The sequence below is a fragment of the Thunnus thynnus genome, chromosome 16 (genome assembly GCF_963924715.1).
Source record: "Thunnus thynnus chromosome 16, fThuThy2.1, whole genome shotgun sequence".
Lineage (NCBI taxonomy): Eukaryota > Metazoa > Chordata > Actinopteri > Scombriformes > Scombridae > Thunnus > Thunnus thynnus.
Genome location: NC_089532.1, coordinates 5,602,391 through 5,674,018, shown reverse-complemented (window position 1 = coordinate 5,674,018; position 71,628 = coordinate 5,602,391). Strand labels below are relative to the sequence as shown.

General features: G+C 39.2%; 4 protein-coding genes across 6 annotated transcripts; 2 read left to right on the top strand and 2 right to left on the bottom strand.

Moving 5' to 3' along the window:
- The first annotated feature begins 24,951 nt into the window (after positions 1-24,951).
- Positions 24,952-27,663, top strand: cfd (complement factor D (adipsin)). Its single transcript, XM_067614622.1, has 5 exons — positions 24,952-25,086; positions 25,382-25,535; positions 25,888-26,029; positions 26,155-26,445; positions 27,191-27,663. The coding sequence occupies exons 1-5, from the start codon at positions 25,023-25,025 to the stop codon at positions 27,365-27,367; spliced, it is 828 nt and encodes a 275-aa protein (XP_067470723.1). The 5' UTR covers positions 24,952-25,022; the 3' UTR covers positions 27,368-27,663.
- A 1,040-nt stretch (positions 27,664-28,703) lies between these two features.
- Positions 28,704-31,165, bottom strand: LOC137199665 (GTPase IMAP family member 8-like). The gene is made up of 2 exons (XM_067614105.1): positions 30,330-31,165; positions 28,704-29,762 (listed from the first exon to the last, which is right to left on the bottom strand). Exons 1-2 carry the CDS (start codon positions 31,144-31,146, stop codon positions 29,050-29,052), a joined length of 1,530 nt encoding a protein of 509 aa, XP_067470206.1. The 5' UTR covers positions 31,147-31,165; the 3' UTR covers positions 28,704-29,049.
- A 1,565-nt stretch (positions 31,166-32,730) lies between these two features.
- On the top strand, positions 32,731-57,461 carry dnaaf9 (dynein axonemal assembly factor 9). 3 transcript variants are annotated; one of them, XM_067615219.1, is made up of 38 exons: positions 32,731-32,918; positions 33,964-34,043; positions 34,222-34,347; positions 34,441-34,565; positions 35,023-35,119; positions 35,327-35,433; positions 35,587-35,664; positions 36,174-36,275; positions 36,427-36,482; positions 36,588-36,723; positions 37,130-37,211; positions 37,963-37,999; positions 38,101-38,185; positions 38,276-38,352; positions 38,539-38,583; positions 38,875-38,920; positions 39,016-39,127; positions 39,382-39,452; positions 39,641-39,688; positions 39,787-39,874; positions 40,018-40,121; positions 40,328-40,471; positions 40,789-40,874; positions 41,150-41,251; positions 41,898-42,015; positions 42,166-42,254; positions 42,419-42,553; positions 42,912-43,037; positions 45,463-45,500; positions 46,429-46,564; positions 46,898-46,984; positions 47,694-47,800; positions 48,053-48,127; positions 48,955-49,139; positions 49,500-49,565; positions 50,010-50,103; positions 51,104-51,222; positions 54,694-57,461. In XM_067615219.1, exons 1-37 carry the CDS (start codon positions 32,863-32,865, stop codon positions 51,208-51,210), a joined length of 3,453 nt encoding a protein of 1,150 aa, XP_067471320.1. In that variant the 5' UTR covers positions 32,731-32,862; the 3' UTR covers positions 51,211-51,222; positions 54,694-57,461. The 3 variants fall into 3 exon arrangements, with proteins under 3 accessions (XP_067471320.1, XP_067471321.1, XP_067471318.1); XM_067615220.1 differs by having other exon boundaries at positions 54,690-57,461; XM_067615217.1 differs by having other exon boundaries at positions 51,104-57,461.
- A 1,379-nt stretch (positions 57,462-58,840) lies between these two features.
- Positions 58,841-65,686, bottom strand: ky (kyphoscoliosis peptidase). Its single transcript, XM_067614124.1, has 7 exons — positions 65,545-65,686; positions 63,928-64,526; positions 63,188-63,302; positions 62,826-62,943; positions 61,359-61,550; positions 60,911-61,101; positions 58,841-60,661 (listed from the first exon to the last, which is right to left on the bottom strand). Exons 2-7 carry the CDS (start codon positions 64,504-64,506, stop codon positions 59,334-59,336), a joined length of 2,523 nt encoding a protein of 840 aa, XP_067470225.1. The 5' UTR covers positions 64,507-64,526; positions 65,545-65,686; the 3' UTR covers positions 58,841-59,333.
- Positions 65,687-71,628: the final 5,942 nt, after the last annotated feature.

Below are 71,628 nucleotides of genomic sequence, written 5' to 3'. Positions count from 1 at the left end.
GGTGTGGTGTGGTCTGTCAGCGTTGTTCGAATCAACAACAAATCACAGATTACGTAATCCTCCTCTAAAACGCTGCTCTTTTTTTTTTGTCTCTATTCTTGCACTCAAACAGAAAAGCAGTCATGTAGATTCACCTGCCAAGCTTTGTTAGTCAGTGTGAGGTCTACATCTGCCAAGGCAGGCACAGCAAAGTAATAGAAGGTAATAAAGTACCCCGTAATAGAGCATCGCAGAGGAGGTAATTACAGTGAGGGGTGCCTTTTAAAGAGTTGTTTGTAATGATTCATGGTTGCACAAATGCAATTTTCTTGTCACTCCCCTCTCATCACTCATTGCTGCTCGCCTGGATCTGCAGGTAGCCTTCGTCTCACCCCTGCTAGGAGCATCTCTTCTGTACTAACCAGACACATTAAACATTTCAAACACACACACACACACAAAAAAAACTTTCCATTTATCCAGCTAATTTTAATTCTCATGGCTTCTCTACGCAATTTCTGGTAGCACTATAGCTTCCAGCACAGACTGTTTCTTTCATCCCCCCCGTACCAAAACAGCTCCTGCCGTGAATATTATCATTTGCTGCAGTCAAACAACGAGCAGGAAGGTTCAAACTTAAGATGTGACCGATTTACTTCCAGTCAGCGTGCATGTATGAGCATGCAGACTGGAGTGAGGCACGACGCTCAGACATCTACCACACCACCACCGCAACCAAACAGACTCAGGTGATAACAACCAAGGATTAATAGCAACTAGTAGACTCAAGTAGCCAGGACAAAACTTGTTAATGATTTTATTATTTTTTATGTGTGATTAAGGTTTAAAGAGTTATTTGTTTGTTTTGTTTTGTTAGTTTCATTCATTTAAGGGTGCCTTTTTAACATCTGACCAGGGACAACAGATGAAAATTAGCCATCAAAGCTTATTCTGGCTAATTTACGGTTATTTTTTCTGGTAATATCCCTGACAAATAAACACATAAAATAAATAATCAATTAAAAGTAGATTTGACAAAGTTCCTTAATGAAAAAACAAGAAATCATATCAACAATGTAGTAAAAGTAAGTAAGTAAGTGGCTAATTATGTCAAACAGAAACCCAATAACAAGAAAGAGGTTGACAACATATTGTATGCAGAGCGGGAGATTCGTATCATTTAAAAGACTTCACTCTAGACTTTAAGCGCTATGATGACACATCGTGTCTGATGTACGTCCTGTCTAAAAAATATTTATAAAAATTAAATTGGCATGATTTTTAAAAAGTCATTGAATGGTCTATGAAGGTCGTTGTGGAGGTTTAGTCTCTTTTTTTTTGTCTGGTTAGTGTAGAGAAACAGAAAGGTATGACATGCAACAAAAGCCCTTTAGCTGGGATTCGAACATGGATGTTGTGGTGATGTGGTTTGCTCCTTACTCATTAGACTACCAGGGCAACCATTAGATGTTCAGGCTTGACCTTATGACACACATCTCTGTTAAAATATTCGCTTTTTTCCAAAGCTTTCAACCATATTACATGTTCTCAGGTGTAATTACCTGGCCTTTGTACAGAACTTTAGTCAAGTGATAACATGAGGTCGCCGTAAAAATAGGGGAAATCCCTCTTTTTATATTAAAGCTAGTAAGTGAACCTTGAGTGTAGAATAATCTATGAAGGTGATGGATTAACTAGGCTGAATCAGGATATTCAACAGTCTTGGGTTACTGATCTTTCTCTATTATTTAAGAATGTATTCATAATTCTCACATTATGCCAACTTGTTCCTTCCTAAATTCCCAAAAAGTTCATCCCTGTGATGTCCTCAAATAGAAGAGGTCATCATCTTTGCCCCTGACTCATCTCTGATCCCTCTGTCTTTTGACAACTTTATATGCCTTTTTGTCACCACAAGAAAAGCTTTTCAGCAGCCCGTGGAGCCCCCCCCCCCCCCTCTTCTCCTTTAATAACCTGGGTTTGCATGAGACGTCATTCATGTTCAGAAAACGCTCAGGCGGGCTGGAAGAGACTCGCGGCAGAGCATGCAGCAGCACACCGACACCGACACTCTTCCCTCCGCATCCCGCCCCCCAACCAAGACCCAGACATCAAAGGCAGGTGGAGTGAAACCATGAAATTACAGGTAAGGTGTCAATTACCCTTTGAAACCAAGCACTCTCCAAATCCAGGCAAGACCCAGCCGGTCCCTGGAATTAGAACAAATAAAGAGGAACTGAAGGGAGAATGGCAGAAAAGGGGGGCGGGAGGAGTGGAGGAGGAGGTTTTACGGGCCGTGTTGACAATATGGCATCAGTATAAAAGGTCCTAATTCAGCTTTAAATTACCCCCCTTGTACTCCTCTCCTCACACACATCACATATTGTACAACCACCGCCTGGAGGAGAAAGGGCCGGTTGCAGGATGAGTTGTGGTAAAAAAAAAAAAAAAAAAATCTGCATCTACACAGTTTGTTTTTACTCGCACCAACTTTCTCCTGCTAACTTTTTGCTGGAAAAGCAATACTTTTCTAACCAATTACATTCCTGGTCTCATTCACACAGCGTTTTTTTTTTTTTCTTTAACAATCACAACAAATTTCAGCGTGTAATGGAGGGTAAATCCGACTGAACACCTTCTAATTTACGGGAGCATTTTTTTTATGGCTGACATAAAACTCTTTATAGGGTATATTAGGATCAAATTGATGTTAGTCATTCAAGTTTACAGGCTTTTTCAGAGGGGAAGGAATAAACATGCTGCATATGTGGGGGAGTATTTTTGTAGTTGAAGGAAAATTATATCAGAAATTTAGTTTTGCCAGCTACTGAATCAAAAATAAAGCTGTAACACCAGTCTTACAAGACAAACACAACATATCTCATATTTCTCTTTGTCTCCAGTTTAACATACCTCATCTATTATTTCCTCATAAAGAAAACTGTCACTGTTGGAATTAATTGAATTAATTATTGTTCTCTCTCTCTCTGTCTCTCTCTCTCTCCCTCTTTCTCTGTGCGCCATGAAGCCAGTTGACAGCTCATGTGGGAAAAAAATCCAAGTACAGCTTTGGGTTACACAACACACACCCGCCCGCTGAGCCACAGACAGCGCTAGCCTGGTCCAGCCCAGACACTGCAGAACACCCACCACGCTTCTTCCCCGCCCTCGGCCTGCCTTCCTCTGCCAGGTGGCTCGCACTGAGCCTGGCTCTGAACTAGCTGAAGGAAGGTAAAGATGACCCGTGAATAGAGAAACTCTCTGCTTTACAGATAATATATTTATGTCTGAGAACAGAAGAGTGTATCTGTGCATCAATTTAGGTGACCCAGAGGTGGATTTCTTTTAAAATAGTATTTTAAAATCTAAATAAATGTAAACCAGAAACAGGTTGTCAGTAAAATCTACAAACTACTAAAAAAAGCTACAGTTGTAAACCAATATGTGTATATACAGTAATTAGGAAAAAAATAGTTGAGTTTAGCTTCCCTAGTGAGTTTGTTCATTTGTTTTCAGCATTTAAAAACAACTTTATGTGTAAAAAAAGCAGGAAATGTGGTTCCATCATACTGTATATTGAATGCTTTATACATATACACTTGCCACACATTACAATTAATACTTTACATTTGAGTTTGAATCCATTTTGTAGCTGAATATATTTATTTTTTTAGGTGTTTTCAAATTTTTAAATTTAGCAGTTACTAAGTGGACCTTCAATTCAAATCAAATCTTTATTCTCTGTGCGCACCATGTACAATGAAATTCTTACTTTGTGCTTCCTTCTGGCCATCAAAGATAACCAGAGTTGAGAATTAAATATAAGACTTTGAAATATTTAAGCTATAAGCACAATATCTATAAACTTTAAAAGATAAAAATACAAAATTACACACAAATGTATGATGCAAATGTTTACGTTAATGCGTTGCGGTGAGATTGTTTTGTCAACTATTGTTTACAAGGTCGAGACTGAACTTTTTATCAGAGTTTTTAAGCCAACGTGTACTGTGTTGAACTCCATCTGCTGAGGACAACAGTGTGATATGATCAGATGTTCCTGAACAGCTACAGTACCTGGTGAGATTGTCAAGTACTATATAGGTTTATGCATACATTGGAGACACTGTATCGGCTCACTAATGTTCATATGCATGAGATTCCCATGCATGTGCATTTACTGTATATTCACCTTTATATCCTGATTATGGATATCCGCCGTGCTTATTTATACATATTCTAAATACTGTAAAAAGAAAACAGTTTATGCTGATGCAATGACACAACCTCCATTTTTGTTTTTGTTTAGTCTGCTGTCAACCAGTACATCCTGTCTGCGCTCTATGTGAGGTCCTGTTTTGTTTTGTTTTGTTTTGTTTTGTTTTCTCATGTATTGTGTAACCGTTTTGTAACGTGCCAGAGCCAATTAATGAAGTCATATTCCTGGTGTACCGCTCACACCTGGCACGAAGGCGTGACGCTGACACAAAGGAACGGTAAACAGGTTAAAATGCACTTCAAAGTCCCAATCAAAATTTGCTCCTGCGGACATAAGCTAAATGCAGACACATTTTGACAGTTACCATGGAAACCACATACTGTATTATGATGACACACCTCAGAATGCTAACGAACATGAACAGAATGTGTGTTTGCCTGCCATCCACGTAAACCCATTACTAAGCATGTGACTCCTTCCTGCTTTAGTTCTTTGTAACTATTAACTACTTTCTAACTTTTTTTCACTAAATCAAATTATAATTATTAAATTGGGTGGCATCAATAAAACTTAAGAAATGTCTTAGCTTAGAAATGTCTCAACTGCCAGTCCTATGAAAAGGTATGAATTTATTTATTTATATACAAAACATGGAGAAATACATGTATGTGCCTTTAGGAGTTAGTAGTATTCAGTTTAGGAAATACTAGGAAAGTATTATTATTAGATACTAATTGAGATATGTTGTGTCAATTTTTCGCATTGTAATTTAAAATCTTACCAGTATCAAGTGTCAACCGTATTTCATATTATCTCTTTACTCTCAACAGGTCATATTAGCAAGTTTTATTAGCTTTATTATCTATTATGGCCGGCAGTTACCAAGTGGCATCTACCAATGAGAGAGAATCTAAAAGTGCCGCTGACGGCCGATCGATGCTCCAAAAAATCATTGGCTCCGATTGACTCCCATTCAAAATGAGTCAACTTCTTCTTCAATAGTCTTTTTCAGTGAGTCGTTATGGTCTCAGTCGCTATATTCAAGCCCTCTAATAAGTGTGATGGTGGTCATTTAGGAAATTATTGCTCCGTTCACACAAAGCAAAATGATGTGTATATGACATTAAAAAGATGCACAAGTTATTAATAATCAATAACAAATGATGTCATGTAAGTTTAAAAAGAGTTGAGTAGATTATACCAGGCTTTAGTTTGGATAAATAACCCGACAGTAAAATCAAAAATAACACTAAAACTGGATCAAAACAACTTCTTGTCTTCAGCTGCTTTCTGGGTAACATTAACCCAGTATTGTGTTGGTGCTACATTGACTGGGTAAACTGGGTAAAATTTTAACGCAGTGATTTTTAGTGTGACGACTTACTGGCTTTGATGTTTGCCATGTGGTCGTTGATTGACAGCTGGACTCATACTGAGTTAAACTATTGTCACAATATTTTGGCAAAGACAGTCAATGGTAACAACTAATCTCTATGTAAGAACTGTCTGTTTTAATTAATGATGCATACAGTAAATCTCTATTTTGTAAACACTTAATTCATAACTCAGCTAAGTTAAAACAGAGATGGTGCAACCTGCTCCAGCTCTTGCTGAAAGACGTTATTAAAAAAAGGGGTGAAGAATATTGCACAGTCAAGAAATCAAACCCAGTTATGAAGACTGTGAATTGTGCATGAAACCGCTATATTTGTAATGCAAACTGCTGCAAGTCATCTTCTCAGTTTACCAATAACAATCGGTTATTATAAACAAATTGGGTGTTTACAAATGTTTCAGTTGTTAAATTGACTACTTTTAATCCTAATGAATGTTGGAGTATAAATATGCATGTAAACAAACTTACAGAGAGGGAGAGAGAGGCAGGCGGAGCACGTCTGTCAACAGGCTGACGACAATAATAAGTCATCAACCTTTTCAGGTTGATAAACAACTTCCCATTATTAATAACTGTGTTGATTCATTGTGGGCTGCGGTCTACAGCTCATCACATCCAAGTGTTTTATTCATGAGTTATGCGGCATAGTTTCCAGCAGCCTGGGCCAAACATCTGTCAATTTATCTTACACTTCCTAATGAAGTTTTAGGCTTTGTCTCTCTCATCATCAAGGGCTTGTGCCTTGCCTTGGACATTACTGCGTCAATACTGGGCATGCATACTTTGTTTTTTTTTTGGTGCTGTTCCTTTAACATTTTTTTTTTTCAAAAGTCATGTGAGGTAACCCTTGATGAAGTAGCTGTTAGAGGCACTGAGCTTTCAAACAATGTGTGAACTCGCCTTTGTCAGAGCGGCGCAGATAACAACAAGTGAGTGACACTGTTTGTCTGCCGCAGAGGGGGAAGTGATGCAACTTCAAGCCAGGAGATTCAAAAACAACACAAATCAAAGAGGCCAAGGCGTTCGCTCAAAGGAGCCGTCCTGCCTCGCTGACAGACGGGGTGCTTCAGTGGAGGAGCCGTGAAAAAGTCTTAAAAGTCCCTCAGTTTGGTGTCACTTCTCCGCCGTCACTCACACACAAACACATTTAGATATATATCGCAAAATGGCTTCAGTGTTGATATCTTTGTGCGCAGAGGCTGATTCTTCTGGGTGACCGTGTGCAAGCTTCTCTCTGTTTGCCTGCGTAAGTGGCTGTGTGTGGTGGATTTCCACTTTATGACTTAAACATAAATTATAGAAAGAGATTACAAAACATCACATCACTCAAAGTCTGATGAGTAAAAACGTAGCCGAAAACACGTGTAACCACAGTTAAACCCAACAACACTGAGTGTTATGGAACTATATGAATATTTTTGCTCTCTGGAGGTCTGTTGTTGTTGCTCAGCTGGGACAAGACAGCTGGCCCTCGTGCTATGCCATTACATCGGATCCCCTTATTACAGAATCCCAGCAGTAATGGAAATAACCTGTCGTCCTGGGCCAGGTAGCTCGACAGGACCATAAATCAAACCAGTGTTTGGGGAAGGTGGCGAGGAGGGGGGGGGGGGTGTTACAGGGAGAGAGAAGAGTAGAAGAGAAAAAGTAGGGTAAAGAGACGCAGGGAGGAGTTTCCTGTGCTTGTTGACAGGCTTGAACGAAGCTTGAGCAAACAGGCTCTTCAGGTGTGAGAAGCTCAGACAGACAGACAGATTGGTAGATAGACAGGCATGCTAGAAGGCAAGACAGACAGACTGACTGAGAAACTTTAAAGTAGTATAAATGCAGCTTAAGAAAATTAAAAAAAAAAAAAAAACCCTAGCAACAGCAGCAAAAAAGGCTGATTTATGGTAAGTTGCTCAACATTTTTGTGTCGCTCAACAGAAGTGATTTTTCCTTTCATGTCGCACACCTGAAGAATTTTGACACCGTCATATTTTGTCGTGCAACGTGACTGAGTAGTTTTACTAATGTCACCATGGAAATTGTAGTTTTCTCTGAACTTCCTAATTGATGTTTTGGTCTGTTACTTTAGATAACTTGTAACATCCTAGTTTAATTAGCTAGCTCGCCGAAGCATAAATTGAAAATGACACGTGACTCTTTTAATTTCTGTTGAGCAACACAACAAAGTGTTGAGTGACCTACCATAAATCAGCCTGAACAGTGATGGATCTAGACATGTTATTTTTTTCCTTTTTATTTATTGATTTTTTTTTTCTGGCATACTGGGTGGGTGGGGTTTACTTCAGGTTGTGAAATGGCTTCAGTGGGGCCGTTCACAAAAACTTAAGATTATTGCAAAGTGTGTTAAAATCAGTTACTGATAATGGACACTACATGCTAAACTGACATCAGTGTGTTAGCATGCTAATATTTGTATGTTATATTTTAGACATAAAGTACAAACTGATGCTTATGGGAATGCCATTGGTGTTGCAGACATTTAGTCATAAACCAAACTATTGGACAAGTTTTGACCTAGATGGAAAGTGAAGGGACTACATCACTTTTCAGTAACATTTCACAGTGGAGGAAAAGGTCAGATAAAAGACCTGCTGATAGCTTATAATATTACACATTAACACTATAACATTTTAATCTAACAGAGATCTTCATCAGGCAGTTTCCTGTGTGGATGATTGTGATTCATGCTTTACATGTGATGTATTACATTTATTATGTTCTTGTATAACGTTTTTTCTATTTCTCTGTTAGATCGACACGTTGCTCTGTTAAATTGAATTTGCTGGGAGCCATCAGTGCAGTGTGCAGGTCTTTTATCTGTTTGTTTTTTGATCCAGGACCTGTGGTAGTTTTTTTTTGGTTGCCCTACATTCAGTTGGCACTGGAGGAAAAACCAGAGGATCATCAAACATAGTAGGATCCATCACCTGAAAACCATGAATGTCTGTATAAAATTTCATGGCAATCCATCCAATAGTTGTGAGATATATTTCTGACCGACTGACTTATATTGCACGTGTGCCTATGACGGCGGAAAAAAGCAAAACACAGCGTGTTCCAGTCAAATCTGCACAACGTAAAGGGTCTCATTTCTCAAACCTCGGAGCTTATCCGTGGCTCGTGATGCAAATTGTTTGGTTGCTTATAATTAGCATACACACATGTACTCCGTGGTTTTGCTTTGAAATGATTTGTCAGAGTCTTGCAACATCATAATAATCAAAAGGCATCCTCGTATTTGTTTTATTTGGTGGGATTTTTGTGATTTGTCTCTGTCTCTGGGATTTAATTCCTTGTGGTGTTGCTGCTGAACAATCCTGCCACTGTTTCCCTTCTTAGTTTATGGCTGATTGGGTGTCTAATTATGATCTCGCAAACTAAAAGGGGGATGGAAGCCCTGTGATCTCTTTGGTTTACGTTGATTAGGCGTCATGATGTTTCATTTCTGTGTAATAGAGTCAGAGTACATGTGTCAAATGTTTTGAACCTTACAGTAATGTTACAAAGTTTACAATATCCCCTGAGGGTGGTGTTTTAACCTTTGTGACAGAGCGAGAAGTTTATATGTTTTTACGACGGAACTTTTAAGGTCCCGACGCCCAGAGCTGACACACCGATTACACACTACACAGTCAGAATAAAGGAGCACAATCATGCAGAAGAAGCACAAAGTCACACTCAGAAAGAGCCAAAAAGCAAATCATTAGTCATAAAATTAAATCCTATTTGCTATTTGAGTTGAGTGATGGATATTTCCTTGCAGATGCCCAAATGTGTATATAACTGTATATTATTGTACATTGTTCTATTTTATTATATATATCAAATGAATTGTTTTATTCTCTTCTAATTTAAAATATTTTAATATTTGTATATTGCATTGTCTATGTGTGAAGCATGGGGGGGGCTTTAACTACCACCTTAACTATAGCAGCTACTGTACTGTGTGTGGCCTCAATAGAGAGAAGTCTCAAAACAACAACAGTGCCTTGCAAAATAACTCACATGAGCCGTTCTTATCGGTTTAAAGGTCTGATTAAAAGTGTTTCTCACCAAAACACATTGTGTGTATCCTTGAGGTCTAACAGTTTGTTGAGTGCATTTATTTACTCATATAACATTTGAAAGTTGGATTTTTTTCATTTAAATTGTGCATCGTTTACATCCAAGTTTGCTTGGTAGCAGTCTTCTTCTTCTTCACTGCTTTTTTTGTTGGTGCCACCTCTCGAGCAGAGGAAAAGTGTAAAACAGACAGCAGGATGTGAAGTGCGTCGCCCGCATTGTCCCACATGAGCATAATAAAAACATAATGGGCACCCATTCAAAACATCGCTCTACAGCGCTACTAAGGGTCTAAAATTCCACAAGGTACCTTTACGTTTGGTTAACTATAAAACTATCCGGTTGAAATGGATCGTAGTTCAAAGAAACCAACCAGGTCTACTGGTCAAAAGCAAAGCCGCATACGCAACCAACCATCCACCATCATGACACTTGATGTTTAGACTTGGCGGTTAAGGTCAGAGATTTTGTATCAGTTATTCATGACAACAATAATTCTATCAGGTCATTTTAAGTGTTTCAAAACTTTTATGCCATTTTATTTTGGGTGTATCAACAACCTACAGTAACTTATGTCAAAAGAATCTAACAGTAAAATGTCTTGCTGCTAACACGTTTACCTCTGCTGCTATTTTAAGGCTTTTATATGTTTTTGTACTTGTGTGCAGTTATATAATCCCTTTACTCTTTGTTTCTGAAGCTTCCTAAATAAATTTGGTAAGTATGTTTTTAATAATCTTATATTTTTAATAGTTAAGTTTGTTTAAATCATTTATTCTGCAAGTGGAATTTCATTTCAATGTATGCGAGTACTGAGAAATGATAATAAAGAAATCTGGACTCTTTATATACATTATATACATTTGAATTATTGTTAGTTTTGCCAGTTTGCTTCACTGGTAGTTTATACACAGAAATATCTAATCCAACTATGATCTGGCACAGATGTTATGATTGAGAGAAATCCAGAGGGAAGCCACTTAGAGAGCCCTATTTATCAGTCCCATTAGCAGAACCCACAGATGAAAACACAGACACATCCTGAGCACAATGGCGCAGTTGTTTTTTTGGGGGGGTAGGGGAGGATAATATAAAGTGCATTTAATATTCACATATATCTGTTACCAGTTTGGATTGCACGCTTCTCTTACTTTCCTGGAGAGCTCGTTTAGCGTCGAGCCCTGGGGGGAACAGGTGGATTTTAGGTGTGTTGTCTTGCTGCGTCTGCACAAACCCACACACACCGGGAGACAACATTGCAGAATAGATGGCATAGTTCAAATGTTTTTAATTTGCTTGTAATAGTGCCTTTGTGTCCCAGATCTTTGTCATTTGCATACCTCATGAGTCGGAAAAGGGCGATTATGTTCCATCATGCCACCCATCAATGTTTTCTTTGGGCCTGCGATGCTATGTGTGCTTGGCAGGGGTGCCAGTCTCTGCATTTCAACAGAAAGCATTTTGTTTTAGTGCTAATTACATGGCAGGCAAAGGCAGATGGGCCCTGTTTCTTCCTCCCCTCTGTGGGTGACAGTTATTGACAATCGGCCCTGTCTAGCCATAATACGCCAGAGGCAGAGGAATCAACCACTTCCAACGTAAACATTGCAGGGAGAGGTGCTTCAAATGGGGCAGATTTTACCTTGACAACTGTAACTATGTTCAACAAATTAGTCTCAGAATCCCCAGGTGTTTACACTCATTGAAATAAAAGAGATTGCCTTTCTTCTGACTGACAGTAGGGATCCTTCAGATTTGGTGTTTTGTTTTCATTGCCGTGGATGACACCCACTCAAAGATGCCAGTCTGATTCCCCAGATCTCACGTGTGTGTGTGTGTCTGTAGGTGCACAAATGTGTGTGATTGCCAGAGGGTCAACATGTATTTGCAAATGATTCCTGGCATTTGTCTTAGCCTGTATCGCGTTCCAGACTCACTGCAGAACAAATCTGAACAATTGTTCAGACTGAGTGTGTCAGTCTGACTGTCAGTTACAGAAAATTACGCTAAAGTTTATCTTTCGGATAATTCGCCTGTGAACATTTTAATCTTCTGATACTTCACGTAAAATATTCCTATTCTGTCTTATGGTGTGTGTGTTTCTTTAAGCCAGGATCAAAGATCAGCAGCACAGGAAGATTCACTCCGTGTCTTCTCCCCCGTTGAGTGACTCTCTATCTTGTGTGAAAATGGTTGGAAGGGTCAGCGCCTGTGAGTGACCCAGAGCTATTTCCCTGCTGTCTTGATTGTCCCAAGTTTGCATCCAACACTTAGTCACACCAGCTTCAAAGGAGGCAACTCGTCACACCCCCGACATCAATAACACACCGTCAGCATCCACGCCAATCAAACTGTAGATGTTAGAGCTCGTTGTCCCAAATGGACCAGACGTGACATCACAATGTTCGTTGGTCTACTTGGGAATTGAACCAGCAACCTCACTGCTACAAACTAATGATTTTCACATTGCTTTGATCTGTATTTACTCTCAGTCTGATTGACATTAAGAACAGTTCACAAGTTATTTAGATGAGAGACACAAAAGTTGTTCGAACACTTAAAATAATTCAAATACTTTGATTTTTTTTTTTATAGGAGCAGCTCACTTTAAACTGATTTTGCATCCTTACGCACCCAAAAGTTGATATGTTTACTGGTGTAAGGGGACACTAATCACCACAGTTTACTGTAAACACGGTCCTCTCTATTGCCAGCTCAGAAAATGCTTCTGGTAATAGAAAGTGAAAAGTAAAACTGCAAATGAGTTGCTGATTATGCACCAGAGTAACACTGCAAATGCTATTTTAAAAATTCTGATATTCATTGTATTTTTGTAGATTTGTTTTAGCTTGAAAAGGAAAAACAAAATCCCACACACTGTCCATCACTTGTATGAACTTTATTAACAATATTTAGGACATTTCAGGCATCAGGTCTTTATGAATTTTGCCTGACGAATGTTTGAGGACAGAACATCATTAATAAAGTTAATACGATATAATGGACAGTGTGCAGGATTCTTTGTTTCCTTTGCAAGTCAAGAATTGTTGATCCTGCACACCTGTTACTCAGACTCAGTGGTGTGCAAGAACTTTGATAATATTGCAACCTTTTTTTTAGAAATCAAGGAAACTAAAACCGAATGTTAAAGCCAGTGTGGACCTACTGTCAGATGCAGCTACATTTTATATTATATTATATAGCAGTGACACTGGAAAACCCCAAACTTCTCCCTGGAAATGTTCATGTCTAAAAGTGAGGGTCTGAATATTAAACTTCACTTGTTCTATCGTCTGTGTTGTTGATGATTGATATTGAGGAGACGTTGATGCTTGGATAGCATGGTATATTTTGGGTGTATATAACTGATTGACAGGTGCAGTCATAGGTGTGTTTGCATTCAATGAATATTCACTCCGTTTCCCATTCACTACTATTGAAGACTGTCTGACAGCATGTGCTCATTTAGTCAATAGAAACACTGCTGCTGTGTTTCATCACCATCTTTAATAAATATTACACTACCAGACTGCAAACTGTAGCGTCACTCTCATATGCTGTTTATAGTTTGTGATCACTCTGATTTATTTATTACCCGCATCACAAATGTGACATCTCATCTCTTTTCGGGGACATTTCGGTGAACGGAAACGTCATGTGACAATCGGTGCCGGCTTAATCCACCACAGCTCCGCCTGGGCCTCTTCCCTGGACATTTGGATTTTCTGGCTCAGTCCATTTTGCCAGCCTGGTATCACCAAATGGTTTATGAATAACATGTGAATTTCTTCAGTCATTTAGCGTGACTACAATGACTATGAATTTTCTGCTTTTCTTGTGTCATTTCATGCCATTTAGGTCATAAATTAAGTAAGTACCAAAAACAACCTATAGTTACATTTTGAACAACAGAAGACATGATGCATTTCAGGTGACATCAATATAATGTGACTTTCTTTTCTTTTATAAGGTGATTTGGCTTATTAGGGGGGAGGCGGGTTGGGTGGATGCCTAGATATTAAGTTGGCAAAAAGTTGCAAGAGCAGCAGGAGAGCGCTGTTTGAAACTGCTAACTGGACATTTTTTACCATCACGTTGGGCAGGCTCCCTCATGGGGTGGCATATAAATAGCATAGCCCTTTTAAGGACATTTCATGTTTCATGTCTACATATTTTAAGCTTTTTGTGTCATTTAACGCTGCATCTTTTTGCATGTTGGTTAGGATTAGGGAAAGATCATCGTTTGGGTTAAAATGATCATTCACCATTAAACCGGACATTTTTACTGTCATGTTGGGACATTTTTACCACATTTTATTGATCATTTTAACCCAAACCATGATCTTTCCCTAATCCTAACCAACACGCAAAAAGATTTAGAGTTAAATGACACACAAAAAGCTTAAAATACGTAGACATGAAACATGAAATGTCCTTAAAAGTGCCATGCTATTTATACGCCACCCCATGGGGGAGTCTGTCCTCCCAAGAAAAACTACCCTATAGGTCGTAAATTAAGTCGCCAAAAATGACCTATAGTGACCTTTGAGTTGCAGACATCAACTAGCGGCCGTAGTAATTATGACCGGGAGAGATGACACAGTTCAGATGACGTCTACATAAGTTGAATTCCTTATTAGGAGGAGGCAGATTAGGTGGATAGCTAGAGAGTTAGTTAGATGACAAAAAGTGGATTCAGGAGTATTACACCGCTGTTCACTTCCCATTTCCAACCATCAGCCATAACGTGGTGTTTACTGTTGCCATGACGACAAAGGTTGCCTAACTTTAAGGAGGTAGTGACCACGTTTCAAGTGAACATTTTAACGCAAACCTTGATCTTTCCCAAACCCTAACCAAGTGGTTCTTGTGCCTAAACCTAACCAGACCTTAACCACAGCGTCACAAAACATCTTTACAAAACATCATAATGATTTGTAACAATTTTGGAAATCGGCATATTACGCTCCTATGGGTCATTCTGGAGTGCAGGTACAAACGACCTATGTGATCGTTTAATTTGGAGGACTTGTTGCTAGGAGACCACATTGATTTTGCGGTACAAGTGCTCCATTTACATCTACAGACTTGTTCTTCTACAGGTTACGGAAACAGATTTTTTTTTTTCTTTAATTAAATATTGTGTTTTCTGGAGAAAAAAAAAAAAAAAATCTGTTCAGTAAATTTGTTCTGTTTTGCCCCTCGGGGCCATTAAACATAAAACACATTGCTCAGCTCCTCTCCAGTGCACCATGCTTTGGGGATTATATTTGGAATTTTTTGAGAACTGGGAAATTATTCGATGTTAGCTCAAACCGCTGACTGACTTTGAAATGAGTTCATCCATGAATATAAAGAGATGGAAGAATTGTGCTGTGTAATGATGTGCTTTAATTCTTGCTGTGTGTTGGTCTCATAACACCTTATAAACAGTATCTTTTATTGTAAGGTAACACCGACATTATATAATGTGTATTCATATCAGTAAAGAATTTGGCAGAGATTCATGCCATAAATCATTCTGTGTTACAAATCCACATGAGGACTTTCAGCTTTCTCTTTAAACCCTTTATCTCTTATGTAATATGTCCCTTAAAGCCAAAAATACCCCCTTTTAAAAAAAAAGTGAGACAAAGATATAAGTAGGCAGAGATACTGAGAGGGAGACAGAGAGAGAGAGAAGAAACAGTGGCTCGATCCACAACCAGCCGCCTCAATTAAAGCATTGACAGCTTCCAATATAGATTCATCTTCCTTAGCACTGACAGCTGCTTTAAACCCTCTGAATACCCCCGGGCGAAGACACACACATGTACACCCAAACATACTGGAGGTGTCAGACTGTCAGAGGTGCACCGTGAGCTGTTATTGGACTCAGATCTCACGCTTTAGTAGGCTAAAACACCGGTTTTCTGTCTTCGCTCTCAGGAGTTTGGAAGTCGCTCACATGAGCTGAAATGCAGGTGGTCCGATATTCTGCCAAAGTGATCTGAATCTGAATCTGTGTAAATTACAGCGTCTGAAAACCTCACTTTCACGACATGTTCAGACGAGGCTCGCGGTCCCAGATCATTCTCTCTCTCTCTCTCTCTCTCTCTCTCTCTCTCTCTCTCTCTCTCTCTCTCTCTGCCTGTGTGTCTCATGCTCTCTTTGTTTCCCTCCTTTTTTTTTGTCCTCTCTTCTTGTCTTTGTCTTCCTACTTTCGCAGTGTCCCACTGTGGCTGCTCTTTTAACCCCTACAATTCATACTGTTCATGTGTTTTGAATTTTTCTGTCTTTAGTACATTATTATCTCAAGATTTTTCCAAGCAACAGTGCCAGTTTTTTTTTTTTTTTTTTTGCAAACATGTTGACCTGTTGCAAAACAAAAGCTTCAGGTTAATTGCTGCCAAACCTAATTTCCAGTGTATTTGACTGCATACTGTACAATAAAGCCAAATGCTTCATCAGATGTCAGACTGTTGAGTCACATCATTATTAGTTATAAAAACATTCTTTCCACACAAAAGAAATGTTGTCATAAAACTTTCTTTCCACCTTGAAAAAATAAAATCCCATTTCTATTCACTTTTCCTCAAACTGATGCACCAAAACCTCATTAAAATACTTGAATGTAATCTCACTTTATCCCACTATCTGTCTCATTTGATTTTCAATTTTTCAAAATCTGAGAGAAAATCAGAATTGCTTCATTTTGAGTAAAAATATTAAGTTATTGACAATAAATTTAAAAAATATATACACAGCAGATACACTTACAGGAGAAAATCTACATCAACTTGTTTCTTTTTCTGTTTGACTTGAAATACTCATTTTTGTCAGAATAGACACTAAAAGGAAGATTAATGTCTTTCCAGCCTTAAGTTTTCTCAGCATGTTATTTTCTTTTTCTCAAGTCATGTGTCCAACTTTGGCCCTTGAGATGTTTGGCAGTAACTTCTTTCCACAGATTTTTTTTTTTTTTAAAGTTCAGTTGTTTATTTAGGGATTAATTTTGATTCCTTCCAGGTAATTACAGACACATCCGGTTTTATTTATTTTATGATTGTGTTGTGAGACACGTTCTCTTTCTTTGTGGGAATGTGAGCAGCCAGTTCCAGTCTTGTGGGGCTGTCGCACATTCTCACCCTGTTCTCTGGATGTACAAACAAACTGAGCGTTGTGCGCAGATGGGGACAAAAGGCAGGCTTATGGGCGAGGCGAGGAGGAGTCAGGTGGATCAAGGAGCGATGTGGGAAAGGTGGAATCTCCCGGCGATCCTCCTGGGACCACCAAAAGGAAGAGAAATGTCAGATTTACAGGATTCAGCGTTCTCCTGGGAAACATGGAGGCTTTGACGCACTCACATACAGTTAAAAACTCTCACACACATTAACTGGGAAAAATGGACTAGCTGACAGAAAGCAGATGCTTTTACACCTGAGACCATTCCTGAGAAAACAAGCTGATGGATTTCACACACGTATAAACACACACACACTCAGACATATTCAAACTTGTACAGTGACACATCTCATCAAAAATATGGCTGTAATACCTGACATGCCGCACTCACACGATTATGCAAATGCACAATCGCACACATTCACACACAGATTCATAAACAATGCCAGATTACAGGATTCACCCTTTGATGGGAAAATGGTCATGAACACACTGACGCACATATGCAGGTCATATGCAGGTCATATTTAACATCATATATTCACATATATAGTTGAATTTTGTTAAATGCATGAGCCGTATCAGATTGCTGCATTTGAAATTTTGATATTTTTGGACGCAATTTTCTCATTTTTATTTTTATTTTAAAAATAATGTTTTCAACTGCCATACATGTGACAGAAAGAAGGAAATATAATCATTTTCACTCTACAAATGGCAAATATTTATTGTTCGCATATGAAAACTTGCGTGTCAGGTTCTTTTCTCCTTTTTTAAAAACATAATTTAATTTTTTTCCATTTCTATTGTTTAAAAAGCCATATCCAAATAAAAGGGAACTTAGTGGGACCATTTTTTATAAGGTCTTTACCTGAATATGTATCATCCTTCAGCTCTAAATATACATTACATAAATTAAAAGCACTATAATTATTTTTATGGGTTCCAACAGGGGGAAAAAATCATACAACCTTTAAAAAGTGCCTATATTTTCCAAACTGAAAATACAGACTGTCATGTGTTGCATATGACTTTGTAAGAAATATGAATGAGAACTGCAGGGTTGTGAAGATGGCAGGTCTGTGGGACCCTGGCCTGCAGTAAGAAGAGAGATTAGAGAGATTACAGTTAAAGAGTATCTCGTCCTGTGGAGCCCCTTCTAAACACCAGCTCCCATCAGATGGGCCTGGACTGATGGAGGAAACAGCAGAGATTATACCCGTTTAACAGTAATCCCCCTCTTCTGGAGCAACGCCAGAACACAGTAGAAGACCACCACTCGACTGGAGAGACAGACAAAGGTGGAAAATAGAAGAGTGTGCACGATTTTGACTTAACTTTTACACAAGGATTTCTATTTTTCCTGTCTGCATTGCAGCGTTTAAAAAGCAAAGCTGCACCAGGCAACGTTACTGTCAGCTCCAGCTGATACAAACATGAACTCCAACACATAAATATCCTGTAAAATGATGGATTTTATTCCTGAAATTTATCATTTCTGTCCACCTTTTACATGACACTGATAAAGGCTTGTTTTGTTAAGTTTTTCCATATCTCAATCAAGGGTCTGAGGATAGAGGAACCTGTATGTTGTACAGTTGATTCACTGATTGGCCCTATGTAGCACTGGACCAGGGTCCCAGTGGGGCCCGAGCCTCTGTTTGAAGTGTCTGTTAACATAAAGTGAAAGTCACAGAGCTCATTTTAAAAGTAAGGATGTCCTGATTGTGGGTTGTTTACAGTAATATTGAGTAATTGCCAACCAAATCTAATTAAGTGTTTGTTTTTGTTTATTTTTCCTTCATATTAAAGTAGCGCAGCATACTGACGCTACAGTAACATTTCATTAAAATACAGTAAAATTAGCAGAACAGGAGAATAGTTCTGCTTTAGGAAGGTAAAAACCTGCATCTCAGACTTTCTGTGGTTGTTTCCTGTAATAATCTGTACGGTGTGCTGTAGGATTTCGTATAACATCTGTGAAGAGGAGTGTCAGAGTGGATCTGCTGTGGCAGGAAGCTTTGGACGGGTGTCAGACAGCCTCTCTTCTTGTGCCGTGAGAACAAATAACTGCAGTGCAGGTGGAGTTTTGAGCCAACAGCACCTGAGGAAAATAAAATATCATTATTTTTTAAGAGTGATGTGTCACGGTTTTGGAAAGCGGTATATTATGCTCTAGAGGGCTATTGTCTTATAATCATCGCTGTACTGATTGTCCAAAAAGCCCTCTGGGAGAAACTTGTGATTTTGAGCTGTATAAATAAACCTAACATGGCCATACAAGCTCAGAGTTTCGTTTGGGCCAATCCGACTCTAATGAGGTTGAGTTGGGTGTGATGAGAAGCTCTTTAATTCAATTGTTATTCCTTCATACTATCACTCACATGAAGAAATTGTTTCTTACTTCATGCATTGCTTCAAACCGAAGGTCAATTCGAGGGTAAAGTTTGTAGTTTTATATAAAACCTTTCATTGCGTTTCTGTTGGTGTTAATTACTACCACTGTTTTTGCAAATGCAGTTTTTTGTGTGTGTGTTGGCAGCTGTCATAATGATCGCTGAGCTAAGAGGTGATTTGTGATTTGTGAAGAGTGAAAAGTGATTTTTTTTTTTCACCTCAACACATCACATGAATGTTTGTGTATGACTAATGTGCCAGGTTTCTGTAAAACCACACTGACACATGAGGCTACACGTGAGTCATATTAAGTTGGATATGTTAAAATGTTTCTGCTTTAAAGGTCCGATCTGTGTATTTTTTGAACATTTAAATTAGAGGTATTTTCACTTTCGCAGCCTTTGACTTGTAAATGAAAAATCGCCACGTTGTACCTTTCACAGATGATAAATAATTGAAATTCTGTAATTACAAATATTACTGATCTAAATAAGCATTTAACAACATCACTTTTAGATGTAGTAGTTGTTTAGCTTAAGTCCTTGTATGAAAAGGCCTGTTAACCAGTTTGGAAATGATAGCAGGTTCAAATCCTTTATTTTGAATTTTGGTGTTGGGCAACCCTTATGTGTGCATTTGGATTACGGATAGACCTTTATAGAGATCTGACTGTGCTTTTAAAGTGTTTTTCAGCACAAGAGAGACCATACTGGACTGTATATTTGTATTTATAATCTTCTTGGTTGTCTCTATGCTTTAAAATACGGTAAGTCAATAGTTAAAAAAAGCAAAGCTATAGGCTGAGAGCAATGAGCAAAAGAACAGATGGACAAACTGACTGAATAATGAAAAGACAGACCAACAGAGAGACTGAATGATTGATTGATGGATAGAAAGCCTCCCAGACAGAATGACAGGCTCGCTGACTCAGTGTCTGAGAATGAGAAGCAGGGGTTGGAATGAGCGAGTGAGGGACGAGAGACACACGTAGAGACACACACACACACACACAGAGAGAGAGAGAGAGAGAGAGAGAGAAAGAGAAAGAGAGTGTAATGAAACATTTAGAAAACATAAAGTGGAAAATGACTCTGTTAATTCACCTCTGATAACTGGTTCAGTGCCAGACCACACACATGGATGAACAGATATGGATGTCTACACACACACACACACACACACACACACACACACACACACATGAACACATGCAACAGACACACATATGCACACACACACCGCATACCTGGCTGGGTGGGCTTGGTTGCTCAAGGCTACAGATGTAGCTGTAACTCCTCTCCATGGCAACAACAAAAACGCTCAGGTGACAATTGAAAGTCTGATGCAGCGCTGTAGAGCAATCATGAGGGATTTTTAATAGATATGATATTAAATATATCCCCAAAAAAATGCATAGTCAGAGTTTAAAATCTATGAAATGTCAAATATTCAAGTGAAGAAGTGAAGAAATGGCTTTGAAGGATGTTTTATGAATGACTCAGAGATGTTGATTTATGAATGACTCAGGGGTATTGTGTACTCTGTTTTACAGAAAATGTTTTTGTAGCTAAATTAACTCATCATCATCTAGGTGGATACAGATGTCTTTGTCAGTTTTAACCTGTAATTTCTAGTTATTATGTTCTTCCTGACGTGTAATTGTGAGTAGCTGAGTCACGAGTTAATTGTCGAGGAGCAGGAAAATCTTCAGGAAAAAATCCTGCACACGTATTATTTCCCCACTTTTACAGTAATGATCATCGGCAGGTCAAATCCCTAAAGACATTAAGAAAGGAAACTCTTACCAAGCTTTCTTTTTGTGATCTTAATTATCATAATGTGTCTATTTCTCGGAAATATTCATAATGACAAACAATTGGTATCCATGTCGATATAATAGACCTCAGTTCATTCACGTTTCAACATGACATGTTAATTTATGTTACTGTTTAACATTTATTCAGTTTATATATTTTATTCATTCACATTCACAGTTTGGGTTACATTCAATTTCAAGGCAGCAAGACATTTTTACAGGATGAAATGTTCCTATTTTCTTGTACTACATTGTTGGTACCTGCAGAGGGCAGTGCAGGTCTAAAATTATAGTAACTTAATTTCTTCAGAAGGGAGTCAAACCTGTACAGTCAAAGGCAAAACTCAAGACAGAAGACTTTAAGCTGATGTAGAAAAGAACATATAACTCACACAGTAACACAGTATATATTGTCTGTGATCTGGAGTATGTGTACAACACAAAGATGATGTTGGTAAAGCTTTATTTTACTATAGTAAGTTTATATAATAATTCCCTGATAATTTCCTAGGAAGCTTCCTATGTGATTTCCTATTAATGAATCCCAATTATAGTGTAACATAGAGAGCCAGACTTTAATATTAAGGTTTTCAATAATACATGAAGAATGAAGGAGTATTTACTTGGGTTTAAATGGAGCAGTTCTCATATACAAACTGAAATCCTACCAGACCGAGGGTGATATTTCTCAACAGGATTATTCTGTCCAAACACCAGAGAATGTGAGTTTCCTCTGAACAAACATTCATCAGATCTGCTGCTGGAGGCAGAAATAAATTTATGGGTTGAGTTCTGTGCAACAAGTTCAAGCAGTTTGTCTGGACAAGTAACACCACGCTGATGCCAAGTTAAAAGACAAAAGGTAAATACAGGCGGAAATAAGGGTGTCGTTTTTATTTCAAGACATCTACTGGGAGCTGTTCTTGACACTACAATTATGGTCTTCACCAACGAGAGCACTTATTTATTTCCATTATACACTGCATAAAGACATATTAGCTGTTGTCTAATGTAAATTTGCTCAGGGGAAAATATTTTAGAAGAAGGAAATTATATATTTAAAGACTAAACTATCCTCTGAACCAGCTGAGCTAACAGGCTAACAGGATTTTTCCAAGTAGTATCAGCTCTCACACAGAGAACAAAGAGAGTCGAGTTCAGATAAACTGGATCATCTGAACATGGATTAAAATGCTGGCATGCTAACAATTTTAACTTTACTTAGGTTTTGTCATTTGTCAGTGTGAAAATGTTTCAGACTTTTTACAGATTTTTACACAACAAAGTGAATTTTCTGCAGATTCCTGCTTTAGTCTGATCATTTTCTCTCGCTGGCTTTACTCGTTCATTAATGGTGAAGATGTAGATAATGTGGTAGCATCGCTCATAAGAACATTTAATGCAGACAACAACTGGTCAAAACAGCAAAGAAGACTAAAAATGAAATAAAATAAACAAAAAAAAGAAGAAAACACTGCAAACTGCACAAATACACATACCCTGATCTGCAACACTCTTCTTGTCACATTTTTATTTATTCTCATCAGTGAGTCTGCTGAAGATACCTTCATATTTTAGCCTACAAAAAACAATTTGTCACTGATGACTGATTAAAGTTTACGGAGGATGAAATGATGATCCACAAATTAATAAATACAGCTCAATTAATTACATAAATAAACCATTTCATTGAGACAGATCAACAAATTAATGAATAAATAATCCTGAGCAATGCACATAAGTATTACTTAAATGCTGAAATAATAAATGCATATAAATAAATGGTCTAGTGCTGAAAGAAATCTGTTAAAAATGTCACTTGGAAGTTTCTTGGTTCTTGGTTGGACTATAAAAAAAAGCTATTTAGATTGATGTTAGTAATATATTTGTGTATATTAGGGATTTATGACAGATGGGCTGTGTGAGAGATGGATCATCTCCCACACAGAGAATACTTAGATATTATTGCGAAACCGGCTAATTTACATGTCAGTATCATGTTTGAAAAATTATCTAATCTGAATCTGTGTGTTCCTTGGTGCTTCAGGAGGAAAGATGTTCCAGGGGTCTTCAGTGTAATATGTTATCAATCTTTTGTCACCTTTCTAATGAAGTCTGGAGGTTGGGGGGGTGGAGGGAGGTTGGGGTGGGGGAGGTCTGCTATGTGGTTCTGTTCATGTCTGGGCTTTCTTCTCTTTGTCAGACAGTGTTGAAGAACAAGACAGTGAGGAATTCCTTTACATACCCTCTTGCTCAGTATCTCTGCTCAGGTTCCTCTGCACTGGCTGTACATGTTCACAGTGGAGGAGACTAGACAGACTGACATTTTAACTCCAACTTGTTCAAGTTGCAGTCAGAATCACATTTTTGATTATGAGCCATGTAAGGCAGCGCCTTAATACACACTATAGGATTTAGGATTAAGATCAAGTGTTCATATCGATGGCCAAAGCGTTAAACCTCCTATCTGCAGAATTTTCTGATAGGCGGATTTCACTTTGGATGATGAGAACAAGGAAGGCTGCTCATATTCAGTCTGTCTGCAAGATAATCCCGTCCTTTGTTGTGACAGAAAAGTCACACAAGGAAACAAAAACACAACGCAGAGTCCCTGGATGTGTAGAGAGGCAACAGCACGAGTGTGTTACACAATCACTGAACATTCATCTCCAGTGGACAAGGAAGCAAATACACTGAATTTAAGGAATTTCCCACTTAAGGAATTCTGGCTGTAGTATACTACAATGTAGTAACTATTACATTTACTACATCTTATTACCTGAAAACAAACTTAATTTTATTTTTAATTTAATTCTAATTATTAACTTAATTTAGAGCATCGTTTTGTAGAACCTCTTCCAAATTGCACCAAGTGCAAAAGGTCCTATCTGCACTTTGCGAGGCATTAATATCTAGTTGGTATTGTTAACACATAATATAATAATATAGACCAAAAACAGCATATTATGTTTTGGGTATCCTTAACAAATAACATTCTGCAAGACAAAAAGTTTTTTTTAGTTTTCTCAAAAAAGTGCATTTTTCAAATCGGAGGTTTTGTTCTTCAGCCATCGATATTGTCCTTTGCACAACTCCCTAACTGTTTTTATACAAGTTACTCAGATGTTTGATCTGTTATTGATGATTTACATCTGCGTTTAACACTTATGTATTCCTTCTTTGAGATTCAAATTGTATTGTATTTACTGTAGATTGTATTCTTGTGATAAATTTCTGCAAAAAACATACCAATAAGAATAGTGTCAATCTGCATCAGCCTATATTTTGACATCACATCAAAGACTTTCAATGTTATTCTATATTTTTCACTTCTGTGAAAGACATGCTGGATAATCTGACAGATCTGAAACTGAAAGATTTTTAAGCCAACATTAAATTCACGTCTTATGTCAAGTTAACTTGATAGTTTTCCCTGCTCCGGATTGGCTGTATTTTATGTTTTCCTGCTGGAGTTACGGGAAGAAAAGAAGAAGACAGTGTCCTCTTCCTCTGTGTGTTGTGTTAAAGTGCATGAAGTCAGGAGGGGTTCATCCAAATCTCAGCATTATGTAACTTGAAATGTCATGCATGTGTGCGATAAATGTAAGCAATGTTGAAGCAATCAAGTACATATGTCCGTGGACGCTTTCCATCTGTTTTTATGTAAAGACATGATTGCATTTGTTTGCTTCTGATCTAAACTTTGCTGCAAAAAAACATACTAAATAACACAATTAAATGACAAGAAATATTTTGACATTAGAGGATTTTAAGGTAAAAAAATACAAAACAAAATAAAAGATGTCAAAGTACATGTTATATGTTTTCCTGTTTTTCATTCTTGGAAACAAAGACAGGAGGATTGATGAACTCCCACCCGTGTCTTGCAACATATCTACTTGATTTATGTTTCCTGTCTTTAAAGTGGAAGCCTTTAAAAACACCAGAGATGCTGGTTTTGCTCAAGTTAAACCGACATCATGGTGTCAGAGAAAGAAGCGTTTGTGGCTGCTGCGGTTGTTGTTTTTGCCCTCATTTCACAGGGTGAGTTTGTTTATTTTCTAATATTTTATCTATTTTATCTACTATCCATTGGCATAGATTTTTATTTTGTTTTATTATTAAATGCTCATGATTGTATTTTTTAACATTTAGCTGATTGCACTTACTGATTTTATGCTAAAATGCTCCATTATTATGAAACTACTTTGTTCCTTTTAGCATGTAATACTCTGTATATACTTTGCATGGTGTTATCATGTCGTCCATCCAGAAATGTTGAAATAGCTCTTTGGATTTTTCAACATTTTCTCTCTGGTTGTGTGTTTTGATCGTTCAGCTGAGGGCATAATCGGTGGCAGAGAAGTAGTGCCACACTCTCGGCCCTACATGGCCTCCATTCAGATACCAGGAGAGACCATGAAACATGAATGTGGAGGGTTTGTGATCGCTGATCAGTGGGTGATGACTGCAGTTCACTGTATGCCAACAGGGTGAGGCTGCTACCTTTTTCAGAGAATGATGAATGTAGTTTGTAACCTTGGAAAAAGAAAAAACAAGACTAAGAAAAATCTTGTATATTTCACTCCAGAGGACATGTTGTTTGTGGGGTTTTGTGTAAATACTGTATAATCTTTTGTATTTGTGCTGTTTGTGAATGAATTTTTAAATTAACTTCAGTCAATCATTTTGTAGGAGAATGTGTAATTTTTTTTTGTCGAGTGTATGCCCACATGTTGTGATTCTGATTAATATTTATGTAATAGAAAATGAATATTGTGTTATTATGTATTTGTATGTTTGAGGATTATTCAATAATGCAATAATGTAATGCTCTTTTTACAGGCCAAATGGAAGGAAAGTAGTGTTGGGTGTCCATTCTCTGAGTGAACCTGAGGACACAAAGCAAACCTTTGACATTTCGGAGCTTCATAATCACCCAGATTTTAACCCATCAAATTATGATAATGACATTGCTTTAATTAAAGTAAGTGTGTATTTTATGCCAGTTGTCAATGGCACAGTATTCTTAAGTGACTGAACTGTTATGTTTTTGGAAAAGTGATGTAAAACAGTCATTTTTTTAAACAATTTTCTTTGTTATTTTTGCAGTTGGATCGTCCATTTAACAGCTCTGAAGCTGTTAAAACTGTGGAATACCTGCGAGCGGGCGGAACAAATCCTGATAAAGGTGCAGAGGTCGAAACAGCCGGCTGGGGATCCATCGACAACCTGGGGTTCAGACCTGACAAACTCAAAGAGGTGGTCATAGGGGTAGTCAGCTCTCTTCGGTGCAAACGCAGCGACTACTTTGGAAGAAAGTTCACCGTTAACATGATATGTGCACAAAAAGTATGCAATGACCCTTGTGATCAACCGTACAATGTCGAAGACAGTTGTGATGTAAGTTTTACTTCTTTCTCTTTTAGTAAATGTAAATATTGAAATTGTTCAGTTGTCAAGAGTTGTGCCATGTAATCTTGAACTGTCTGTATTAGAAGTGGTACAAGCTCAGTTGTGTTTTCAGTCTCCAAAAAGTATATAAATGGGTTTTTCTTATTTTCTGACAAAACCAATTAATGTTGCTGTCAGCTATAAGCTTCAATAAATCAAGTATTTTTTGGAAATTCAAATGCTATTAAATAGCTCTGAATAAGATCTGAACCATTCCAGCTCACAGCGACACTGATAAAGGTTCAGTATAGAAATTAAACTTTATGGAAGTGTTATCATAATGTTAAGCTATCATAATGTTGTTATAATATTGGTCTGGTCCAGACTGGATTCTCTCAACAACTCTTAGATGGAGTGTTATGACTTTTCATCTAGCACCTTAGCATGCTAACTTGCTAACATGAGACGGTGAACATGGTAAATGCTATCCCTGCTTAAAAGCATTGAAGCCTGAAAGCGTTGTCATGGTGATATTGGTAGCATGCTGATGTTAAATACAGCCAGCTCACTCAATGACTCTTACATTCTTTGTATTGTTACCTGATATCTAGGTGTGTAAAGTTGTTTTCAGTAATCTCAATTACCTTTCACTTTCAGACACCTCTTGTTGACAACTGGAGTCAACATTGTACTTGTCAGTTTTAAGTCATTTCCTGTTTAAGCCCCTTCTGCATGTCTTCTTATTCTCTTTCAGGGTGACTCTGGAGGTCCTCTTCTTTACAACGGCATTGCAGTGGGCATCACCTCCAATGGAGGAAAGAAATGTGGCCAAATTAAAAAGCCTGGGATTTACACTGTTATCTCGCACTACACTGAGTGGATTGATAACACCATGGGCCAGCAGACCGCTGAGTCAGACGAGAGCACCTAAACAGAAGTTACAGTTTTCATAAGCAGTCAAGTTTCCAACACAGTCCTGCTTGCTAACTGCAGCTGAGTCACTCATAATTCAAGGATATGAGACTTTATATGTTGGAAATCTTACTATTATGCTATTATGGACAAAAGTATATCACATTTACAGCTAATGTTTGGCTTTAGAGACGGATCTCCTGTATGATGAATGTACAACAACCACCTGCAAAAATAATCATAATAATGTATTTCACATGATTTTTTCATACCACTTTTTAGAAGAATCAATAAAAAAACTCATTATCACATCAAGTCGGCATGTCTATCTTGATTTGTTTAGTATATTTCAACAGAAAACAAGTGTCAGATTCAGCATAACCAAAGAGAAAGAGAAAGACTGTAATGATCACAAAGATGAGCAGTCATATAGAGCAGAGTATCTGCAAATAACAGAGACTGTGATTTATGTGTTACATAACAAAACAGTGACGTATAGTGAGTCACAGACTGAACAGAAATAATGTAAGAATCACTGATTACGACAAGCAAAGCTCATAAAGTTGTCAGACAAGTCCTCATGCCAAATGGGGAAGTCCAAAAGTAAAATCTGCAGCTGTACTTTATCTTTTTCACCCTCCCTGCTCTGTTCTGATAAACACAGTCATGAATGATTTCTGCTGTGATCTATTGTTCTGTTTAGTTTGGGAAATCTTTACAGCACCATCATTATTTTACACTACGCAAAATCAAATAATAATTTGCTAATCAACGCTGACTGGCTGTGTTGAACATAAAGCTTAATTTTTAAAGGAATAGTGTGCAGGACTTAGTAGCATCTAGTGGACTGGACTTGGCAGAAATTTAATACAACATTCATAAGTATGTTTTTTGCAAGTTTTGCAGCCACTGCAGGTTCTCCAACACACTTGGAAGGGGAAGTGGAGGAGTTGCAAGTTGGTTGCAATCTGCAACCTCCCCACTAGATGTCACTAAATCTTACAGACTGGTCCTTAATGTTATTTGAATTTAATCAATCTATATACACTCTTTATATTATTTAAAATATATATCGAAAAATAGTTTCATTAAATTGCAAGGGTTTGAGATTTTGTGAAATGATAAATCTTTAAATCTCCGCTATTTAGCATCATAAGCAGATGGGATATAACATTTAATAAATGGTTTAAAACACACTATATTGCAGTTGTAAGCAGATATAAGTGTTTATAACCAGAGGATGGCATGTGAACAGATAAAGAATGACAATATTAAGTAGTAAAACAAAGCTGTAATAATATATAATAATATATAATAATAATATATATGTCTGACAAATGTTGTATATTAACAAACACTTAAAAATGTCCTTATATATGATTTAAACTATATTTATGGTATGTTATAAACAATTTATTAATGTTTATACTCTGCTTAAAAATGTTCAATATATATGACAGCATCTAAAAGCAATACATTTGCAGTGTTATATAATCCAGTACAAAATCCCTGCAGTTAAAGCTAATTCCAAATAGTTGTATCAACACTTCTCTAACACAGTCTCAACAAAATTAAACTTCAGAGAGGTTTCAGAGAAATAAAATTAATTGTAGGCTTATTATATTACAGGCCTGTTGGATTAGATTAGCAAAAGACCTGCAATTAAACACAATAAATGCAACCTGCATGAGAGTAAAGAAATCAAGCATCTCTCAGCAAGTAGTTTACTTCCAACACCCCGTCATTCCCCTCTTCAATCACTTTCTTCCTCTCCTGCAGCTCCTGCACAGTAAATCTCCTCATTGAGTAGGAGCGTCCTCCATGTGAGGCAGCCAGTTTGTTGATTCCTGAGAGCAGGTCTTTCACCTGAGGATAGCTTAGGGCATTCTGGGACTTTGCAATATTCAGCTCATAATAACGGCTTCCACACTTGCGGATGAGATCCTGCAGGGTTGCATGGGCTCCCGCCACATAGTCATTGATCCTCTGAGACCTGTGCTGGTTGTCGTCAAAGCGAACAAACAGGACGATGGCGTGCTCTGCTAACTCTTGTCCGAAGATTTTCTGCAGGTGCCACAACATCTCAGACTCGCCCTGGGTGAAGCGCCCCACCTGGAGCACCAGCAGGAAGACGTGGGGTCCTGGGAGGGACAGAGCCAGGCAGTCCTTCACCAGCTCCAGGTTCTCCACCTCGTCTTCGTCCCACAGCTCGGGGGTGTCCACCAGGATGAGTCGCCTCCCGGCTGCAAACACCTCTTTTCTCTCACAAGCCAAGGTTGGTTGAGGGGGTTCATGGCTGGACACATTAATTGGGTATTGATTACCTGCTCTCTCCAGAATGAGATTTAGAGCAGAAGATTTCCCGCTGCCAGACAGACCCAACAGGACGACTGACATCTTCTTTGTTTCATCGTCTAAAAGACAAAAAAAGGGAAGGATTCTGGCTGTTAGAGAGTCCTGAAAAAATCTTAAAAAATAAAAGAATAAAATAAGAATATCCACTGACTTGTAAACCCATACCTGGCTCAAAAACATTTGTACTTTATTTATAATCTTTAATTTAACCGTTGGTGATTTGCCTTGTTGTGGGTTACAGCATGAATATTTTATGACCACAAACCAAACATTAGATTGTGCACACTGTACATTATGACCAGTGATGTCATTGTGTAACTGTATCACCCCCTAGTGGGAGAAGCTGCTGCACCAGAATGTCTGAAAATGCTAAACTTCTCTCAAAAAGGACACTTTTCCAAACAAACTTGAGGATCTTTTTCTAAAGCTTGATCTAAAAAAAATCATATGGTCCTGTTGTAGAAACCACTGTACTGCTCTATATGTTTGTACAGGTGTAAATGTGTCAAGTACAGGAAAAACAGGATCTGCTTTTTCCTTTATCTTGACCATTTCTGACTTGAAACTCTAGGAGCAATTAAAAAATAATCTTGGGAAAATTAATTCCCAAAACATTTCAGTCTTACCATCATGAACATTCATCTGGTGCTGCAACATGGCTTTGTGGCTTATCACAGCCTCCTCCAGGCTCTCTCTTTTTGTCTCATATTTCTTTCTCTCAGCTGCCTCCTTCTGTCTTTCCTCAGCATGCTTCGCCTTCAGCTCCTCCATCTCTTTGGCTCTTCTCTCCTCTCGCTGATGGACCAGCTGCTTGAACGCCTGCACCTTCTCTTCGGCCTCCTGCACCTTCTGTTTCAACATCGTCATGGCTGTGTCTTCTGTGTTCCTTTTCTTAGCTTCAGCCAGCATGGTTTCAGTGTAGCCAGTCACACCGTTTTCAGTCAGCGTGTAGTCAACCATCTCGAATAGTGCACCTAGCTTGTCACTTGCAGCAGATGATGTGACTCGGCAGTATCTTCCATTGCATGTGGTTATCAACTCCAGGAGTGCGTCGTCCAACATTTCAACAACGTTTCCATCTTCCAGAGAGAGAATTACCAGGTATTTTAAAGCTTCAGCTCCAAAGTGTGCCTGCAGTATCTCTATCATTCTCTTATCCTGTTTTGTATAATCTCCACCTTGGATCAACAGTAGAAATGTAATTATTCCATCTCTGCAGGACTTAAAGCTACCATCCATGGCCTGTCTGATTCCCTCTTCTGTCATGTCTTGTTTGAATTCTGCATAGTGCAAGCTAATCGAGCGGCCATCCACCGTCAAGTCACAGACTTGATTTGATCCCAGAGAACTAAAGGTAAACTGGTGACGTTTATCCTCACGGCTACCCTGCAGCAGAGATTTCAAAGAGGACCATTCGTCCACCGTGGATACGACCACCATCATCTGCCTCGTGTTAGTTACACCGTCTGTCAAACAACAGAATAGTGACTTGTCAATGACTTGTAATCATTTTAATGCACAAACCAAGTAATCATGTGTACTGACTAAAATCCAATTGCATTTACTTCACAGGCCTTGCAGTTGTTAACATAAAATTGAAATTAACAATTAAGTGCAAATGAAATTAATAGTGATTCAAAGAATTAAAATGTGGGAAAACTCAGATTTTCATATATAGAAAATAAATACTTACTGTGCGACATGTCTTTTGCAGGTGCTCTGGCGAGTCTGTGCTCAGATCCTTGTCAGCTCAAGATAACACATGAAACTGGATTCTCTGGCTCTGAAACAAGCATTATGAGGGTAAAAAAAAAAGAAAATGCTTCCTGATTACAGCATTTCACGTGTCACCCGCTGTTTTGTTGACAAGGAAGTGCATTCCACAACACAACCTGGAATGTACAAGCTACTGGTCTAATGCATCTTCGTCATGCAGATTTTAAAATATCCTTGCTAGCCATAGCACACTCTCTTTTTTCTTTGTCATACAAACACACACAGATTCACTCACACAATGTTTTTGCTACTACAGTAGGAGGACAATGCATTGAATTAGATTAATCTCCAATGCACCCTTACTTTAACCATAGTCACTACAGGCCAAAACCTGAACCAAAAATCATAACCTTAAGCAAGAGCCAAGTCTTAAACCCTAAACTTTAATTGTTTATCTCATGGAGACCAGCTTTGTCTTCCAATATAAAGTGAATCCCCATAATGTGACTGTGTGGACAGATTTCAGTGCCCGATGTGATTACATTTTAAATATGCCAGAGTATTAAAAGTAATATTTGAGGTAAACATTTTTAATAAACTGATTTATGAGAATTTACAATCCCCTAATTAGTTGGCCTTTTTCACTTGTTCTGTTTCCCACCTGAATCTATTAAGTTAATGCCCACTGCATAACGAAGCCTGTCAGTGAGACATCTTATGATTTTCTTCTTTGCATTACTAATGAATCAGCCTTCACTTAGGCTACTAACTCAAAAGAGATGTAGTGCCTGATATGCAAGATAAAATGTGAGCCAAAGTCCCTGTGGGCATGCACATTAATGAAAACCAAAATGGAAATCACTTAGTCTGGTTGTTGGCTTCAGCAGAATTGGCCCTAATTCAATTCTCACTTATGATGAAGAAGGAGGGACAGTAGAAACCATGGAATTAACATTGGATAGCCCATACATGTATTTTAATCTGGACATAGACATAGCTACAGTAGGCTATGAGCAGGAGTTCCCTTACATACAAGACACAATTACTGAGATTACTGAGGGATTGCACCATCGCCCTCAATGCTGCTGCTGTCAAACCTCCCAAAACAAGACAGTACTACAGCGTAAAATAGGGGACATCGCTTGGTGAATTCGGATACATTCATTTCTGTTAAACGCTTGATTTGACCGATACGAAATAAATTGCGATAGGTTACGAAAATGGTCGACAATGATAATATCAATGGGGATATATTGTCAGGATTGCCCAAAAGTATGATTAAGATTAAGCCTTGACATCCCTAAATGTCGAATGGTTCGCCCCGTTGCTACGCTAGTGTAGACATTCTCCAGGGTGATGGAGAAGATGTAGCTATTCGGCCTGAAAATACGAGACGTTGATCGATTTTAAACGTGAATTGTGTACACCGTGACAACAATTACAATGGCCGGTTTAAGGAGAGTCAACGGAAAATACTCGGGAGTCAACCCAGCTGTCAGGTAATGTTAATATCGAGTTGTGTTTACAGATAACGCTTCAGTGAAGCTGTCAAGCTAACCCCGGCTAACGTTAGCGCGAACAGCTGTCCGTTATTTGTCGACGTTCCGACGCCAGTTATCGCTGGATAATGTGATTAGCTGGCTTGATACCTCGATAAATTAACGATGGTTTAGCCTCATTTCCAATATTAGCATAATTAACCTAGTAAACAAGTGAACGTTACACATTCATTTTACTGTGCCATAACACCCATTCCTATTGGAATACCTGCTTCTTTGCTAACGCCAATGAATAGCTTAACAAAATAGTTATGCAGGATGTGTAACGTAAAAAGTAGCTTGACATTTGTATTTGCATGAAAAAAAAGAAAATGAATTTACTGGTCAGGCTAATATGATTGATATATGAGTTATATAGGATAATTCATGATCATAAAGTCATCAAAGAGGTCATTTTACTCTATAGTTCTGGAGAAAATTAAAAAGGAAAAAAAATTGCAAAACAGAATATTTGTTCATGTGTAAACCCTTGCTGAAAATGTGAACTAAATCTTGTTAACAATGATCATTTTACAGTACAGTCAAGGAGAAAATTAAAGGGAAAAGTCACCTCAAAAGTTCCTAAAAATCTATATAGAATATAGTTTCCTAAGTGGTTTTCTGAAAATTTCTAATTGATTAGGTTAATTATCAGTCACTTTGTCATTGCTTCTCAAATATGGTTTTCTGAGTTTCAGTGTTAGTGATGGGTTTTGTTAATCGAACAAAACAATGAAACAATTATCCTTTTTCACAATTTTCTGACATTTTATAGGCTAAATGATTAATTGATTAATTAATAAAATAATCAGATTAACCAGTAATGATAATAATTGTTTGTTGCAGGCTTGCATACTTATCAGACATTTCTTATAATTGAGGAGCTGCTAAGTCATAATGAGATGTGGAGATCATAATTATGAGATAATTTTCAGTTCATAATTTACTCCCTTACTGCCATTATTATATATATTTATTTTATATTTTTGTTTTTTTTTCTATTCAGTTGCTGTCGTCTGCGTCAGGTACAGTCTCTGCTCTCTGATGGCGGCGCTGCCACTCCGGACGGCATCCTGTGTTCTCTTGGTATGTGATGCTGCAAATTTTTTATCTTGATCCTTTACTTCTTTTGGCATTTGTACCCGAACTGATATGTTTATAGTAAATACTTGGCTTCAGTGCACATGGAATATAAGACAGTTTATATGATCATTCCAAAGCATATAATAAACATTAATGGTTGTTTATGTGTGTTGTATTTCAGGAATTGACAGCAGATATAATGAAGGCTGCACTGAGCTTGCCAAATACCTGTTCTATGGATTATATGGAAGAAATCAGCTGAATCTTGAACATTTGCTTGAGGAATTTTCTGAGGAAATGCTCGATGGTGAGTTTCCCGAGTGTTCACTATATTTTTAATCATGTTTTTTCCTTGTTTTAGTTTTTACCTACTCTGAACTCTTGCTCGTCTCCTCGCCAGATGTAATCCTTCTGATCAAGGCAGAGTGTGTTCATCTGTACTGCAACCCAATGAACTACAGTTACCTGTTGCCCTACGTGTCTCACTGGAGAAACCTGCATCTCTACTGCATGACAGAGGCAGAGGTGAAAACGCCTTCTTCCTCCCCTAAAGGCCTATCAGTCCTGTTAATTATATACTTCCTGTATGCACCGGCTATTTGTAGGAGTAATATATTGGGCGTTAACCTTATTAAGAGTGTTAAGCCATGTTAATGTGTCCACTTTGCAGCAGTTTAAACCCCTGCAGCATACCTGTAATGCACTTCCCTTTTAGATAAGTGATCTTAAATGTTACACCTCGTCTACAGTGGCTGTGCAGCAAAAGCAGCATATCTGTTTTCATCTATGACGCAGTGTATTCTAGGTTTACCTGCACTTTCTGCACAGTTGACTTGTCTTCTTTGGAGCTGTTAGTTGCTTCTAAAAAACTATATGAACCACCTTTGTTTTGTTTTTGTTTTTTACTGTGATTGATATTACAGAGATCCAGAGTTCTTTTCCTTTTTTGACTTTTCATGTATTTTTCATCCTCCACACACAGTATGAAGATGAAGAAGCAGCAGAAGAGTTCAAAATCTCCAGTTTTGTCACAATGGTGCAGGACTGCCATCGTATCGGAGTACCTTACAGTTCACAGGGTACAAATCAACACAATTTAACCTCAACATTGATTTGCTACACTTGTGTTGAAGACAAATTGTAGCGTTCACACACTAACTCTGTTGCATGACATTGTGAGCCAGTAGACAGATGAATACAATGTAGTTTCAACCTCTAGACAGCTTGTATTTACTGTGTAATTACAACAACGCAGGTGTTTATACTTGCTCTACTGTTATTTTTAGGACACATCCAGAAGTTTGATATGTTTATGGTGGAAAAATGGCCCCTCATTCAAGCATTTGCCCTGGAAGGCATCGGCAGAGGAAGCTTTTTCACCATGAAGTACAAGGTACCTTCAAACTTACAAACTAAAGACATTTGTTCAGCTCTTAAGCGCAGCAAATCGAAGAACATTTGTAGCACTACTGTACATTGTGCTCGTGCTCCCTTACTTCTTGTTTCAGCTTGTTTTTGTTTATGAATTCCCATTTTTCTTTTCCAGCTAATGGACATGAGTGAGAGGCTGTGGCAGGTGTACAACAGACTCGACCCAGTGTCCCTGGATAATCTACTAAGCGAGGTAACACTGAGGTTCTTTATTCACTGACCTTTCTAACCATATTCTGTCACATATAACCCCCAGGCCTTCGTCTAATATATTCATGGCCACACATCTAATGTGTTTTTTTTTTTAGAATGATCAATAGTTTGTTGGTTTTGATCACCAAGAAGTTAGGTTAGTTAAAAGTTACACCTCAGTATCTGATAAATTAAGGTGCATGAGTCCATATTTGGTAATAATTTGTAAAGGTCATTAATGCTTTTTTAGCTGTTGGTCAAGTGTACAGTAGGGATTGTACGGCATCTATTTAGGATCTGGTAGTTTGTCATAAATATTTTACGTTTTATAGAGGAAATTATGAATTAAACTGATTCAAAAAACAACTTAATCTACTGTAAAAATAATGAGCAGTTGCTATACCTAGTGGTAAAACGGTGATGGTTGTTTATTCATATTTGGCATATGAAGGTTTGAACATGAGCGGTCAATACCATGCTGTACTCTAACCTGGCTATTGTTTGGTTTAGGACTTGGTTAACTTTGAGAAGCAGTGGACCAGCTTTTTCTCCAGCATGGACCTGGAGAGCCATCTGTCCATCCTGGAGCTGTCTGAAGCTCAGGCAGGAGAAGTAAGTTAATAGTCCTAAAAGAACAGAATTCTCTGGACGTTAATTTAATGTTATTGTTTACTACCTTTAGTAATTTTGTTTTCATTTTTGGTTTTATATCTGGTCTCAGTTTTCAGGTTAGTGCATTAAGTGTGTTCTCATTAATCTACAGGCATTCCGCACGTATTACTCCCATGGACTGATCTCAAGCAACATCACTGATAAAAGGTATACATCATATTCAATGTCAATATACTAAAATTACATTCAGTTGTGGTTTTGTAGTTTGTAGAATCAAAAAAAACACTCAATTGATTATTTCTTTGATTTCAGTAAAAGTCAGCAGCCCTTTGTGTTGTTTGGGAGGCATTCCTCCTCCGAGGATCTGGAGAGCTACTCCTTCAACTTTCCCTCTGAGAGTCATCAGGTTCGCAACACAGGCCCTCGAGCCTCCACAGCCAGACACATGGTAAGAAGCAGCAGCTGAGTACAAGCAGACATTCTCTGATGATGCTCCAATATAAAACAGTATAATATGGAAAAATCATATAACAAACACTGTAAACTATGATCGGCCACTGTAAAAACCTGCATATTTTTCTGGTGTCGTTATTTTATTATGTTAATTAAACTTGTGCAATAACATTTAATGTATTAATTAAGCTAAAGAGAAACACTGGCATGCAGCACCACCTGGTGAAGGAATTTAGAATAACCAGTGGTCAGTGAGTGTTATTTAAATGTTTAAATGTTTAAAAGTGATGACTCATTAAGTTGATTTAGGTCATTTTACACCATTTTTGTCTGTCATTTGTAAAATTGGGATACTTGCCATTATTGCATGTTTCAAAACAAACACTTTTTTTGTCCTATAGATTTTGCAGTGTGTGGCTCCCAAAGGACCGTTAGCCTGCACTCGAACCTATTTCTTTGGGACCACCCACACCCCATACCTTGGTGAGGTTACATTGTATGACTTTGCTGACTTTTATTTTCCAATGCAGCTATACACCCTACATATAGACTACCTGAGTTGTAGCCAACAGCTCTGTATGACTGTTACACAATGTTTATGCAGGATCCGTCATAGACTCTAGGTAACACGGTCTATAAGTATATAAGTATATAATACATAGTCTATAAGAATATAATAGTATATATAATGCGGTCTATGGGATGCACATTAGCAAAGCAGCAGCTTCAGTTGTTCATCAGTGTCTATACAGGATACATACAGGCATTTTGGCATCACACACAGCCCAACACATGATCACTGTGTCACACGATCACGCGAAAAACAGACTTGAAGTATAAAAATATGCTTTGGGTCACAGTTACACACATATAGCATGAGCCATTACCCAGCCTGTGTAGACAGCTGTATGGATTAAAATAAGATCATATCTGTTCCATCATGTGTGACACGGATGACTGAAAAATGCAGCTGAAACGCCTCCTGTGTGGTTAAGCCATTAGTATTAACATTTGAAGAAAAAAATATATCATTTGCCTACATGTGAAGTTTTAGTAAATCTTTATTTTAACATTTTACATTATTGTCTGGAGGATTACATTTTGGGTAAATGCTTGCAGTGAAATGCAGAGTCCAGAAGGGGCTCAGCTGGCCCGGGGTTAGCTGTAATATGAGAAGCCCTTATTTGTATCATTAGTCTAAAATTTGTTTACACTCGCTGTATTTCACCCACAGGAAATCAAAATACACAGCAAAAGAAAACAGAAGTCTTGTAAGTAATTGTACTTTTCATAATCAGTATTTTCCTACGAAGCTACTGTATGATCTTTGTTGGATGTTTCAGAATATTTGATGGATTTGTTTGCTTTTCAGACTTTTGTCACAGATTTATTCAGCTGCTGTTCAAGCAGTTCTTTCAGGAATCAAATGCTACTCCTGTTCCTCCAGTCCCACCAAGGTAAAAACAACAACAACAACAATCTGTCTGTTTTAACATTTATCTTACATGCAGCATGCACAGTTGCTCATAAAGAAATACTTTTTTTAGGCAAAAGATGTAGCAGAGCAAACCTTTCTGATGACTTTGGACTCGTTGAATTTAAGTCAGTACCGCAGTGCTCTCAGGTAAAAACTGATTGTTATTCATTTTTTATCTCTTGTCCACTGTTAGTGCAATAGGCTGTTGTCAGTGTCCAGCTGTTTACTTAAGTTGTTCAGTAATTAAATGATATCAGATTGAAACTTTCAGCCAAGCATGAAATGAAATGTATTGTTTGAATCTCTGTTTGATTCATTGTTTTCTCTTTTAAGGTCCAAATGTGACTTCAACATTCAAGCAGTGAATAAGCAAGGAAGGTGAGAGTTATCTCGTCCTCATGAGTCATTTATTTGTCTTAAAAGTTGTTTTTCATAAATATTCTTCTGTAAACATTTCCATAATGTTAACTGCATACAGCATTGCATCTACAATACATTAATTTGACAGAAGCTTTTGTCCAAAGCGACTTACAATTGTGCATTCAGCGTTTTCAGTGCTACAGTACAATACTTATAGATTTCTATATTAATTAATGCTTTCTTATGAACGTTTCTATTAATATGTGATTTCACATCTAAAGAGCCTTTCTTGTCTTGTCTAATCTATAGGATCATTCCCTTGTCTGATGACGAAAGCCGTTACATGATAAAAACAGTAAGTAAGAGTATCAGTATTCTTTCTTCTCAACAATAAACAGTCAACAGTTTTCCACAGAAAATGTTTGTTATTCCACTTCTTGTCTCCCAAAGGCCTCCATGACCGTCCATGACATCCCAGACCTGCAGTGGGATGGGGGGGACCTGGGCTCTGTGGTCTTCTCTGAATCTTTCTTGGAGTCCAGCATCAACATTCAACAGAAAGGTAGAATATTGATTACATTAAGTCTAATTAAGACGGACTGCTGATTGATTTCACGCAGGAAATTAGATTTACATAAACAGGACAAATCCACAGGTCAGCATCAACAGAAAAAGGAGATTTCATTTGAAGACTAGTCTGAAAATGGACAGTTTTCTGCACCGAGGATCATATTTGTGATTCATCTTCCATGTTTGTCATTTTTTGGCTTTGTTATTTATCCTCCATGTCAGACAAGTCTGTTTCCTCTCCTGCAGATGGCACTGTGTCCTCAGACAGCTGCTACACTATCCTCACTACAACGGTGCCTCGCTACGCCTGCTGGCTGGTATGTGTGGCGCTGAAATTCACATTTCACATGAATTTTAACCAAACATTGAGTTACTTAGTCTTGGTTTTGTTACAATTAAAGTTTACTAATGCACACATTTTCAGTCTTTATCTAGAAGTAGTAGAGAGTAGTTGAATATTTGTTTTTAGCATCCTTGTTTGTCATGATGGTCATGTTGTTTTCAGATGGAATCTGATGTCAAACAATCTGAGCAAGCTCAAAATCTTACAAAAGTAAGTTAAGAGGCTTCATGTACCCACTGCACTACATGTTTACAGGCTTATATACAGTATGCATGTTTATATGACCTCATATGTGTTTTGAACTGAAGGAGGAAGGTACATGTTTGGGAACTGCTCTGACTGTAGCAGATGCTGCTTACGTCTTCTCCAGCAGCCAGCTCTCCACACCTGAAGAAGGTAACGCTCTCACTAAAGATGTGGGTCATCTTGTAACCAGTGTACCAGTGTTGTATTATATTTGGGCCGATATTGTAACCTTATGTGACAAAGAGTTGTGATTTGGTATAATTTTTTTTTACTATTTATGCAAATATTATCAGGGAAAATCATCTTCTTCTCCGGGGGACTCCTGTTTATCCATTCTCAATATGGAAGCATCACCGTCTCCAAGGATCACATCAGCAACATCAAGTTCTATGATCCGGTATGCATATTAATGAATGACTGGAAAAATATGAAATATTTACAATTTTATCATGTGATTTGAAGTTCAATCGTTGCATTGCATCACGTATATATTTTTGTAAACAAGATTTGTTTTGTTATTGATTTCTAGAACATATTAATGCGCATGCTGTTTAATTCCTGCTATCAGCTTGTGTGATTTAGCATGCGTCCTCTTATCAACAGGACTCCGGTGCTGTAGCTTCTCTCATTTTGGAGTATGAGAGCACCTTGCTCCCCCACCTCCCGTTCCCCCTCCAAAGCTCTGACCAGTGTCTGGTCTTTGCTCTTCAGCCCAGGTCTAAGAGCCACAGGGCCTTCTATTCCAAGGTAAGACCTTGAGACAGTGACTTCTGACTTGACTCGAGATGGAAGATACACGGCGCTATCTGAGTACGGCTGACTCAGAATATCAGTCTCTCATCATGCCTGTGGGCAATTCAACAAGGATGTCTTTAACTCACACTAGGACTGAAAATATTTAGTTTGAGAGATCTATGAGTCATAGATTAAAGGCAGGAAAGGATTTGGGTTTGTGTTGGTTCCAGGATAATCCATCACTGAAAAATATGTTTTTTTAATCCCACTTCCTCTTCATTTTATGCTCATCAAAGATACAAAATGAACCTTTTCACTCTTGGTTTCAGGTTTTGTCAGTGTGGAAAAACTCTGAATCTGGACTCTCTCTACAAATGGTGGAACAAGAACACCTGACTTGGAGCCAGAGAAACATGTAAGATAACTGCATGTGTTTTACTGATATGCGTTTTTTTGTATCCTAGATTCTGGAGGATGGAGTATTGATACAGACACTTGTATCACTTGTATTTGATCAAATAAGATAAATTAGGACACAGTCATTTGAATTTTCCCAGTGCTCAGTTATCAGTATGTCAATTTGAATTATTTTAGTCCCTTTCTCACCATATCATCAGATTTTGATAGTTCTTAAAACTGTTTGATACTTACTGTCATGCTGAATAAATTGTAATAACTCTTTTCTCTCAGGCACACCAGACTGCAGAAGCTGCACGACAGTCAGGAGCCACCAGTCGCCAAACGCAGAGGCAGCCTGAAGACTTCATACTCCCAGCTGCCAGAGCAGGACATGTTAGTATAAACACCCGGATCAATGAACGCCTGCGCACCTGACTCCAAACCACAAATTTATTTTAATAGACAACGTTTCAATCCCAGTTGGATCTTTATCCGGTCACGCTCCAATTACACAGTAAAGTGCTTCAGAGTTGGACCAAACAAATAATAAAACCTGATGCTAGGTACTGTTTAATCAGGACTGTGTCCTCCCAAAATAGAATTTAAGGCCGTATTTCTCGGTGCAGAATATTCAGATGGTGGGCATCCACGCTGGAAAGGTCTTTTCCGCTGCAAGAAAATCTATAAAATAATGTTGATTCATTATCTGGCATAAAAAACAGGCCACACACGTTGTATTCCTGCTGTTATTGCTAAAACAAAGAGCACCTGTGTTTCCTGTCTCTCTGTCTCTCTTTCTGTCTCTCTCTTATGACTATAAAATAAATGATAAATACATTTTTGCACGATTTGTCCTAATAAGTCAGTTCATATTATGTGTATTCAACACTATCAGTCAGAAAATTGTAGCATTTTTGTCTATTTTATCCTTAGAAATACATGGTTTTAGTTGCAAGATATGTTGTTTTTACATCTAGACACGCTGATCAGTTGTGAACCCGTTACTATCTACTGATTGCTTTATTCTGATCTATGCCAGGTTTCTGCAGCACTTTTCTCTGAGTAGTATTGGTCAGGAGCCCATTCTGTATGACCACCTGGGGACACTCTTTCCCTCCTCAGACTTGAGGAACCCGGTCAGCAGCCAGGGAGACAAGGTGAGCACATAGACTAGGATTCACTGCATCTCCCTCATTTCAAAAATGTAGACAAGGTAAATATCTTCTCTAGTTCCTTTAAAGGAATGTTAGGATATGATAAAGCTGAGACTATGCAAATCTGATGTGGACCTTTTAATGTGTGAAAAGGTTGTCATAACCATCATCACCGGACTGCCAGGAAGCCATAAGAAGAGACTCTGCAACTTCCTGGTCCAGCTGAACAAGGAATGCGGAAGGTGAGAGAAATTTAATCCAATAAGGATTCTTTGCTTTTCTTTTTGTTCTATTTTTTCTGTTATCCTTTTTAATCTGACATATGTTGTAGTTATTTCATTATGATAATAATAATTAGAAGAGCACAAACGAAAATAATACAAATTGATTTGCATTCCACCTGCAGGTGGGTGGTGTACGAGCCTGCTCCTGACAGCCGTGACAGCTTCTCAGCCTCTCACCTCCAGCAGTATTTGTCCAGCTTCCTGGAGAGCCAGAGAGGCCCAGGAGGCAAACCCCGTCTGTTGGTTCTCTCACCTGGGTAAGAAAGGCTGCTGATCAGCTTGATATAGCAGGGAACTGAGAAGTCAAGAATAATACAGAGGAGCAGAACTTAGCTTCACGGATGTGTTTCATTACAACAAAAACAACAATGTGAAAATAATATTAACTGATCATCATTTAATCATTTAAAACCCAGATAATCTCATCATGATTCATAAAATAGATCTTAGTATCTATACCTTTTGAGCATTCAGAGTGTCTGTTGTTAAAAGAAGGTTGTATATGAAGTCGTATATGTATTCAAATCCAACATTCACAAGAGTGGATTAATTTACCTTTCTCTATCAGCTTGTGAGGACTTTAACATTTGTAAATGTTCCTTCCAACATATACAGATACACCGATGTCCTGGATATAGTCCAGGCCGTGCTTTTCCACCCTGACCCAGTTGTCCAAGCCTGTTTCACTATCGGCGCTGTCACCGCCTGTGTGGATCCACTCGCCTCCTGCATGGAGCACAGGTGAACCTTCTGTCTGCTGTTGTTAAAAAGAAACAAACAAAAAAAAACAGGCTTTCACTGCTATAAAGAGATATGTATATTTCAGATGAATTCATATCCACTGACATTAAACTGCACACAAAGTTGCTGAGTGAGTGAATTTCATACAGACCAGAAACTAGGAGAAGTGTGTTGGATGACAGTGAGTTGAGACCAAATATAGAAGTCAGTGTACAATTTCATGTCTCCCTTTGTGCATGCTGAAGAAAAAATTCTAAAATTGTTTTGTGTTTACTGGGTAACCTAAAATAAAATAAAATACAAAATCACTTCCAGCTTACTAACTATCAACCTCAGTGCTGGATAATAATATATTATATGACCCTATTTGATAGTAACTCTCTTCTGATTTGAAGACACGTAAGTTAGTGACATAGTCAGTAACACCCAGCACCTGCTTCATGCTAATGCTTTTATCAGATTCCCAGGGGCTGGAAGGCTTTTACTTTGAAGCAGCTGCATGGGTTCAAGTATGTATCATCATCATCATCATCTTAAAGGAATCCTACACTGAAGATCTAATGTGTCAGAAATACTCTCTCTATCTCTGGGCTTGAGTGTTGGCTCTAAAAAGAGGATAGTTTGCTCCTTTGCAGAGGACTGCAGGTGTAGTTTAATGCAGTTTCACTACAAAAACACTCCTGAAGCACCACCCGTCCCTATTATTAATATGTTATAAAAACTTTTCATTTGTTGCGAGTACAGTTAGCTTTTTAAGACAACATAAGCAAACGTAGTTGGATGCAACAAACCAGAGAGATAACTTGAAATTCAAGTTGAGGATTCTACTCATTTCTGTTTTCAAGTAACATACGGACAGACCAGGCGATGACAGACAGGGCTGGATGTTGATAAATGGTTGAAGTACCGGAGGTTTCCAGGACGAGGTTACATGACACTTTTAGCTATTAAAACTCAAGGCTAGGTCTTTTACAGAGAGGATCAGTCCTACATTTAATCTCACTCTCCTTTTGTTACAGGCTTTAGATGTAGCTTACAGAGCTTCTCACTGTCATAGATTGACTGAGCTGATCCACACAATATGGCATACCACTCCGGTTAATAGGCTGTTTTCCACTGCACAGCCATGCTGGGCCTGCCAGTGATACTGGCATACAGATGAGATCAGTGTAGAGGGTCTAGTTTTTACAACATGCGTGGAGAATTACTGCTGCCATTTTTCATTATCCCCAAGAAATTTCATTAAAAGCCAGGAGGTGTTATGTAATAAAAAATAATAATACATACATACATTCAATTTGCACCACACTTTTCATTCATAGTGAAACTCAAAGTGCTACAGTATTAAAAACATATGTTCAGTTTGGTTCTGCACAATAAGACTCTTATATGATATATATTTGCATACATGCTCTATAAATACGTTGAGATGACCCTCCAGTCCGACTCAGACCTACTTGCCTGAGTAGTGGAAAGATGTGCAGCAATGTGGTTAGCGCTGACTTTTCCATTTGAGGCATCTTCAGAAAGCCCCTGTCACTGTCTGTTGCCATAGATTGTATGGAGGTCTATGGACCCCCACTATGGTGCTAATTGGGTGTGGTTAGCCCAGCTTAGACCTGACCTCCCCGTCACCTCCCTCAGCATAGCCCTCTAATCCCCCAGATCCACATGTGCGACCAGCACCCCCTCCTCAGCGAAGCTCATCAGTCAGTCATGATCCATTCTTTGTGATGGATGTAGACAGTTCATTACATCAGGACAGAAAAGATAAATGCCTTTCAAATTGCTGATCCCCCCCCCCCTCAGCCTGTAGGCTCTTCAAGAGCTTCAGGCTGTGGGGGAGCGAATGGTTATTCAGAGAGGGATGTATAACGCTGATCGATTTGACAACACAGGATAAATTATGTTAAGATTAAATGAAATTACAGAAAGCTTTTACATTGGTCAGTTGCCAGTCACAGTCATGATATCATCCTATGAAAAATGCTTTGCAGGATGGATAACCTGATTGCAAGCCAAGGACCATAACATGGAATTAGCCTGTTTGTTGCTACACAACTTTGGCAAACACCCGTTGTGGAACACAGCATGGGTTAAAATAAAGAAGACTCTTAAGATAAATACATTCAAACTCAGTTCTGTTGATCCCAAACGGAATAAGTAATGAATACGTTTACATTGTCACAGATGTAGAAAAGTTCATCTTCAAAATGATGATTACAATTTATTTCCGGCATAATCTCTATACAGTAGTTGGTTTAGTAATTAATCAGCACCCATAACACCAAACAGTCATCTGGTTGTCTTTGAAACGCTGCTGAAGGTGTGCTCAAACGTGCTTGATACATGTCTGAAAAGGCTAAGAAGCAGAATCTATCCTCAACACTAAATTTGTATTGCTTTCCTTTGTCTTTCATTCTAGGTTTGCTTTTCCCAAGCTGTTGGAGCAGTGTAGTCAAGGTAAGTCCTGTCTGATACAATCTACTACCCTTCTGTCCCCCAACAACAAAATCAGGATAAACATTTTTTTCATGGCATACTGAGGAAACATCAAATTGATATTAATTGATATTGACGTGAAGCTCTTTTGGAAGCTGTGAAAAAAAAGCCATTTTATACATCACGCTGCTTGGTTGTAGAGAATAAACATTCCCAAACAGTCGTAAAAGGTCAAGAGTGTATTATTTTTCAAACTGTCAAACTAGATTTAAGTAGCAATGAGAAAAAAGAACCAACAAAAACACCTAGTGAAGAAATAAATGTGCAGAAGCCTTTGTTTTTAGCATTTCTTTGACTTGTGAAATGTTCCCTGCCATCTCCCCTCCTTACATGACCATTTGAAAATGTGACACTGGCACTTATTATCAACATATTACACAAACATATGACAATTATTATGTTGTATTGAACAGTAAAGCTCTTAGTAATCATTTAAATGCCATACAGTTCATGTAAATTAACATCCCACATCCTGCAGCTATACTGGCTACATGTATACAGTGCATGTTTCATGTTTTATGTGGGTTTACACCATCATTGCCATCTTTGTTACTGGAACCAGATCCAGTTTGGGTAGTGTGGGGGAAGTCTAGCTGGGTGCAGCTGTCATCGGATGAGCGAGGGGCAACCACCGTAGTTGAATGTGGCATCTAATAACTTGTTATTCCTTTTGTATCTTACTGGAGGATTTGAAGGAATCAAACTGTTAATTTCCATATAAATCCAGCTCACAGGTAGAAAAACGCTGCAGCTGCAGTAGTAATGCCAGTAAATCAAACCGAGTGTATATGTATTTCTGCAGTGGCTTGAATGGTTTTGTATTTTCAGCAAAGTGAGTCAGTTTCTCCTGGAATTCATATTCCCTTTTTTGTGCCTCATTGTATGTCAGGTATTGTGAGTACAGTGGTGTTCACCGGGCTGACAGCAGAGCAGAAGCACCCTCTCATGCAGCATGTTCAGCAGTTGGTACGCTCTGCCAACCCCACCGCAGCCTTCATACTGGGAGAGAGAGGAGCTGTCACCAGGTAGGCGCCCACAGAATCATGATCAAGGCCGCAAACAGTCATTTAACTGCTTTTATCTTTACTTAAAATATTCTCTTTAGGCTACATTTTATTCTGCTTTTTTTTAAAAATCTGTTGGGTCAGAGCACTGCTCATTTACCACAGGAATGTTTCCCCAGTGCATTCTGTACTGAAAGAATGTTTCATTGTTGTGATTAGAAGCCCATTATGCATTAAAGATGTTTTCAAGTACTTACATGGTATGCATATGTTGTATTTTCATATGGATTTAAACATTTATGTAGACCATTGTAAGGTTTAGTGTTACCATAAGTTTTTTTTCTCCTTCAACAGGAATGAAGATGTGAATCTGATATTGTCTGAAAGCAGCTTCAATGAGCCACAGATGCTGAGAGCACGTTATGTCCTCTACCCTGGCTGGTAAGACCCTTGTTCCTATGTTCCAGTCTACTAGTTGTGACCCCTGTATGTCCTCCTGGGTCCACACTTAACCTTTCGGGCGCTGAGCAACACATCGGCGTTGATTCCTGCCTTGGCGTTCCGCAGTCCTGCCTCGTCTTGCCTCCCCGCGGTTTAATTGCCACTCGGATGCAGTGGTGGGGGTATCGGCTGCTGATTGCTGTAAAGCCCCTCAGGGCATCTTGTGTTCTATCACCAGCTGCCTTCTGGCAGCCCAGTAACAAGCTGTTGGCCATACAGTTGCCATGTACACAAAGGGGGTCTCCTTCCCTTTGGACCCGGTCCATCTAGCCCTCATGCCTCAGTGGTCAGTCTAATATGAACCTCTACTAAATCCTCAGATTATACACTGGATATCTAGCAAGTCTGTCCCTTTTGATTTACTCATCTCCAAGCTTTTCATTTGTGTGTGTGTGTGTGTGTGGGATGATTCTTACACTTCCTCAGCTCTTTACCAGGACAGGAAACTGGTGAGAGTATCTGCATTTACAGATTTATTATCCGCTTCCACAGTTATACCAATAAATCACATGCACTGGCCTCTTTCCTGTGGGCAGCTGGTAGAGTAAACAACTTTCCAGCCAAAGACAAAATGTAGCACAAACATTTGGCTTGCTCGACACTTAACTTTCTCACCATTTGTGCAATGTGCACGTGTTCTGTGTTTCAGGTGCAAAGGGCGCTTCTTCTCTGGTTCCGGGTCTCTGGTTCTCACCCAGCAGCGCATGGCTTTCAACCGGCCCCTAGAGAGGCCTCTATTTGTCGCCCGCTGTAAAGGTGAGATGGAAAGAAAGCCCATCCTACCCCCCTTTTTTCTACTCTTACACGTGACAGAAGCTTCAGATATGAGCTGGCAGGGTTTGATGATGATTACATAAGCTGCCTTTCCCTCCAAATATGGAAACAACTGATGTCTCAAAGTAATTATCAGTGGTTGCTGTGAAATAATCCGTTTTCCAAAAGGATTCATCCTACAACTACATTATGGCTTTGTGGTAGTAAATGCACTTTCTTTACTTTTTTCTGTAGCATTGAAGTCATCACTAAGGCCAAGCCCCTTCCAAGGAAATGTGTACAATGTTGCGGGAAAAGTCAGATTTTCTGGTAGGATTTATGTTTTTTCCATTTTATTACTCATGTAAAATACAAACTAATTCTGTTGTGACTAATTTTTCTCATTTTCAGACCAGGTTTAGAAGTAAAAGAGAGTTTGCCTTTTGTGAAGCGATACTAAACAAATGTCATTTCTTTCTTTGGTAAATATTTGACCTGCATTTGTATTTCCCAGTTTTGGGAATTGTTAGAGAAATGGTTGCCCTCAAGGCAGGCAAAAGAAGCCCCTGACGGTAGGAATACTGCTCGGTTGTTGCTCTGGTGTCTGGTGTTCTGAATTCAGCCCATAGTTCACTGGTTTGGTTTCCTCCACATAGTTTTTTCTCACTCTTTGTTAAGATCTGTGTAGAGTTGTTGCATGAGGAGAGAGTGCAGGTGGCTGTGAGGAGATGTGCAAAGAGTGTGCATACATTTGTAGAGAGTTGGGAGGATACAGTGGTATGGAACGAGTGTGGAGACCGTGTGATCCTTATATTATTATTCACATTCCCTTAGTGTCAAGTGTCTATCTCAGTCACTGTCTGTAGGCTAGTGTATCATTTACATCACTTTCTATTTAGTCATTTATTTTATTTTTTATATTTAGCTGTTTTACATTCAATACATATTTTACATTCAGTTGGGACATATTTGACATGTTTAAATTTGTTTTGTACTACACATGTGAGTTCTGTGAGCCATTTTGGGAACAGAGAGATTGTATGGATGTTAAAACATTAGCGCCCCAGCGACAGCATTGCTGCTGTAGCAGGTGCTACGCTAGGTGTGAACTGTATGTGTGTGTTGGATGTGAGCGCCTTCAACTCTGGAACCTCCAGACTCAGACCAAATGATGGAGGTGAGCTACAACACAGCGAGCGGGAACCTGAGCGTCGTACCAGACCGGAGCGACCCACTGACCCCGGGCCTCCAAAAGAACAACGCCTCCTGCTTCCTGATCTTTGACGGTGTTGGTCTCACTGAGGACGGACTGAAGGACTGGCTCAGACTGTGTGCCAAGCAGGTAGACATTTGAATGTCCCCGCTTTTTTACTGGTAATATACACTGAAAAAAATAATGATAAAAGATGACATTAACAAATTAATTGCTTGTCGTTTGCCCCTCAAAAATCTGTAGATATTTAGATGCATATAAAAGAACCCACTCAGTGCAATATCAATTAATCTTTGAAATGATTGTCCTGCATCTGCCTGCATCCTGTTACAACCAAACTGGTGTCTGAAAAGAGTGTAAAATGGACATGGAACTAAAAAAAACTTGACAATGGTGACCACGAAAAAAGTCTGGCTGAATCTTCAACCTATTCATCTATCATCATCATCAGACAATATACTGTAACCACAAGGTTGTTTTTGTTTACAGAGGCAGACAAAGAAGCCTAAGAAGACTAAAAATACCCTTTCACCACAGGAAATCAAGAACATACATGTGAGTGTTTTTTAGTTTACTGTTTTAACGTTGGTGGAATTTGTGTGCACACGACAGCATTAAAGGAACCCTGTGATGTTTTGACTTCTAGTGGTGTAATGGAGTCCCTGCTTTGTTTGTATCTGTATTGAAGTAACAGCACTAATGCAACACATATATGTGCTGATGAGCACAATGGTGACACCAAGCACAAGCCCACCAATAGTTTCATGCTAGTTCACTGACTGACAGGTGGTGACTGCAACATGCCAAGAGATTTAGTGATGTGCTAGCCAAAAGATGTTGGAGAAATGCATTGAGCATCTTTGTTAGGGTTCAAGGATACATGGATATATGTTGGATGCAAACAAAGCAACTTTTTCAGGTTTTTCATATCTTCTAAGAGGGAATGGGATGGGTGGGGAACCTTTACTCATGTGGGCATGTGTGTATTTTTCTGTTTAGCTGCGGAGGCACTTGGACCCACTACCACCAGGCTACTTCTACAATGGTTATCAATATGTTGACATCTTTGGAGAAAAAAGAAACTGCCATCCCAGTATCCTTTTCAGTGTTCATGGAAGTTACTGTCTATTTTTTAAATATATCGTCTCAACTTCATCTAATCTGTTATTCAGCCTTGGAGAAAGAACTGGAGATGTTCCATATTTCAAAAGCTAAAACAAAAACAGGCACACATAAATCAGCTGTTTAAAGGGATTTATTTCAGTATTTTTCAACCTGGACCCTATTTTCCCATCTTTTTATGTCTAAGTGACTAATGAGTCAGTATTGAGCAAGAGCACTTCAGCCTGTAGCAGTGAAACGGGCTGCAGTGTAATCCTTTGGGGCAATAGCGTCCTGTCAGTGTACGTCCAGTAAAAGTGCTGGTTTTTGCCACTAACAGGCTCAGATTATTATAAGTGCCTGACAACATTATGGAAAGGATGATGTTGGAGTACAGAACGTGTAGCTTAGTTTTATCTAAAAGATTTTCAAAGTCATGGCTGAATATTTAGCTGAGTTCGACAACAACTCAACTCTTCAGAATGAGACTTATGACTACACAAGACTTGGTTAGACACAATAACAAACAGATGGGATCAAGCGAAAGGTAAAGAAAAACGTTTTATTTCCCTGTAGGGATCATTTCCATAATGTTGTCAGACACTTATAATTACAATCTGAGCCTGTCAGTGACAAAAACAAGCACTTTTAGTGGATGTACATTGACGGGGCCCCAAAGCATCACATTGTGGCCTGTTTCACGGCTGCAGGCTGAAGCGCTCTCGCTCAATACTGGACTAATTTCAAAAATTGTCGTCCCCATTTGTCACTTTAGACACAAAACGATCGAAAAATAGGATCCAGGTTGAAAAATACCAAAGTTTCCCTTTAACTGACAAGTAAGATACAGTAGATCTGAGTTAGTGAATGTAATGAAAATCAAGCCCTGTGTTTGAAAAGTCATGGAAAATTACTACTATTTAAGAGTTTTTATTGAAGTGTGATCATGTGCGTATTTTACTGCTGTTTCCCTTACATCGCTGTTACTGCAGACATGGATGAGTTTATTAAGGAGTACATCGCTGAAGCCAACAAAGAGATCGAGCTGTTCAACCGCCAGCTAGAGCTGCAGGGTCAGCCTGACCTGTTTGATCCATGATAGAATCTGTGTGTACGTCCACTGCCTCCATCTGTATCATTTCACTCTAAGGGAACCACTATGGGAGGGACAGGGAGGGCACGGGGGGTTATGTACTGAACACTCCACTCAAATGGTCAATGTGTGATCACATCACATGCAACTGCAGAAGCTGCTGCTGCCAGACGTCCATTCATTATCTTTAAACTATGTCACTTTGTTTTCTTTTTGGTGGCATGGAAAAGTTGAGTGCAGGTGAGGTTTTGGGTGACGTCACCCATCAAAAACCAGTTATGTCATGGCATTGGTGTAGGCTTTACTTCCTCTGCAACACAACTGACTGTACAGTTAGCACTTGGCTCGGTTACGTATCACATTCATCAACTGAAAGTGGCAAATTGATGTGGTCGCTTGTGTGAACGCAAATTAAAACAGTTCCTCACAACTGCAGACAAATCTGAAACATAACGCAACACAAGACTCCATCTTTAAACCAATGTGATTACGCCACTAAGCCTGCAAGCTATGAGACTTGCACAATTGAAGGGAATTTCCATCTGCACACTCCTACGGCTTGTGCGTTTCTGTTTATCACAGTTGGCAAATTAATGCCTCTATTTCTGGACAGGCATGGATAGCCGTGTGATTCTGGTGGGCTCCCTGGTGGGGTTTCTCAAGAATCGCTCCTCCTCTGTTGTCACCCAATCCATAGCCCACCTGTTAGCTTGTCTGCGTGCCACGCTGCAGCAGAGGGAACGCTTGGCCGTAGAGCTGTAAACATTGGACAGCCTGTTGGCTGCAGCCAACTGATGAATGATGCCATTAATCACACAGCTATACGCCATCCCAGTGCTTTATTTTAAGACTCCTAAAGTGAATCTAATGAAAGTGCAATAAAGCAGACTTCACTCCCTGCAGCAACGTCTTGTAGTTACAAAACAGCTGAGGCCATCAAGAAACTCATTGAATAACTGAGGTTGCATGTCACCAGAAACTTTTCTACACAGAACTGCATTCTGTTTATTACAATGCTGCTAGTTAACAGTAAGGGCGTTTTCACACCTATAGTTCATTTGCTTTGTCCGAATCAGTGGATGAGTTGCTACTTTGTTACATTTTCCCTTCGGTTCAGTTCGGTTTGGTTCGGTTTGGTTGTAGGAGCTGGCACTCCATTCATTGGTCAGAAATCTTGTGGGGTTGGCGAGCGGAGAAATGAGAGTTTGTTTTTCAGAAACGGCAGATAGACTAATACAACATTTATAAAAAACTTGATTTTCCTTCTCGCATTTGAAAAAAAAGAATAAAACTAATGTGTGAACCATAATACTCAGGGAAACAAAGGTGTACTTGTTCCACACAGAAAGGTGGATTAGTAAAATTGTCTGTGAAAATATTTTCTATCAGCAATAAAGTGTACTACGATTATTACTGAGATAAACTGCGTCTCTCTCTCTCTCTCTCTCTCTCTCTCTCTCTCTCTCTATCTCTCTCTCTCTCTCTCTCTCTCTCTCTACGCCTCCATGGTGCTGAAACTACTTTTCAACTGGTTTCTTAATCTTATTCTTATTAATAAGAATAATGATAATTAAAATCTAAATTAAAGTGCTTTATAAATGGTGTATCTGCCGTTTCTGAACACAAAAACTATTTACGTCTTTCATATTTTTCACGTTGGTGCTGCCCAGTACGGCAAATTGACTGGTGCTCCCAGGCACTCGCCTGATCCGTTATATGAATAATCCGGTCCAGTCGTTGGGGCCATATACCAAGCCAAAATATGCAAGCAGAATGTTAGAACGCACTTCAATGCAACATCTAGAGAACAATGTGTTGCTTCACGTTGCGCAAAGAAGACGTGCTGCCTTCAGTCAGCTGCAGAGAAGGCAGCCTTAATGCACAGTGCAGCTACAGGAGCTGGTTTAATCCAAAAAATGCGCAACGCTTCCTGCAGTTGGGTCAGATCACGTTCATTCCACAATCGAACTGTACCAGCATACGTACTGTAAGCTGACCAAGACCTCCTTTTCAACAAGGTCTTGGTCCAGTTGTTTTGGTCTGCACCCGAGTGTGATTGCTGTATTCACAAACGCCCAAACGAATTGCACCAAGGGGGGAAAACGAACCAGAGTTCAATTCAACCGAACTAAACAAGGCAGGTGTGAAAGCACCCTAAGAAACCAGGTAGACACAGATGATAAGCTAAGCCTCACTGCAGCCAGCTGTGGATCACTCAATTCACCATTTTGGTCAAAATGTTCATTTGTTCTTGCATTTGTGAAACATGAACATTCCCGTGCTTTTTTTGTTAATCTTTGGGGCCACTTAGGTTTTGGTTAGGACAAGGGTTAAATGTCATAATGTGGGGAAAAGCCAGTTAATTGTCTGGTGAGGTTTGGATAACAGGGGTTGAGCCTTTAGAGTACGGTATAAAGACTTTGTATCAGTCGTGATGTTGCAGAGAATCAGACTATATGTGCTGTCGAAATGAGTAGTTACGCTACTGTTTGCTCTGCGATCGTGTACGTCACACTAATGTTCTATGCATGTCTTCCTCTTACAAGGGTTCCTACACAGGATTTGAAATACTCTACCTTGAAGGTAAAATGTATTTCATAATTCCTCAGCTGTGGAAAACACATCTTGTCATGTGTACAACTACATATTATAAATTGTGACATCTAACCAAAACAAAATTTCCAAGCAGAAGCATGGAAAAGACATGCAATTCACAGGCTGAAAATGTGAAGGAACCCTGCTACAGTCTCTGGAGATTTAATGGCTTTCATTCATTATGGGGTCAGCAGTGTAACATGCAGACTAATTAACAATCTTTAGTGAACTGATACTGAGTTGTTGATACTGCTGCTGCTACAACACAACAATTGGCCTTTACATACTGTACCCAAACATTGCCGGTATGCCATGATGAATATGATTTTCACCATGTCAGATAAGAGATGATGGGTGTTTCTGGTAAGAGCATATTCGAAGTCCATAATCTAATTCCTCAGTTGAGGGGGGGAAATGCCTGCTAGTGAGGTGAACACTTATTCACTGTTGTTTGATTCTTATCCAAACAGATATTTTTAGATCATGGGTTACCTCAGTGTATTTTGGGGTCGCCATTCACATCGCTGACTATGTCATGTCTTACATGTCTGTCTGTCAACGCTGTTAACAGCCAGTAAAACCGAAAGAATCAATAATTTTAGTTTTCAATTGGCAGACAATCAGAGAGTGATAGAATTGTTAGCAATTCTCCCCCCCTCCAGATGATCGATGTGTCTCTGCACAGGTTCAAATAATGCCGAGCCTGAACTCACCCCGACACTGCTGGCCCCATCCGTCCTCTCAGTAGAATCTACTTAGATCTAAACAAGCCATATCATCCTATGCTAGATGTGCCACTGTCTTTTTAGAAGAATAACAAAATGCATAGATTAGCACGTAACATAGCAACAAAGTATGCCTCTAACATGTATTACCCTGGCATGTTCCAGATAGCCAGCAAAAAGAGGGGTCAACGCGGAGAGGAGCGGACCCCAAGTTACTCATTCCATTAACTCCTCTCGTACAGTCCTTCTCCTTTACTCTATAAAAGAAGTGCAATTGTACCTTGTGTTTTTATATATTCTACTTACAGTACTCTCAAATATCTCTTTAAGGACAAAACAAAGCAAACAAATGAGCTGCTAAATTCTCAGTCTCTCACAGCTTGTGTTCTGTGGTCTGCTGGATTCTGGCTTTGAGTGCTTGTAGCTCACATAACACCATAAAGGGTCTTAAAAAGAAGTCAAGGGTTTTGTTACAAAATGAGACACCACTCGAAAAGAGCAATAACGTCCACTCACAAACACAACCATAAGTGCAGCCAAATGTATGATAAATGTAATGCAAACAGATTACACTGCTTTTTTCAAAAAGTGGAGCAGGATAATATGTAACTTAAATCCTTTGTTGACAAAATGATGACCCCCCCTCCGTATAAGCCGGATCCTCCGTTTAACGTTTAAGAGATGCACTCTATCAAAGCCGTCTGTTTTCAAGCAACTGTTGCTGTCGTTCTGTAGTTATGTAATACTGCAGAGAGTTACCTTGACAGACAGTGAAATAGTTGCGAGGCTGATGTATGGGAGACTGAAGGCGCCACAACTTTGAAACCAGCTACACATGTCAAAGCAGTGGAACTGAAACCTTAATTGGCCAAGAGATCAAATAGTAGTCCTTAAAGAGTTGAGGGTTATGTAAGATGTTTGTGATATTGAAATCAAATTACCACTAACACACACACACACACACACACACACACACATATATACACGATTATTACTACAAGTATGTCTACACTATTTTGCATGTGTTGAGATGTCATGTGAATATGATACTGCATATATGCTGACAGAATTGCCTTTCACCAAACTGGTACAACAAAAGAGAAAATAATCACATTTATTTTACATATCTGCTAAGAATTTGAATTACCTCGAAACGACAAAAAAATTATTTTTGTAAGACTGTGAATTGAACGATTCTAGATGCAAACAAAACGTCTCCTCGCACAAGCTACACAAAGCAAAAGCAGATGCAACTTTTTTCTTTTTTTAAATTCAAAAAAAAAAAAAAAGAAAAAACTCGAAGAGAATCTGATCAGTTGTGAGACGTCAGGTTTCTCTGATCCAGCAGTGCCTTGGCTACGGCTAAGAAAAGCAGAGATTAAAGCTGCATTCAGAGCTCCATCTCTCTCCCTGTCAGAGGGGGGGAGGAGGAGGAGGTGTTGTCAGGCGAAGATCCGTCCTTCAACAGTATTGGTGAAAGGAATCCATGGAGTCGTTCTTTTAAAGCAATGTGTTTTTACTAAAGCCAGAGGGTAAAGTAGGCGAGGTCACACATGGGGAGGCCACTGGAGGGCTCAGGACGATTCAGGTATTCTTGCAAACTAACCAAATAAATGTCGGAATACGGGCTGGGTACATTTTATTTACATTTATAGTGGTATATCTCTTGGTAGCTTAGGATTTCTTTAAAATGTAAATACACTAGAAGTTGTATTTTTGTTACTGAAGCTAACAATTTATGTTCAGGTTCCGTTAAAATCCATAACCACATCAAAATAATAGGAAATGCTTGTCTTCTGTCGATGCCCAGCCCTAGTTGGGATTCAAAACCTTGACGTTTTGAATCAGTAAGTAGAGATGTAAAATGAGGATTTAAGTTTGTGACTAAAGTTGGGTGACCCCTACTTATTGCACATCGGGGGGCCCAAAGAGCCCTCCACAAGCCTCTCAGTGTGACAGCTACGCAGCTCTCTGGCAGACTGAGCACCCTGGTGTCTTCATGCTGTTTGTGGAGGCTAGCCATTTTGTAGCTGAAGTTATAGGACAAAAACAAAGTTTGGTGTTAATTGGTTTTATAAAGGTGGGGGGGGGCGAGGACTGTGATATTCTTGTACTGCAATGTGATAACACAATGTGAGAGGTTTTTGTTCTTTTCTAGTTTTGAAGATTGGCTCCAGTGTTCAAAAGGGCCAACGATGTGGACTTGTATGCACTTCCTGAAGAAGTGGATATTTCTATGTAATCTGTGCTTATTGGAGAAAGGCGGCTTGGAAATGGATTTTTAACTGACCAAATATTTCATAGGCCTCAGGGGACTGTTGATACTAATTGTTCGGGCTGTTCTGTCTTATCAAGGTTAAAAGGGAATCACAGGCTCTTCACCTCACAGTCTTCACAGACAGCGAGAGGAATCTGCTCAGGTATTATTTCCATACCTGAGATTACATATTTGCCCTATCACACTAAAGTGTTATAGAAGAAGATGGGGGTGAAATTGTGGTTAATATCTTCTGTCTGTAGAAACATACTGGCTGTACGGAACAGCCATGTACGAACTAGGGCGTCGTTATTCATGTCAAGGAACAGTAACGATTCAAGTTGGGAGGTGTTTGATGTCATGATGGCAAAATTAGATCTGGGAAAAAGTAAAGGGCTCATTTCTTCTCCCCTGTCTGCAAGCCGTCTAAAATAAAAGGGAAAAAAAATAACTTCATATGGTCTCTATTGTGACAAGTAGAGGAAAGAAAAAAAAACTACTTCAAAAGTGCCAAACTGACTTCCACATTTTGTTTTGAGGGTGTTCACAGAAAGTGAGCAAAACTGAATTGCATTTGCACAAAACTACTGTAACTTTTGTTTTTTTCCTGTGACTGATGCTTTTATAATCTAACTGTTGTATTTATTGCACCGCGTAATCCATTAAATATTTATATGGTTGATCGGTGTTTGCTCATTTCTCACTAAACCCGATATTACAGGCCTACATTCTGTTGCTGCACTTTGTATTAACTGTTATACTGTCTCAGATGTCAGGAGCCACACAAGCAGCCAGTTCAGCATAGTAGTGGATTTGTCACTTGCTGATACAACATGTGCATCCAAACCCTGTAACAGCAACAACTAAGGCGAGGAGCTCTCTGTTGCGAGGCCCGGTAGGGGCAGACTAAATAAAAGTGTCTAAGGAGTGTGTGTGTAAATTCTCATGTGAGTGTGTTGCGGCTCAGACATTAACACACTTCATTAAAGAGAAATGGCAGCTGAAATAGTGCTGAGAGAATGTGAGGAATCCTGCCCCACATAGCACAGTTTTAGCCCTCCATTTCCTTATGTTGTGTGTGTGTGTGTGTGTGTGTGTGTGTGTGTTTGTGTTTAAAAGAAAGGAAGAGTCTGTGTGTGTGTGTGTGTGTCCTTGTATTGTTGCCAGGCAGATACAGTCCTCCACATGGCTAACCTCTGACATCAGCGTTTCCTCGCCTCTCTCCTGCCACCATTGCGCCGCCAGTTTCTCCCCAGCGACTCAAGGCAAGATCCCCCCCGCCCAGATACACTTAGCACACTTAAAACACACTTGTGCCATATCGCTTCAACCATTAACCACCCTTTTTCTCCTCCCCGCCCCTCTATTGTTGTATTTTTACTGAGGCTATTTGTGGGCTATTATGACAGCCACATGTAAACACTCATCACTCTCGCTGGCGTCTGCCAAAGCCTGCTGAGTGGACCCAGGTCAGTGCAACAATGCTGCACTGTACTCTGTTGTATTTGTTCAAATTTAACAAGCAAGGCTATGGGGCAAGTAGTTTTTCCTTAAAACTGAGGCCGATAAGGAGATACGTTGCGTGTTTTGGTGGGTTGGAAAGGAAGGTGTCATCGGCCTTGACCCCCAACTTTAAAGTGTCCCCTGGGTGCAAATGTTTCCGGCTGCATGGGACAACAAGTTTGAGAAATTGTGTTGTTTCTCTATGATGTGTTACTGTTCAGTCAGGTATTTTCCAAAGTAGTGATAAAGTATTCATTTGAAGTTTTAAGCTGTGTCCCAATACCATACTAGATACTAATTCCAAGCACTAGTGACAAAATTAAAGGGACACCCCACCAATTTTACACATTAAAATCAGTTTACTACCTGACCTAGCAGTAGATTTTTTTCCTGGTATTTTTGTTAACTTTTTAAAAAATTATCCCACTTTTTACATCCCATAACATCTCTAAGTTACACTAAAAGAAATGTTTTAGAAGTCCCAGATAATTGAGAGTAAAATCACAGTGTAGTTGCACAGCAGTGACTGTTTGGAGGGGAAACAAAGTCGTCCATCTGTTGTTTTCACAGTTTATTTTTATTTCACATCTTTTTTTTACAAACATCATTTCATAATGCAGATTTACATTTTCTCAACACAGTATTTATGCACAAATGCACTCATGAAAGTATGATGACATGGCTGAGCACCACAGCTGAGCACCGTTGTGAATCTTGAAAAAAAAAAAAAATTGTACTGAATCACTACCTGGATCAAAAAATAGCTTTCAAATAATACAAAGAAACTGCCAGGTGAGTTTTGTATTGTATACATATTGCAACAGTTTATTCACAGAAACATTATTTAAAATTAAATTCTTATACTCTATTACTGGCACTAAACTGGCTTCATCTGTATTACATTGATGCAGTTAAACCTGAAAGGTTATGGCTCACAGTTTGAATTATTTGTACAGTCTGAATTGCATCAGACCAAATTAATCCCTTCGTTAGCAGTTATTAGTTGTTTTCAGAAAACTATCCATCTGGTTATTGCCAGCCTTTTGATTTCATACTTCTCTCTCCGACTGCTTGATGTCAAAGGTCATCAAAACAGCCATGTCACTGGATTCCCCGAATGAGGCGGCCAATTTAAGTTGTTGGAGACCGTTCCCGCTGAAAACCTCCCCCTCCCAGACTCTGCTCTTATTCATTTTCATATCAGTTCGCGTTTCGCCCACCACGCTCACCTTCTGGGCCCCAGGGATCCTCACCCTGAAGCGGACCCAGGAGTGGGGCTCCAGCAGGCCCACACGGGGCTCAAAGAGCACACAGCCCTTCCTCCAAGCTGAGTAGACGCAGGGGAACGGAGGCCCCGGCTGATTGCAGCTGTTCCTCAGAACAAAGTCACACATGGGGTTGAAATCGCCACCGGGGGTGATCTTGGCGTACAGGCCCAGCCGATACACCCCAGCATCAGGTAGGCTGACGCTCACTGTCACCTTGCTGTCTGTGTACGTGCAGAAGAGGTGGCGTGAAAGCGGGATAGCTTCTGTTTTGTTCTCCTCTCTGCTGATCACAGTGTGAAGCTCAAGGTCCTGCTGGTTGTGGAAGGTGATGTTACACTTGCCTTGCTGCGTACTCACCAGTGCCGCCGTATGGCTGAATTTGGACAGCCCGGCCTCCAGTGTTCGGGTCCCCGGCCCACATGCTGAGCCCAGGTTAGGAGGGAACAGCTCATCTGGACCGATAACCTTCCCTTTGCAGTGCAGCAAGAAGTTTGCAGCGTTGTTGAATTTAACTTCTGTTTTCTCATAGTCTCGCACAAACACCGACAGGCGGTAGAAACCTCGTAACGGGCAGAGGACGTGGCAGGTCAGGAGGTTTGGTTGAATCTGAGTAGCCAGGCAGCGCTTGGCTACAGTAGCTTCCAGCTCTGGGTGGACAAGTTCACAAAGCACCATAAGGGGTCTGGATGTCTTCAATGACAACTCAAAGATGCCTTCTTCCACCTCGGCAACCTCACTGCCCTGACTGCTGCCTGCGACGCCCAGAGATCCTGCACTAGGCTGCAGGCCCCAGGACAGGAAGGGGTTCTCTGGGATCTCCTCCATGGCTCTTGGTGTCGGACACTCCACTGTGAAGGAGCACACCCAAATCAGAGCAGTGGTGGCCGTTTGAGGTCTGGCAAACACCTTCACGTCGTACGTGCCGGTTGCAGGTGGCAGCAGCTGCAGGTTCATGCTCCTGTGGTTGACTGTTAGGAGTCCAAATGAGGAGTTGTTGGACTCTTTCTGCTCTGAGGCTCCACAGTGGAGGAGATCTTGATGCTGTGTGATCTCATAGGTAAAAGTTACAGGCCTGGAGAAGCCAAGGGACATGTTTGCCTCACCATCATCTAAGGAGGAAATCAAAAGGGGATTTTTTAAAATAGTTTGTAGACCAGTTGAAGGCAAAATTCAAATTTAATAACCTGAGTTAACAAAATCTTTCTTAGTCTCAGACAAAAACTAAATTATATATACAGTAAATATAATAAAAACTCACTCAAAAGATTTTGAAGGGTCAAAAGTTGTGAAAAATGTAAAAACAGGAGCATTAATACATCTGCGCTCCTTTGTAAAATCAATAGAACTAACTGGTCGACCTGTGACAATGTGAAAGTGATGAGGCTGAATCAATCTGAGCCCTATGGCGAAGAAGGCCGAGGTCTTGAAGACCCTCCTCTCGAACTCCTCCAGGGGGATGGGCGTGTCCAGGAGCTGCCATTTCTCCTCATCAGGGAAGTGTGAATCGATGAACTCCTCCGGGTCCGTGAGGAAATAGAAATCATCGAACCTTGGAGGCAACAGATGGGAGACAGCGGGCTGGTTTGAGACTCAACTCGCTGCTGGTTTTTGGGTTTATGAAAATAAAGGAGCAAACTGGCAAACATGTCACCATTGCATAGCTGTGGTGCTTTTATGGAATGGTTTGCAGTGGCTTGAAATTCCCTGTTTGGACTTTTTTGCAGAAAAAACTCCTCCTAAAACTACATCACCACTGAATGATGAATGTGGTGGAATCATCCTTTAATCCCTCTTCCCTCCACAAACCTTTTGACGAAGCTTTCGTGTTCCATGTCTACTCGTCCTGCTCCCCAACAGGCATCCAATAGGAACCACTGTCCTCCCAGAAGCACAGCGTTCCACAGGTGATCAGATTTCACATTCTTGAGGCTCTGGCCCTGACGGTACCCGATGCCCTTACTGTGGCCTGGCACTTCTTGACACTCGATGCCAACCTCTCTGTAAATACAAACCAAACAGTGCACGCTCAATGCCCTTTGTTTTATATCGTGTGTCCTTAATCTGTAGTTCAAGGTTGTTTCTGCTGTCGGCCTTAAATCAGTCGATTCAGAGCGTGTTATTTATATATCCGAAGTGGCTAGCTTGAATTCAGAAGGGATCAAGGATGCAATATGCAGCACAATACTGAATGAATGGATGTAAGAATGGGAACAGAAAGCGTACTCACTGTGTTTGAGTGCAAACTGACATCTAGATGAATGACACACTTTTAAAAAATCTATTATAATATTTAATAAGTAAATTATTTTGTGCACAATGTCCTTCATTTTGTGAATGTATTCATATTTTTTCCAGCAGACCTCTCCTGAACAAAATTATGAAAATCTCAATGAGGAATAAAAGGCATAACAGCGCAGCAAATATCAATATTTTCCAAAGGATTTTCAATGTGTTATTTTCCAGGCTTCGCTTTTGAATACATTTTTATATCATCAGTGGTCCAATAACTATGTGTGCTGTGAATGAGGTTGCTTGTAGTGATGAACCCAAAATTATCACCAAACTACAGAGCATTTTCAGCCCTTTTTAGCTCATTGTTTTGGTTTTCTGGTCCACAAACTGTTCTTATTAATCCTGTTTCCACTGCGACAGGAAGCTGTTTACGGCAAAAAAAGAAGTCTGATAAACCAACTGTGCACTACCTATCCAGCACCAATCAGCTGACAGAAAAAGTTAGCGGCTAGAACATAGTGGAGCATTTAAGAGGTTGATCGGAGACCAAAACAGAGCTAAAAAGAAAGTGATTATCATATCTATATTTGCAACTATATATTTATGGCCAGAAACATGACTCCAAAGTAAAAGTAATGTAGCTCCATGTGTGCTGGATGTATAAATAAGCGTTCACCATAAAAACTTAATATGATGACAGTTAATAATGATAGGTGATAATCTGTCAATGTTGTGTTTACAACTTGCTCCACTGTTAAAGTGCAGCTTTAACTTGAAGAGATTATGGATATTCTTCTTCAGTTTCCAACAACTGTAACTGTTCATGCAGTAGTACAATGGGTGGTACTAATAGCACAATTCAGTTATATGGTTTGGAAACAGTTAGCAGGAATTATACTTTATTTGTAAGACAGATAAAAAATGCAAAAATACTGATCCTAGTCTTTTATAGACATTACAAATTAACAAGTGGTGTACTCGTGTATGAGTCTACAGCTTTTCCTCAGTGTCTCAGAGGATTTTAAGTTTTGCTGTGTTCACCTGCACATTTCAGTACACAGGCAGGAGTAGCCACAGCAAACTCCCCGACCAGCCGCTATCACCTCCTCCGGGGAGCTCAGCTTCTCCGAGTGGCCTAGGTACCCGCTTACATCATACTCTGTGAAGAATGACAGTGGTGCTCATTCATTTTAGTCTAAAACAATATGACATTTTGATGATTACCAATCCTACAATCCAAAATGTATATAAAGGTATTGATTGCAAGGAGCATGTGCACTTAGAACAGAGACACACTTTGACAAATCTTAATTTTAAACAAAATCTATGGTGGAAATTGTTATAAACATATGTGCTATATTACATGATACTATTAAGTATGCGCAGTTCAGTAAAATACCCACCAATATTGTGACAGAGCCAGACCCAGATGGCACGAAGTCTCTCCAGCTCATTTCTGGCTCCCTGTGTGATACTCTGCACTATTGTCTTCACATCATACACACACTTTTCCTTCAGCTGCAACACACACACACACACACACACACACACATATCCACTGTTAGATTTTAAAGTATTCAAACATTATTACATGTAGTCAAACTCATGCTTCAAAACATGCATTCAAACCAATGCCACTGTTTTATTTTTTTCCTCACTCACACACTTACAACATCATCGTATTTTCTAGCTTCTTTCAGTGTCATCCAGTGTATTGAACAAGCCAGTTTACCATCCACGCTCAGGGGTGTGAGTGCTGCCTGAGAGCTGCTGTTCTCGTTATGCTTTTATTGCAGTAGATATTATCGTCCCTCAATGCTTTTCCTGCAGAGCTCAGGAACACAAAGACTCATCTCTGCTGTGCTTTTGTTTTTGGGGGAGGGGTGGGGTTTGGCCATCACTGCTCTTATTTGGCTGTGGTTGTGTTTTATCCTGCTGTGTGATCTTTGCTATGGATGGAAGTGAAGGAGTTACTGACTATAAAAGAGTAGTTTTAGGTAATGAAACATGGACCACGATTAGTCACGATTTTTCTAAATGAGAAGTGAATGGCAGATAAATTTGCACCCTGGCCAGCAATTGTAAAAATGTTTGCGCCATGCATCTCATGTTGTAATAAACTAGAATGTGCAGGTGCTCCCACCTCTGCTCCAGCCATGATGACATGTGAATCAACCCTGTGGAAAACCTCTGAGTTGGTGAAGAGGTCTTTTCGACGCCTCCTCTTCCCTGCTGCCGCAGTGCGCAGCGCCACCCTCTGTCCCAGGTGTGCTTTCGGTTTCAGGTGCCTCAGTTCCTCGGCCTCCTTCCTCACCGCGCTCTTTTTCACCACAGTGATGGTCCTTGCCGCACTCTCGGAAGACAGCTGCCTCTTGGTCGCAGGACGCTGATCTTCGCTTTCCGCCATCAGGTTCTCAAACACGCTCCTCCTGGAGAGCACAGCACTCTGGGAGGCCTCACTGCAAACCAGGACCTGAGGAGATGCCATGTCTCCCCCAGGTGGAGGCTTCGGATTCTCCTGAGCCTGATTCTCATTATGGACTAAAGCTCCTATAACTGTAACAGCACTCGGTTTGCTTAAGATAGTGTTCTCCTGAAGATCATGAAGCTCCAGGGTCTTCACCTGTATGCATTTCTTCGGGGTCACCTCATCTTGCTGAGGATGGAGTGCAGTGCAGGAGAAGGGGAAGGAGAATTTCTGAATTGCAACCTCAGCTGACATTATGCTGGAAGCATGGCGTCCTAACCAGAGAGAAGGTAGATATTTTCAAAAGACAGTAGCCATTATCTTTGAGCTATTTTTAGCTTAATCTGATTCATATCTTCTTCATCTTGCACTATGTTTATTGTTATGCATCATCAGACCAAAGCAAATTCCTTGTATGTTTATTACTTGGTAATAAACCTGTTTCTGACTCAGGACCTTGCTCAATAGCTTAATATCAGACAGATGGGTCTTCACAAAAGAGTCCATAACACTACCGCACATGCTGTACTGGCTGAGACAGAAAGTACTTTATATTCTATATGGTATATTCCGTGTAAGACAGTGATGAATTGGCAATTATATCATGTCTATTCATGACCATAAATGATCGCAAAGGTTGGAATCATTAGTCACTGTCCCAGCTAAAAGCCCAAAGAGAGTCAAATCTTTCACCAGATTAGCATGAACTTATATCCTCCAGTATCTGAAAAACCTGCGGATTCATGACTGTGCTTAACATCTTAAAAATAAGCAAGCTGAGATTTTAGTTGAAACTTAGTAATATGTCGGAGAAAAAAGTATTCCTTTACAGGGGCAGCAGGCTCGCATAGTTGTTAGAAAGACCAGCTGTCCTTCAACCTGATGACCCAGGCTCAGGACCTGTGTTGGCAAGTGCCCTCCCAGCTTAAGTGTCCTTCAGGCAGCATGTCACTTTCAGCTCTGCGGGCACAGTGCTGTGGCTGTCCCTGACCTCTGACCTTCCTTGAGTGCAACTGAAGTGAAGGTCCCAAAGAGTATCGAAAGGTATCATCCAGTATGCAAACTCCTTAAGATAATTCATGCTACATTTTTTCAGAATACTATTTACTTACTAAAAACAAGATCATACAACATTTTTTATATTACTTCCTTAACTGTTCATGATAACTCTTAAAAATGCTGATTTACCTCAGATTTAAACTCACAAAAGAGAAGGTCCCCAGTCCCAGAAACCTAGTCCTGGTCAGTTAAACTGTCGCTACATCCCTAAAAGTCACTGAGGCTCTTACTTACCCTGAGCGGATTTAAAATGCCTGCTGGATGTTTGGTGTGTCGGGCAGAGATGTTTCCACTGTGTGTTCTCAGTGGTCCCCAGTTGCAGGGGGAGGCTTATATACTCTCCCGGTGGCCTGCCAGGACAGGCCCCAGAATAACAGGCCTAAAAATACTACAAAGCAGTTAAGACCAGCCAATAGAGTAAGCCCCAACTGAGGACTGTGACGTCTGTGTCTGTGTGTGTGTGTATGTGTGTGTGCGGCTTACAGATGTATGCTCTGATGTGCTGGTGTGTGTTCAGTACATGCATTCACCAATCAGTACATACACACTACAACGTATCTGGACACACAAGTGAGTGTGAATTTGTGAATGTGTGGTCGCGCATGTCAGCGTTTGTCCATATATGTATTGTGAATGTGTGCATTTGTGTGGCGTTGATGGGCGGGTGGAGGGGTTGAGCGGGCAGGTGGGAAGGTTGGCGGGTGAACACGTGTCGGGTCCGACGGAGGGTTTGGATTCGACGAAGAGTTGGCCGTTCAAAGAAAGAGATAGAAGGGTTTATGGAGGGCTTGGCATACAGTGACACCTACATCAGCATCAAACACACACACACACATCTCAGCTGCACTTTGCAAGACACCTTCACTGGTGACATACAGATTAGTTTTATTAGATCAGAGATATACAAGGGAGATCTTGTGAGGTTAGTGGCTGCACATTCAGATAGAAGGTCAAATCAAAAAAGCTTTTTGTTGAGCAGGCTGGTGTCTGTCTCGGTGTGTTTTACAGGCTCACATTTACGGTTCCTAAAACAGTCAATGTTCACTAAATAGGCAAGGAAAAAGGAAGAAGAAAACAATCAAAAGAGCAAAACATTTTACACAAATAATAGACAAAAACTTTGAGAGAGGCTTTTCAAAGAAAGATCCTCCTCCTCAGACAGCTGGCTGTTAAACAGGAGCTGTGAATGAGGCAAAAAGAAACAAAAAATGTACATAAAGTTGTAACAGTTTCTAAACACAAAGGGTTTTTAATCTGACAAGAAACATAAAAAAATCTATAGAAGTACAAATTAAAAAAAAAAAAGATTTGGGTATTTTGGGAATTTAAATCCTGGATCTACTTTTCTTCTGAATGCAGTGAAGTGGAGGTAAAGGTATTGTATGTAACTCCCTATAGAACCACAAATTATTATTTTTACATTTCAGTTTTTGTATGAATTTAATAAAAGAGAAATATGTTAATTTGTGAGCTTTAGAGACGCTGGTGCTGATGCTGGAATTTTTTTTTCACCTTTTAACGCAGCCAGGCTAGCTGTTTCCCCCTGTTTCTAGCAAAGCTAAGCTAATCACCTGTGGCTCTTACTTCACATTTAGTGCACGCCAAGCCACCAAGAATAGCACCGGGCTTTGAAGCCAATTTGACAGAGTGGCCAAACTTTGTAATTACAATTTATTGTGTCTTGTCATGTGATGCACACTGGCCCAAAAAGACTTTTTCCCATAGATTTACACATCGTGAAAGAGGCATCTGTAAATCAGCGGATACATTTTTTTGAGTGTCACAACCCCCACGAAATGACTCCTTTCACTATCAGAATTTGATCTATTCAGTCCGATCAGATTCCCCCCCCACCCCCGCCATCTTTAAGCCCGATGAGAGACAGAGACAGATGAAGATTAAAATGTAAAATTTAAGAAGATGTAAACAGAGGTAGGTAGCAAGACACCCCATATAAGCACGCAATAACAAAATGTGGACACAGGTAGCAAGACACATAATATAAACACAATATAAATGTAATATAAACATACATATGCAACATATAAAAATATGAATATAATATAAACAACCTATACTAAATTTACCTTAGGCAAAAAAAAATGTCTGTGCCTTCTTAGTAGTCTATTTCCTCAGGCTATTTCATGCAGAGGGAGCTGAGAGCATCAAGGGTTTATCACCTTTACCTTAAACTTAATGCTGAATTTTCATCTCTTTCACGCATGTCTATATGTTATAAATACTGTAGGATTATTGAAGTAAAGCAAGTCCTAGAAAACTGCTTTTGAACCTCCATAAAAAACGAGAGAGAAAAGAGATATGAGGAGAACTTTTTGGGTGATCGCCATAACATATCATCCAACAGATACAGTATTACATAACACTGCCATATGTTGGTGTTGATGTTGAAATGTGGGCACTGCGGAAGGACTGCCACCTCCGCCGGTGGTGGATCCTCAGCCAGCTGACTGTGAAACCGTGTGGAGTAATAATGCCATCTGGAACAACTGTCAGCCAAGGAATCTCACTCTGGCTTATTAGGGAAAGCAGAGGAGCAGGGGGGGATTCTCTCCAACTTAAGGAGAGGTGAAACACACAGAGGGGAGATGTGAAGTACTGACATGGCAGAGAAATGAAAAGGAAATCACTGCAGGCTAAAAATGAGTGGCGTTAATCTGCTTCCAGGCACTAGTGAATTTCTTATAGTGAGAAAATATGGATCCCATTTCCCTTTCATGAGCTTTAGATGTCAGATTTTTTTTTTCTTCTCCTGATTTATCTCTTAATCCACCAACCACTAACACTATTTAACCTGCCAAGGTGGTGTCGAAATTTTGGCCAAGAAATTTGAAGGTGTCTTGCCTCTAAAGTGGTTATTAAATACACATATAGAGTGTTATATATAGCAGTAGCAATGTTATTTATGCTTACTGTTGAGTCTGCACTCCAGAACAACCTAAATCTTGGTAAAATAGTTTGAGAAAAGAAAAAATCTTAACTGAAGGTCTACCTATTAGCCGAACCCTAACCCTCTAACCCTAACCCCCTAACCCTAACCCTAACCCTGACCCTAACCCTTTTTTAAGAACTTTCAACCACATCTCATGATCCTCCTTAGCTGTTATCATTTGACCAAAGTTCAATACTTAGCTCATTTGTCATGATGTGACCTACTGCATCTTCACGACAACGGAGCAAACTCCATCGTTTGAGGAAGACCTTGAGATGCAGTTGAAAGCACCAGCAAGTGGACCTTGAGTTTAAAAAAAATGTCAAACTGCTGTTTTCAAGGTTGAGAATGAGCTTTCACACTGAACTTACACACGTAAAATGCTGTACATAAACCTTACAGCATAAATCAGAAATTACTTTACATTTTTAAGCAAATGAAATAAAAGTGCAGTGGATAAAATTAACATGCACTATGGACTTGGCAAAAGTTGGGCCATGTTAAGCTCGCCAGGTGGTTCCAGCTGTGTGCGGTACTGTGGCTAAATGCAGCTTCACTATATTTACTTCTTACTGGAGGCATCACAAGCTGTTTCCTTAAGATCTGAGGGAGCTACTGGGTGTGTATTCGTCAAACATATCAGAAACATATTTTGGCTCTAGGCTGTTATGTGATTTATAAACTAGCTGGGGTACCTTAAAATCTATTCACTAACTAACCAACTAACTCACTGGGAGTCAGTGTGAAGATTTAGGAATCAGAGCAATGTTTCATTTGTCTTAGATCTTTTTTTATTGTAGCAGCAGCAGCAGTCTGAATGCGTTGCGGTTGTCTTTTTAGTCAGATCAGACACGACACCATTGCACTCTGCTGGAGATGAAGGCATGAATGAGTTTCTCTAAATCCCATGTGAGCATGAGACCTCTGATTCTTGCTATTTTTAGATGATCAAAAGTCATTACTGTGGCTGTGCTGTGCAGCTGGAACTACAATCTGAGTCCATTAAAACAAAAGATTTTCTAACTTGGACGCTGTGAGGAAAAACCTTGAGAGCGTGACAGAGTAACTGCTATGATCAGAGGTTTGACTTCCTCCCACAGATCTCTGGGACCAAACCTTTAAAGTCTGCTAATAAGTATGTGCCGTACAATATAGAGCACACCTACCTTATGAAATAATTAAGTAACTCCAGTGAGTATACAAGCATACCTGCCACTGCCTCAGAAGTATCAGTACTAAGCTTATTGCAGTTCTCCCCCTACTTTTTAACAGCTGGTGTATGTGGCTTAAAAAAGCATAATCTGGACAGCTGGCCTCTAAAAATAAAAATTCAATAATGGATGGGTTGTTTATGCACTGCAATTTTTGACTGTTAACTCTAAAAAACACCCAGTGACAAAGCCCAACATGTCCTGGAATGAAAACACTACTGAAGCTACAGTAGGCCAGCATACTTACAGTATCCAAAGTAAACTCACAGCCTGGTTCCAGACCTCTGAATCACCGCCCAGGTCTCCGATATCTTTAGTGATCCAAATATGAATAAATAGAATATTTTATAAGGTATATGTTCCACAGTAACCCATAACTTTATCATAAGCTTGTGGCCAAATATTTCCACCATTATTCCTGTAGACTGTAGTATCAGTTTCCCACACTGTGGATAACACATGAAAAGGAGCTGAAAGGAGGCATCATCTTTATGACAGTAGTTTAGCAATACGTTTCAGCAATGTCATATAAAACCTTATTTTACCATTTCAAGGTAGCAGACTAAAGGAGACAGTTTTTATCTGTCAGGGCACCATTATTATGGAATGACCTGCCTGAGAATCTCTGACTTATCTTCTCTTAACTCACTTCTAAAAACTCACTTTTATCTTTCTATAGTGTTTATTTATTGATTGATTTATATTTGTTTTTTATCGTGTATCTGTGGGAATGTTCTTTTATGTCTGCCTTGTAAAGCACTCTGTGATTGCTGGTTTTGATAAGTGCTATATGAATAAATTTTATTATTATTATTATTATTATTAGTAGTAGTAGTAGTAGTAGTAGTAGTAGAAGTAGTAGTATCTCAAATAATTCATGTTTATGTAGCCTAACTGTTAAGTCACATTGCTGCAATAACCTCATGGAATACATAAAGCACTTTTATTACTTTTAACAGATATAAGCTACTAATGATGTTGCGTTAGCTTTTTGGAATATTTGCCTGAAATGAATACAAAATATAAATTAGTAAATGTTTTACCATGTAAATCAGAGGTACAGTATATACATAATTACAGACTATGACTTGATCTTGTTTCTTATTTGTTTTCTGAGTGGTTAGGCTGGTGAATCCCAGCCAGTGGTCGGACAAATGTAAGGTCATGAGATGATTGACAGGATAGGAAAGTAGAAAAAACCCCACTTCTGTTACATCAAATTATCTATTTCAGACCTTTCTCTAGGTAGCTTTGCATCTGAAATTATTCAAATACCATAAAGGGGAAAAAAGACTTTGTTTAATCTGGTCATAACTGGTGGACATACTTTACACAGCTGATAACGAGGGTTTGCAAGTTGACTTTGTTTCTTTTTAAGGGTTCATAGGTTGGGAAACACTGGAATAAGCCACAGAAAACTTTCCATAAAGTTTTATTTCTGATAATGCATCTATGTAAATAATAAAATAGTTTCTTATCTAATTTCTAAACTAACTTTAAAAATGAACTACAACTAATTTTGTGTATTTCTCAGCTTGAAGGAGAGTAATTATATGCACATCTTGTAGGTTCAAGGCTATCAGAAAACAGCATTGATGAAAAAAGGTAACGCCTGCGCATTTACTCCAACAGTTTAGTTTAATAATGACAACATTTTGATAATAATTGGATTTTTGTCAGGTCAGAATGTTTAAAAAATGGAAACCACATCCTTATCCTTATCATGCACACCAATAGACTGACAAACTCTATGATGGCAGGTGTGGTTAACCTCAGGGTGATAAACATCCCAAAACAATTAATAATTCAATAAAGTACATAGAAAAAAACAGCAACACAAAAGCTACAGAACAATACATTACATTCATCATGCCATACATCAGAATCAACATCAACTACGTTCACAAATATATTGTAATAAGTAAGAATTTACAAAATGTGTGTGTGTCACAGTCTAGAAATGTACAACATATACAGTATATATACAGTATATATACAGTATATATATATATATATATATATATATATAGAGAGAGAGAGAGAGAGAGAGAGAGAGAGAGAGAGAGAGAGAGAGAGAGAGAGAGAGAGAGAGAGAGCCATCATGATACAACCTTAAGAGAAAATGTTTCATCTCATACTCTTGATTCAGACCTCTAG

What these genes read in the sequence shown, in the direction of transcription:
- cfd (XM_067614622.1), top strand. Translation starts at nt 25,023, where the DNA reads ATGGTGTCAGAGAAAGAAGCGTTTGTGGCTGCTGCGGTTGTTGTTTTT. An exon ending in TTTTGCCCTCATTTCACAGG is followed by an intron (nt 25,087 to 25,381) that starts GTGAGTTTGTTT and finishes TTGATCGTTCAG; the next exon opens with CTGAGGGCATAATCGGTGGC. An exon ending in GTTCACTGTATGCCAACAGG is followed by an intron (nt 25,536 to 25,887) that starts GTGAGGCTGCTA and finishes CTCTTTTTACAG; the next exon opens with GCCAAATGGAAGGAAAGTAG.
- LOC137199665 (XM_067614105.1), bottom strand. Translation starts at nt 31,146, where the DNA reads ATGATGGTGGTCGTATCCACGGTGGACGAATGGTCCTCTTTGAAATCT. An exon ending in CCAGATGAATGTTCATGATG is followed by an intron (nt 29,763 to 30,329) that starts GTAAGACTGAAA and finishes TTTGTCTTTTAG; the next exon opens with ACGATGAAACAAAGAAGATG.
- ky (XM_067614124.1), bottom strand. Translation starts at nt 64,506, where the DNA reads ATGTCAGCTGAGGTTGCAATTCAGAAATTCTCCTTCCCCTTCTCCTGC. An exon ending in CTGTGTACTGAAATGTGCAG is followed by an intron (nt 61,551 to 62,825) that starts GTGAACACAGCA and finishes TTGTATTTACAG; the next exon opens with AGAGGTTGGCATCGAGTGTC. An exon ending in CACGAAAGCTTCGTCAAAAG is followed by an intron (nt 61,102 to 61,358) that starts GTTTGTGGAGGG and finishes GTTGCCTCCAAG; the next exon opens with GTTCGATGATTTCTATTTCC.
- dnaaf9 (XM_067615219.1), top strand. Translation starts at nt 32,863, where the DNA reads ATGGCCGGTTTAAGGAGAGTCAACGGAAAATACTCGGGAGTCAACCCA. An exon ending in AGCAACATCACTGATAAAAG is followed by an intron (nt 36,483 to 36,587) that starts GTATACATCATA and finishes CTTTGATTTCAG; the next exon opens with TAAAAGTCAGCAGCCCTTTG. An exon ending in CAGCTGCCAGAGCAGGACAT is followed by an intron (nt 41,252 to 41,897) that starts GTTAGTATAAAC and finishes GATCTATGCCAG; the next exon opens with GTTTCTGCAGCACTTTTCTC.